The sequence below is a fragment of the Arachis stenosperma genome, chromosome 3, assembly GCF_014773155.1.
Source record: "Arachis stenosperma cultivar V10309 chromosome 3, arast.V10309.gnm1.PFL2, whole genome shotgun sequence".
Lineage (NCBI taxonomy): Eukaryota > Viridiplantae > Streptophyta > Magnoliopsida > Fabales > Fabaceae > Arachis > Arachis stenosperma.
In genome coordinates this window covers 40,117,725-40,187,379 of record NC_080379.1, presented here as the reverse complement: position 1 = coordinate 40,187,379, position 69,655 = coordinate 40,117,725, and the positions used below count along the sequence as shown (strand labels likewise).

Sequence of the window (69,655 nt, the reverse complement as noted above, 5' to 3'; positions counted from 1 at the left end):
TATTTTTACATCAATATCTATTTATAACAACTCTGTAATATAAAATAAATTTTAAGAAAAACCCCTACCTCGATGTCGCAATCGCATAATTCTAACACAACAGCCCAACTTAGCCTAAACTCACAATAGCACTGGCAATTCTAACATATCCGGGACGATTGCAGCATCACCAACTTTGATTACTCTCGCAGCAACATTGAACTTGATGGAATCAAATGCAGAAACAACTCTAAAAATTCAAGACAACACCAAAACTAAAATGAAATTAAAATCATAACAAACAAATAAACAAGACCAAGGCAGTTCAGAGTATAAAAGTGAAACAGAGTTAGGAAAAAGGCTAGACCTAGAACAGTGACACTGAACTTAAATTGGGGCAAGTCAATAGCAACGATTCTTAAAGAGCGTTAACCATCACAACCCACAGCTGCAGCGGCTTAATCCTAAAACATGAACGCCTTAAAGTTCTCAATCAACGGACACCAGGACAGTAGCAGTGTTTAACAGAAACATAGGTTTTCCTTATTCAGAATAGAAAAAGACTAAAACAAAATGGAGGCAGAGTAAGGATTGAGGAGTTACATATTCAATAATAGCAGAATTGGGATTGAAACTGGAAAAGGGGCAGTGTTGATTCGAAGTCAGGAACAGAGGAGGCTATGGTGGATCCTTCTAGTGGCAGCTTGGACGGCGGCTGAGAAACTCGTGAGGACTATATAACCAACAGACACAGGCTTGGAAGCGGTTTTCGGTGCCAGCAGCGGCGGCGAGGAGCCTTGGCAATGCAGCAGCTGCGTGGGCAGAAGGATTTGAAGATGATAACACACGGTGGTTGCACCTGACCTCTGTTCGCGACTCCAACGGCGGCGGATCTGAAGATGATAACACACGGTGGTTGCAGCGGCGTTCAAGCTTTAGCGACGGCGTGGATGGATCCTCGACGTCCATGGTTTCCCCTGCGCGAAACTAACAGTGTGAACGGCGGCGACGCATGGCGCAGTGGCGACGCGAGACAGAGTAGAGTGCGGTGGCGCAATTGGACGAGTTCGGCGGTGACGCGGCTTAACGGCGGGGTCTCCCTCCAAGGCTCGGCAAGGACGCGACGGCGGTGGCGATGCCCAGCAGTACCGGCGCGTCTCCTTCCCGTCTTCTCTTCTCCCCTGTCACGGCCCTCTCTCTCCCTCCTTTCTCCCTTCTGTTCCTTCGTTCCCCCTCTCTTTTCTTTCTTTTCCTTCTTTCTTTTATTTTTGCCAAAGCTAATAAGTGTTGGTGCTGTTAGGAGGGAATGGCGGTGGGGAAAAAGGTAAGTGACGGTGAGGCGGTGAAAATTAGGGTTTGTGGGATTTAATCTAGGAACTAAGATTTAATTTGGGACAAAAATAAAATTAAGAATTTTGGGTAAATTGAAATTTGATAAATTTTAATAAAATTAGAGTATATTGTATAAAATTATTATTATTTTACATTTGCTAACCTTTATAATTTAAATATAAAAAATAGTTCAATAATTAAAAAATTAGATAAAACCTTAAATTACTTTAAACTCAATTAATCAAAATTTACTTTAATTTATCTTTAATAAAATAATTTCTGAGGTTAAGATACTTAATGAATAAATAAATCAAAATTAATTCTTAATAAAAATTTTTCTGAAATTTCTGGGTCTTACATCCTACCCACCTTATAAAAATTTTCGTCCTCGAAAATTAAAGTAATATATAAAGTAATACATAGTCTTTGCACTCTACTTTTTAAACACTTTATAGAAAAGTATGAAATCTTAATATGCATATATAAATGTTCAAAACTTTACAAAAGTTTGGAGGAAAGAAATAGGGTGGAAATTAAGATAGATGTTCACAAAACAAAACAGTAGCTAGTGTGCCAAAAAGGGCTACAAAACAAGCTAGTATAAAACAACGGATATAACGCTTTCTCACAGATCTCTTTCCCATTTCAGAACTTCAACCTTCCAATTTCATCAATCATTTCACAACTCCATAACCCGTCACAATCCTAACATTCGCAAACTTTTATCAAGAACAAATTGCTATAAGCCTTATAACGTTGCACACTTACCAATCCATCTTTCATGTTTACGAACAGCATTTTTAAAGTTTCCTTTGCTACCCTTAAAAGTCATACGTGATTCTAAGGCAATCCTCGAGTTTATTCAAAAGAATACAAGACCTTGGAAAAAAGATAACCAACCAAATCTGCCAAGATTTGAAAGGATTGTTGAAATCACGAGTAATCCGGAATGCATAAGAAATGAAGAGTGTTAGATAGAAAATTAGTTTGGCCATCTCAAGAATGATTTCCGAATCAATAAAACCCGATAGAAATTACAAAAAGAAAAGTAGTGCAGTAGTTTAAAGCAAAATTAAGTCAAGTAAAGGAATATGAGGTTTACAGAAGAAGAATGTCTAAGACCAAAGACAAGACTCATAAGTCTCGAGTAGAATTAAGAATACTTTAGAATGAATTGCTCATAGAAATAAAAAATATTTCAAAAATTATTTCACATTTTCAAAGGAAAAGTGTGCATCAAACACTTTGTAAAAGAAATAACAAAAGTATATTTGTGGCATTAGGTTAATACAATTTCATGTTTAAATAGATTATGTAGAGTTTTAAAAGAAAATGAATACCGATGTGACTAAGAACAAAAATATTCCCTCAAATATTTGAGAAAAATAGTTAGGTGCACCACTTAACCAAAAGTAGGCATAAAACTTGGAAGGAAATCAAATTGCCTCTTGTTAAAATAATTTACAAGTTAAAGACAAAATGGGTGAGGTTTGAAAAAGGAAAGTCAATTGGGTTAAGGCCAAAACAATTTTTTCGAAAATCTTAAAAGACATTTAGGTATTCAATCAAATAAAGGTATACAGTAAAATCGTGGCAAGGTTGTAAGAAAGTCAAACGTTTGTTTAAAAATTCTCAAGGTTTATATTCAATAATAGCTATGGATACAATTTAAGCGAGAAAAATTGATTTAACTTTCTTAAGAAGAGAATCCAAAACTTGTTTTGAAAGTTCATATCAAAACAAAATTGGCATCACATAAAGAATATTCAAGAATATTAAGACGTACTTAAGAAGAAATCAGGTCATACGAAAAAGGATATTAAATCAAGCGAGTTCAAACAAGATCAGCTAGACATAAGACATCGAACAAGCCTTCAATTGAGCTACTAAAAACTTAAACTTTTTCTCCTACCAGTCGTTCTCTAAAGAGCTAACACATTGGTTTTTACCTCAAAGGATCATGTGTGACATTGAAATAAGTATAAGTACATTTAAAGATATACAATTCGCGTGTAGAGAAAAATAAGCGATAAAATTATGTTTCTCATGAATTCGGAAGGAGGTGTAAGATTACAACTAAACAAAAATGTACATGCACGGAAAACGTTTTAAAAGAGTTATTTCGTATCCTAACAAGAAATATTGAATTTAGGAACTTAAAAGGAAATAAGAAAAGGGTAGTGATAAATTATATCAAAAGAAACTAAAACCAAATCAGAGGAGCACAAGGTTCACAAGAATATGAAGGAATGGTTCAAATCACCAACAAATAAGAATGGTTAAAAGTCATAAAGTATGTCGGAAGGGAGAATCAAAATTCAAATAGAAAAGATTTTTTTTTTATTTCAAAGAACTCCAATAGGAACTATAGAGAGGAACATGGTAATTGTTTTACAAAACTCAAGGGAATCATCAAAAGTGTAAATATTGTGTCATGTAAAAACAAATTCAAGTCAAACTAAATTATGCAAAATTTGTGAAAATGAAAATTAGCTAGGTTAAGGATGAAATGTTTTCTCAACAATCTTAAAAGGTACTTTACATAATCACTTAAGAATTTGCATAAAAACAAAGCGAGGTTGTTAGGAAGTCAAGTTTTTTTTTTGCCAAAATAATTTCTAAAGTAAAGACAAAATATGTGAAATTTGAAAGATGGAATCTAATTGGACTAAGAACCACAAGTAATTCTTTAAAAATCTCAAAAGATACTTAAGCATTTAGTCAATTAGGAATATATAGAGAAATTACAGTAAAATTGAAAGGAATTTCAAATTTTGTTTGAAAAAGAAAATTTGAAGTATGGTTTTAAAAATACATATGAATAAAGACATGCCAAATTCAAAATACCTTTATCAAAATTTAAAGAATGATTATAGATACAATCAGGTAAGAAAGGATTGAGTTGAAATTTCTTCTAAGAAAATCGAAAATCTCTTTTAAAAAATTTAAAACTAAAATTTCAAGTATTTTTTTTAAATCAAAATTTCATAAAAATATTGAAGAAGATTGAATGATAAGGAAACCCTCTCATATTTTAAGAAAGAAACTTAATCAAGGAACTCGAACAGAATTTACAAGGCACGACCAATCGAATAAGTTCTCAGCTAATCCGAAGAAATACACAATTCTTTAAGAAAAACAACCCAATCAATAACAATTTATTAAAGATTTCAAAGACCTTTTGATGCATTAAACATTTTCAAGATCACATATAAGAGTACATGAATCAAAGAGTTTGAACAAACAAAAGCAGATCCTCCAAGGAATTTAAGTAAACGTAGAAAGCTAGGATTAAACGAGAATGCATTTCAACAAGAGATAAGGTTGAAAAATAGTCAAACTATTCGAAAAGAAATCTCAAATAAATGTTTTCAAGGCACACTATGAAAGAACAAGTTATAAGTCATCAGTAGAATTTTCAAGACACATAAAAGAATATCCTCGAGAATTAATTCCTAACATCCGCAAGCTGGGCGATAAGCGTTACCTATTACTTATCAATTTCAATTCGCCCATTAATAACCTATTAACTTCCTCGTTCACATAAGCCATCGACATTAAGTTGGCAAAACTTAATATCAACAGATATGCAACGGTAAGCTAACAATGTTAATTAATAGGCAGTCATGTACATAAAATTCTAATTCTTGTTATTTGGACAAGACCTGCAACATGACAGACATTCAGAGAATGTAATGAAGCATGGTCAGTCCATCCCCAAGGCTCTAATTAGGATGAACTGCTCTGATACCATAATGTAACACCCTCACTATCAGAAGTCACGCTTCTGGCTGCGCCACTCTGATAGCAGGAAGTATTACGACTACTTTACATACTAAATACTAAAATAGGAGCCTGTGACTCGCCACTGTATCGCTGATTTCTTTGAAAATCGGAAATCAACACTTTATCTTAAGAAAAATACAAACAGGCATAGATTCATATACAAGACTCCTTACATAATAACTCATAATATAGCATACATATAAAACATACAATTCCTATCCCTCTTACAAACTTGTAATAACAAAGACGAGGGAAGAAAATAATCTAATTAATACAACAACTTATAAACCAAACGCAGTATAACTCTTCTTAATGCTTCTTCATCCGGTTCCTGAAAAGGTAAAGTTGTAGGGGGTAAGAACCTAACCACACGGTCTCACCACGGAGTTTCAAAGTTGTCAAAAGAAGATACTTAATAAGAAAACTGTTTTCAAGCTCAGTGATTATCAATGCCTTATGAATCTTTTAAAAACCAATAGGAAATCGTTCAAAACCTTTTCAAAGAAACAATGTTTAATCTTTCAGAAATCTGAAACCTTTCCTTTCTTATAAGAAAATCTAAATCAAAAACCAACCACGCAATCAAACAACACAATCATTGATTCAGCACCAAAGTTCATTTTCAAATGTAGCACGCCAGGACAAACACAGGCAAAACAGACAAGAAAAGCACAAGTAGGTAGCAGTTACAGCAAATAGTTCAAGTAGCAATTAAGAACAGTTTAGCAATTAAGCAAACCAAAACAAGTTCAAACCCAAGCAAAACATACAGATGCATATGATGCATGCCTGTCCTATGGCTGATGAGGCTCATCTGTCGGTTATCCAGCCAACCCGACAAGTCTGAATTGTCCTTAGACTGTCCCCTGACGTGCATCCCCAAGAGTCTATGCCAAGATTTTTCTCAAATAATCAATATTGCTCAATGGGGGTAACATTCCCAGGAATTTATATAGTGCCCGGTCACACTTATGTCGTAGGGTCAACAGAGTATCGAGTTTTCAACCTGGTACACGTGGTGGCAAGCCACGGCACTTAGTCCACGGAATCTCGTATCTCAGATATTTTAAATTCATAAGACAAATGAATAATTCAGAGATCATATTTCAATATTCTCAATCCATATCTCAACATTCTCATCATTCTCATCATCATCATCATTCATCAATCCAAATCTCATTTCTAAATTCATTCAAAAACCATATTTCAAAAAAAATCCTCATCATCCTTCTTTCCATTCTGTTTATTAACAATTCCAATTCAAAACATAATTCTTTCTTTGATAAATAAGTCAATCTTAAAACGTAAAATATTTAAAAACAAGTCTTTTCAATTAATTATTTCGAATAAAACTTCCAATTTTATAAAAATTTTGGCAACATCTCCTCTAAAACTTGGACTCTACCACCCTTTTCGGGTCCCATCCAGACACTCCTCAAACCCTTTCTCAACGATTTCCACATCTCAATCACTTTCCAAAATTCAACCAGTTCCAATATCAAATTATTTTCAAATTAGACCAATTCCAATAATAAAACTCTTCTTAAAATCAAACCAGCTCAAGTATTAAATCATTTATAAAATCAGACAGACTCGAAATCAAACCTCTTTAACTCCAAACCAAGAAAAACCACTTTTCATAATAACCAAGTAAATAACTTTTCAAACCCATTTCTTATCAACAATCGTACTTCACTCAAACAATCAAACAACCATATCCACAAGACAAACATAATCACAGAAATATATTTTTACATCAATATCTATTTATAACAACTCTGTAATATAAAATAAATTTTAAGAAAAACCCCTACCTCAATGTCACAATCGTATAATTCTAACACAACAGCCCGGCTTAGCCTAAACTCACAATAGCACTGGCAATTCTAACACAACCGGGATGATTGCAGCATCACCAACTCCGATTACTCTCGCAACAACATCGAACTTGATGGAATCAAACGCAGAAACAACTCTAAAAATTTAAGACAACACCGAAACTAAAATGGAATTAAAATCATAACAAACAAACAAACAAGACCAAGGCAGTTCAGAGTATAAAAGTGAAACAGAGTTAGGAAAAAGGCTAGACCTAGAGCAGTGACACTTAACTTGAATTGGGGCAAGTCAACAGCAACGATTCTTAAAGAGCGTAAACCATCACAACCCAAAGCTGCATCGGCTTAATCCTAAAACATCAACGCCTTAAAGTTCTCAATCAACGGATACCAGGATAGTAGCAGTGTTTAACAGAAACATAGGTTTTCCTTATTCAAAATAGAAAAAGACTAAAACAAAATGGAGGCAGAGTAAGGATTGAGGAGTTACATGTTCAAAAATAGCAGAATTGGGATTGAAACTGGAAAAGGGGTAGTGCTGATTCGAAGACAAGAACAGAGGAGGCTGTGGTGGATCCTTCTAGTGGCAGCTTGGACGGCGGCAGAGAAACTCGTGGGGACCATATAACCAATAGACACAGGCTTGGAAGCGGTTTCCGGTGCCAGCAGCGGCGGCGAGGAGCTTCGGTAATGCAGCAGCTGCGTGGGCAGAAGGATAACGAGCCCAGCAATGCGGCGGCGATGGCAGCTCCGCGATGGTTTCCCTTGCGCGAGACCTCTATTTGCGACTCCAACGGTGGCGGATCTGAAGATGATAACACGCGGTGGTTGCAGCGACGTTCAAGCTTCAGCGACGACGTGGATGGATCCTCGACGGCCATGGTTTCCCCTACGCGAAATTGACAGTGTGAACGGCGGCGACGCATGGCGCAGTGGCGACGCGAGACAGGGCATAGCGCGATGGCGCGGTTGGACGAATTCGGCGGTGACGTGGCTTAACGGTAGGGTCTCCCTCCAAGGCTCAAAAAAAAATGACGGCGGCGGCGATGCCTAGCAGTGCCGGCGCGTCTCCTTCCTGCCTTCTCTTCTCCCATGTCGCGACCCTCTCTATCCCTCCTTTCTCCCTTCTGTTCCTTCATTTCCCCTCTCTTTTCTTTTCTTTTCTTTCCTTCTTTCTTTAGTTTTTGCCAAAGCTAATAAGTGTTGGTGCTGTTAGGAGAGAATGGCGGTGGGAAAAAAGGTAAGTGACGGTGAGGCGGTGAAAATTAGGGTCTGTAGGATTTAATTTAGGAACTAAGATTTAATTTGGGACAAAAATAAAATTAGGAATATTGGGTAAATTGAAATTTAACAAATTTTAATAAAATTAGAGTATATTGTATAAAGTTATTATTATTTTACATTTGCTAACCTTTATAATTTAAATATAAAAAATAGTTTGATAATTATAAAATTAGATAAAACCTTAAATTACTTTAAACTCAATTAATCAAAATTTACTTTAATTTATATTTAATAAAATAATTTCTGAGGTTAAGATACTTAATGAATAAATAAATCAAAATTAATTCTTAATAAAAAATTTTCTGAAATTTCTGGGTCTAACATCCTACCTACCTTATAAAAATTTTCGTCCTCAAAAATTAAAGTAATATATAAAGTAAAACATAGTCTTTGCACTCTACTTTTTAAACACTTTATAGAAAAGTATGAAATCTTAATATGCATATATAAATGTTCAAAACTTTACAAAAGTTTGGAGGAACAAAATAGGGTGCAAATTAAGATAGGTGTTCACAAAACAAAACAGTAGCTAGTGTAGCAAAAAGGGCTACAAAACAAGTTAGTATAAAACAACGGATATAATGCTCGCTCACAGATCTCTTTCCCATTTCAGAACTTTAACCCCCCAATTTCATCAATCATTTCACAACTCCATAACCCGTCACAATCCTAACATTCGCAAACTTTTACAAAGAACAAATTGCTATACTCCTTATAATGTTGCACACTAACCAATCCATCTTTCATGTTTACGAACAGCATTTTTAAAGTTTCGTTTGCTACCCTTAAAAGTCATACGTGATTCTAAGGCAATCCTCGAGTTTATTCAAAAGAATACAAGACCTTGGAAAAAAGACAAGCAACAAAATCCGCCAGAGTTTGAGAGAATTGTTGAAATCACGAGTAATCCGGAATGCATAAGAAATGAAGAGTGTTAGATAGAAAATTAGTTTACCCATCTCAAGAATGATTCCCGAATCAACAAAATCCGATAGAAATTACAAAAAGAAAAGTAGTGCAGTAGTTTAAAGCAAAACTAAGTCAAGTCAAGGAATATGAGGTTTACATAAGAAGAATGTCTAAGACCAAAGACAAGGCTCATAAGTTTCGAGTAGAATTAAGAATACTTTCAAATGAATTGCTCATAGAAATGAAAAATATTTCAAAAATTATTTCACATTTTCAAAGGAAAAGTGCGCATCAAACACTTTGTAAAAGAAATAACAAAAGTATATTTGTGGCATTAGGTTAATACAATTCCATGTTGAAATAGATTATGTAGAGTTTTAAAAGAAAATGAATACCGATGTGACTAAGAAAAAAAATATTCCCTCAAATATTTGAGAAAAATAGTTAGGTGCACCACTTAACCAAAAGTAGGCATAAAACTCGGAAGAAAATCAAATTGCCTCTTGTTAAAATAATTTACAAGTTAAAGACAAAATAGGTGAGGTTTGAAAAAGGAAAGTTAATTGGGTTAAGGCCAAAACAATTTTTTTTCGGAAATCTTAAAAGACATTTTGGTATTCAATCAAATAAAGGTATACAATGAAAACATGGCAAGGTTGTAAGAAAATCAAACGTTTGTTTAAAAATTCTCAAGGTTTATATTCAATAATAGCTATGGATACAATTTAAGCGAGAAAAATTGATTTAACTTTCTTAAGAAGAGAATCCAAAACTTGTTTTGAAAGTTCATATCAAAACGAAATTGCCATCACATAAAGAATATTCAAGAATATTAAGACGTACTTAAGAAGAAATCAGGTCATACGAAAAAGGATATTAAATCAAGGGAGTTCAAACAAGATCAACTAGACATAAGGCATCGAACAAACTTTCAATCGAGCTACTAAAAACTTAAACTTTCTCTCCTACCAGTCGTTTCTTAAAGAGCTAACACATTGGTTTTTACCTCTAAGGATCACGTGTGACATTAGGATAAGTATAAGTACATTTAAAGAGATACAATTCGCGGATAGAGAAAAATAAGCGATAAAATTATGTTTCTCATGAATTCGGAAGGAGGTGTAAGATTACAACTAAACAATAATGTACAGGCACGTAAAACGTTTTAAATGAGTTATTTCGTATCCTAACAAGAAACATTGAATTTAGGAACTCAAAAGAAAATAAGAAAATGGTAGTGCTAAATTATATCAAAATAAACTAAAACCAAATCAGAAGAGCACAAAGTTCACAAAAGTATGAATGAATGGTTCAAATCACCAATAAATAAGAATGGTTAAAAGTCATAAAGTATGTCGGAAGGGAGAATCAAAATGCAAATAGAAAAGATTTTGTTTTATTTCAAAGAACTCCAATAGGAACTATAGAGAGGAACAAGGTAATTGTTTTACAAAACTCAAGGGAATCATCAAAAATGTAAATATTGTGTCATGTAACAATAAATTCAAGTCGAACTAAATTATGCGAAATTTGTGAAAATGAAAATTAGCTAGGTTAAGGATGAAATGTTTTCTCAACAATCTTAAAAGGTACTTTACATAATCACTTAAGAATTTGCATAAAAACAAAGCGAGGTTGTTAGGAAGTCAAGTTATTTTTTTTTTTGCCAAAACTATTTCTAAGGTAAAGACAAAATATGTGAAATTTGAAAGATGAAATCTAATTGGACTAAGAACCACAAGTAATTCTTTAGAAATCTCAAAAGACACTCAAGCATTTAGTCAATTAGGAATATATAGAGAAATTACAATAAAATTAAAAGAAATTTCAAATTTTGTATGAAAAAGAAAATTTGAAGTATGATTTTAAAAATACATATGAATAAAGACATGCCAAATTTAAAATACCTTTATCAAAATTTAAAGAATGATTATAGGTACAATCAGGTAAGAAAGGACTGAGTTGAAATTTCTTCTAAGAAAATTGAAAATCTCTTTTAAAAAGTTTAAAACTAAAATTCCAAGTGTTTTTTTTTTAAAATCAAAATTTCATAAAAATATTCAAGAAGATTGAATGATAAGGAAACCCTCTCATATTTTGAGAAAGAAACTTAATCAAGGAACTCGAACAGAATTTACAAGGCACGTCCAATCGAATAAGTTCTCAGCTAATTCGAAGAAATACAAAATTCTTTAAGAAAAACAACCCAATCAATAACAATTTTTTAAAGATTTCAAAGACCTTTTGATGCGTTAAACAATTTCAGTATCGCATAAAACAGTACATGAATCAAAGAGTTTGAACAAACAAAAGCAAATCGTCCAAGGAATTTAAGTAAACGTAGGAAGCTAGGATTAAACGAGAATGCATTTCAACAAGAGATAAGGTTGAAAAATAGTCAAACTATTAGAAAAAAAATCTCAAATAAATGTTTTCAAGGCACACTATGAAAGAACAAGTTATAAGTCATCAGTAGAATTTTCAAGACACATAAAAGAATATCCTCGAGAATTAATTCCTAACGTCCGCAAGCTAGGCGATAAGCGTTACCTATTACTTATCAATTTAAATTCGCCCATTAATAACCTATTAACTTCCTCGTTCACATAAGCCATCGACATTAAGTTGGCCAAACTTAACATCAATAGATATGCAACGGTAAGCTAACAATGTTAATTAATAGGCAGTCATGTACATAAAATTCTAATTTTTATTATTTGGACAAGACCTACAACATGACAGACACTCAAAAAATGCAATGAAGCATGGTCAGTCCATCCCCAAGACTCTAATTAGGATGAACTGCTCTGATACCATAATGTAACACCCTCACTATCAGAAGTCACGCTTCCGGCTGCGCCACTCTGATAGCATAATGAACTCAAATTATTTTTTAGTTGGGTCTATATACAATTAAGCCAATTACTACCAAAATGGACCTAATTGAAATAAAAATTTGGTGTAGGGACCCAATTAAAAAGAAAAAAATATAGGGACCTAATTGAAAATTTTGCAAAACTATAGGGACCAAGAGAGTAATTAAACCAACTAATCTAGTCAAATGCTAGTATAGCTAAACTATTTAAATAATATTTAAGTTATTTTAAATATTAGACACATATAGTCATATAGATTAGAGTCATCGCAACTAACTGAAATAATGTTATCAACTTGAACATTTAGAATCTTTGCAGATTTAGAACATATTATCCATTATCCATATAATGTGGCAAGGTATAGAATAGTCACACTGATAAACTAAATTAACATTTATTACTATCAATGGCATTGCATTGATCCATTCGAAGACAGGTAGTTTCTAAAAAAAAATACAATATGTTATAAAATTATTTTTTATTATGAAAATTTTAAAAGAAGAAAATTTAATATAGTATCAATATTTAAAATTGCATCTCTAAACCTAACATAATTCTTTGAAAAGAATCTAAATTGAACAAACTCAATCTCATTATATGCTCCACTTCGAAGATTTTTTGGTAGAAAAAATATAGAGGAGACGGAATTTGATCTTGGCATGTAGAGTTTTTTTAAAGCAATTACTCAATCAAAAATTGAGTTCCTCCTAAAAAGACTAACTTTACCCACATTCTATTAGGTTGGTCATAATATATTAATAGATCCGACCATTCTTCAGTAAAATAGAGTTCGTTGCCTATTCATTGAACTCTTATATCAATATAATTAGAACTTGAATCAGTGAATACAACTTAAGATAGTATTTCACTACAAGAAAAACGTTGAATTTCATCGGATTTACTATCGAAAAAATGAATAAAATCTGACGGTAATTTAAATAAGGTCGGATTTACTGTAAAAAACTAATCATACGGTATAAATCTCGCCGGTAAATATTTACTATCGGATTTTTTCATCCGCCGGTAATTACCGTCAGAAGTTGCGAAGGATCATCAGCTCGAAAAACCAATTGGTTATCGGCGGATTCTTCCGACGGTATTGTTGGCACCAAAAATGTTGTTTTGCGTACTGTTATCATCGGATTATTTCTATGGTAATTCCGACGGTAATTTCAATTTTAATTTTAAGTTTTTTAATTTGAAATATATGGTCAATTTTAATTTTAAATTTAAAATTTTTTCACATAATTAGTAATCCATTCATAAATAATAAAAAACTGTTATTTAATAAAAATAAATGATACACTGTTCAAATATATTAAAAATTAACTACATCAAATAAGTACAGTGAAACAACCAAACAAAAAATCAATAACTACAGATCTAGGTAGTCGTCGTCGTCGCCGGTCCCGTGACCCTGAGTCGGCGCCGCAGAAGGCAATGATGTCTGTATGCCATTAGCAGGTCCACTACCACCTACTACAGGACTGCTGCCACTAGCAGGACCGCTGCCACCAGCAAGGTCGATGCGAGCGGCACGCATCTGGGTCTGGTAGACGTCCATCTGAGCCTCCATATGCTGCATCCGCTCCACCGACTTCTGGAACTCCAGCCTGAGCCCATTAGTAGACGTCACACGGATGAAGATCTCCTGATACCTCTCCTGATAATCGTTAAGCTCCTGAGCCTGCTACTGAAGGCTGCGCTGAAGCTCCTGCACCTACAACCTTAAATCAACGTCTTCTTCGGGCTTGATGGCTCGACTAGTGGCAGAGCCTCAATGTGGATGTGTGGAGACTATTGGCGAAGAACGATCTGATTCCGTATATGCAGTTCTTGTACGGCACTGAGGTGGTTTCCCGCCAAACCGCATCAGTATCGACGACTGCAGTTGCAAATCCATCAGCGGCGTCCTTCCCACCTTGCTGAGACGGTTGACTCACGACCTCTAGTCTCTGTGTGTAGGACTCCTGTGTAATTAACACAAATTATTGTGATTAATACGTCGACAGATATAAAGTTAATCTCTAATAATTTTATAGCAGAAAATAATCAAATGTATGTTTTCTTACATAATTATCTTGAGACCGCTGATCAGCAAATGTCTCCTTGTTCTCTTTTAGCGTGTGGGTGTACCTGAACGTCTCCTCCAATATCGCTTCGTAATCCAATGATTTTGACTACACATGTTCCCTTGAAACAATATGATTAGGATTCCTAGTATTGATATGCAGAAGAATATAACTAAGTTGTTAATAAAATTAAAGTCAGTTTATATACTAGCCTTGCCTTTGTCTTCATAAAAGTTGCTGAACTGCCAGTATACTTTCAGACACTTTCATCAACAATTCAGAACCTATAAATCTAAACTAAACTATCATAACCACCTAAATCCACTAAAACAAAAAATTAAACTAACTCGACTAATTAAACCAATCTAATGATCTAAAATAACTACCAGGATTTAAAAAAAGGTTCAAACAAAGAACATTGAATGCAGGGTGCAGAAAGCAACGAAGAAGGAGGGAATAAGGCGACGACATCGGATTATTGCCGGTGCTAGAGGCAGCGGTCGTGAGCCGTCAGAGCAGGGAGCTGGAGGCTATGGGCTGAGAAGGACGAAAAGGAGAAGGAGGAAAGGACCGCGACGGTGCTGAGAGGGAGGGGAAGAAGGAGAAGGAGGCGCCAGTAATAGGGGTTGATGGCGACAGAGAGGGGGTGGCAATGGCAGTGGTCTCGGCGGCAGGTGGCTAGTACGCGAGAGAGAGAGAGGAATGGTGGTGAGGGTTCAAATGATGGGGAAAGGGTTTGTGATTTGAATTTACGCCATCTTTACCATCGGAAAATTCCGACAGTACACCATTGCAGGTCACCAAAATACATCGTTTCACTAAATTGAGTTAATCCGACGGTAAATCCGATGGTAAAGAACGTGCCAATTTAATTTATTTTTTCTCCAAAAATTACCGGCAGATTTATTATCGGAAAACAAAATTCTTCGATAATTAAAAAACCTTACGAATTCGACGTAGTTACTGACGGTAAATCTGCCGCTATTCTGCAATGTTAAATTTGACGATAAATTCGATGGTACTCAACTTTTTTCTTGTAATATTTGATAGATGTGGTTTACTGTAAACAATTGTGATAAAGGATCACATCGTAACATTAGACAAAAAAATAAATTTAAGCAAGAAAAACAAATTATCAAAAGAATAATAGAATAACTATATCAAAAAAATTATACTACTACATCAAAAAAATATCATAAAAATTATAATTTGTACCTTAGAAAAATTAATTTCGATAAAAAATAAAAAATATATTTTTATTTTTATTAAGTAGTTAAAAAATAATAAATTAAAAATTTAAACAAAATACTTTAGTTCCTAAATCTAAATTTATGAAACACAAAAAAAATTATATACAATTTTTAATAATACAAAAATAATTATAAAAATTAATTATTAATATTAATATTAATTTGATATTAATTAAATACATACATAATAAATTAACAAAATTATATATTAATATTATATTTATAATTAATTGTGTTCGATTAAAAATTATATTATAATAATTAATCATAAGTACTGAAAATTATTTTTTTATGATATTTTTTAATTCAATAAGTCAAAAATTAATCTGTTACAATATTGAATTTTATTTAAAAATTTGTTGTACCACAAAATTTAAATATTCAATACTTACTTAAACATTCTTAGTAAACTAATTATTACACCAACTTAATTTGGTTATGGAAAACCAGCTTTGAAAGGAAACAGCGTAACCCAGTTGATGGAAAAATATATTTTTTATGCTCAATCCTCCTGTTAAAGCATGTGGTTGCCCAACCTCCTATAAAATAAGACAAGACTCGATCTATCTATAATCTAACTGTGTTAATTATTATTTGGATAAGAATGACCACTCAAGCGAGAAGAATCTTATTAAATCGTAAGAGAAAAAATGGCACATGAATTGCGCGCGCGCTCTCTCTAATATGCACACAGTAAATTCTAGTTGCACTATATTATGATGATTACGATAACTTAAAATTACATTTTTTATATTTTAATAACAAATTTTTTAAAAATGTTATTTAAAAAATATTATTTAATAATAAAAAATATTATCTTAAATTTTATTAATAATTTTTAAAATACTATAATTACCTAACATAATCGTACTAGAATATCATGCTCTGTTTTCTTAGAATTACCTACTTCGATCCATTTTCTTCTCCTCTGTGCCTTGCAGATGATGTATTATTATGGACCATTGCTGCTTTGAAGTATACATACAAATGAACAGATTTGGAAGGATTATGAAAAGTGCATGTGTTGAAATTAAAAGAGAATCTTCCTTGTTGATTATAATTAGGAAGAGAGAGTACATTTACATAAGAGTAACGCAGAGTATCAGAGGTTGAAGTGATGGAATAACATACAGAAAGGATTGATGATAAACACAAAAACAGAAACAGAGATGAATGTTAAGTAAGTAGTATTACAGCGGTTACACAGAAACGCCATCCTTATCAGCAGCCATGGACTTGGACCGTGGAGTGCTGAAGGAATATCCTGTTCCTGTTGCTGATGACCGGTGAAAACGGCACCGGAACGACCCTTCATGTGTCGTTGGAGAGCACAGGCACTGTCCTCTTCCCATCGCCGGCACCCCGCCGCTCCCGCTCTCGTTCGCTGCTGATGTGGACACCGTAAACTTGGCCTGAACCTTTGACTGGGACTGCGACTGGATGGTAGCCATGGATGAAGAAGCTTTAAGAGGTCAATGACTAGAACCTTCCCTTTTATAGAAGAAAGTAGAAATTAGAAACCACACCCCCAAAAAGCAAACTTCTACTTAATTAGATAATTAAACCATTGCTATTTATACACCACTAAATTGGTATTTGACAATAAATAAAAAATATTAAATTAGTTATAACATATTTTGTGATTTATAACTATTAATTAACTATTGTTAGTATTTTTAATGGTGTGAAATTATATCTAATAGTATTAGATTACTTATTTTTTTTATTGATTAAGTGCTGGAGTTGAGGGTTCAAATTCCGCCTTATATATGCAATAATTTATTGGCTAGTGACAGACCTTTAAACTTTTATAATATTGACCCTAAATTTTTTCTAAAATGAATATTAAAATTAATATATATGATAATTATCTTTTTATGTTTATATAATATTTTTTAAAATAATTAAATAATTAATTATTAAAACATATAAAACATCAAGTTAAATATACAAGTACTATTTCAGCATTTCCCTCTTTTATATTTGTCAGCGTTATTATAGGGGAAGTTGTATATGTTATCATGGGAGGTGGTGGTGGTACCCATTCAGATGGTCTATGTTGATTTTTTCTTTATAACAGAAAATTATGGAAATTTTTGGATGCACAAAAAATACTTTGACCCCACGCTTGACTCATTTATCAAAATAACAAAATAATATATGGGATGTCATATTATTATGATAATTTAATTTGACAATCATTTTTTGTTGCCTTCTAGTTCATTTTAGCTATTATTATTATTATCCTGTTCAAAACAGTCCATGGTTGCTGTTGCTCTATCCGTTGAGTTTCTCCTGGTCTAACTGCATACATATCGGATAGGAATAGGATAAACATCCAGATCAATTTAAGAAAAAATAACTTCGGATTGTGATCAAAACAATTCTTTCTCGCCTTATGTGGAAGCTTATAGTATGATCTAAGATAGTGGATTGCGCACGTGGCATATGTTTTCCAAACAAAGATTAAGATACCTAGAAACTACAAGAGTTTCGTTTAGAAAGACAGCGTGGATAAGATACCCCTACAAAGTTACATGAAGATAATCATATGCCTAAGTCAGAATTATACAAATTTCAATGAAACCGCCACTAAACGGAAACGAATACGGCAGCGCGTGTTCTTCTGCCGCACTGACCGTCGCAACATTTTCATTTTGCAGCGATTTCGGTCAAATTGCCGCGAAATACTAAAATAATTACAGTGCCTACTAAAATCACCGCAATAACCATCGCTAGTTTTTTCTTACAGCAGTTTCGATTGACCACCGCAGAAAAATCATATCGAATTTTTTGTAGTGACAATAACCAAATTATAGTATTAATATTGTATTACTTATTGTACTTAACACTGCCTTGAAAATAAATATTGATCAATAAATATAATATTAAAATATCTAAATAATAATATGTATGACTTACGAAAAAAAGTTGTTTAAAGTAGTATGATATTATGAACAATATAGTAGTTTCCATTCCTCTTCCCACGTTTAAAATTTTGTGAGACTTGTTCTTGTTACAAGAAAAAAATGTTACATAATTAAAATTTTTAAAAAATCTTTAATGATAAAAACTTGTAAAAGATGTGTATTTTTTTAAATATTGAATAGATAATTTTAGGAACAGCAATTAAGATATTTTAATAAAGCTGGGTAATCAACGTCAAACCTTATAGTAGGCCCTTGTGCCATGGCAAAGTGGGTACGCGATGATGAGTGTGACAATGAGGCCCCCATCCAAAAAATGAGACTGTCCGAAGTCCAATAAGTTTGATTTAAAGTCCGTAATCCTAGTTCCGGGGTCCAGTTAAGAACAATAAATATCTAGGATTCTTATAGTGATGTTAAATCAGTTTCTTTATACGTATCAGATGCAGGTCTCTATTTTTCCCAAAGAAATCATTAGTAAATTGGAGTCTATGATGAGAAATTTTCTTTGGAAAGGACAAGTTGATGGAAGAGGATTGAATCTTGTTAGTTGGAAGGTACTAGTTACTCCAAAAAAATATGGAGGTTTGGGGATTAGAGATCCTTATTGTGTAAATATTGCTCTTCTTGGGAAGCTAGTTTGGACTTTTTTCCAGCAGCCAAACAAGCTATGGGTCCAATTGTTGGATGCCAAGTACCGATCATCTCTATATGACTGTTTTAGTTATCCTAAGAACAAGGACTCTCCCATTTGGAGGTGTCTTTGCAAGGCTTGGGAAGTGTTGAAGGATAGGTTTGCTTGGTGTATTGGAGATTTGAACCAGAATTTTTGGTTTTCTAGCTGGAGGAGAGAAGGACGGTTATCTAATGAGATGGATTATGTTCACATTTCTGATTCGAATCTCCGGATACAAGATATTTGGTCGGTTGGTAGGTGACATTTGGATACTCTTTATTCTCCTTTATCTCAAAATCTGAAAGGTAATATTCTCTCTTACAATCCAGATGAACAAGCAGGTCCGGAAGTGGGTTGGTATTGGAGTGGGTCTGCTACCAAAGTCTATAACTCACGCAATGGTTACTTGTGGTTGTGTAAGCAACTATTTGGTTGGGAGGAGCGGGAGAATTGGCTTTGGCTTTGGCGTCAGCTTGTTCCGGAAAAGCATAAGTTTTTGGCTTGGTTGTGTCTTAAGGAGGCTCTTCCTACTGCAAGTTTTCGCTTTAGAAGAGGGATGTCGTCATCGGATAGGTGTCCAAGATGTCTTTCTAGCCAGGAATCGGTTTTACATTGTATTCGGGATTGTCCAAAAGCACAGCTTGTCTGGCATAGGTTGGATATTTCTTGTCATCCTTTGAATTTGAAGAACTGGTTCTTGTATCATAGCAGAGAGCATCCGTTCAAGTTCTTTTCGGGACTTTGGTGGATATGGCGAGCAAGGAATAATGACAAATTTAATCTCCATGAAACTTGGCCTCCGGAAAAAGTGATTTGTCTGGCATTAACTTCAGAAAAGGAGTTTATGAATATTTTTGAATTACAACGTATGTCCCTTCCCTCTACTCTAAATGGTTTTTGGAATCCCCCATCCATTGGTACTTTTAAGATTAATTGTGATGCTAGTTATTTTGGTTCGGGTGATAGTGTTGGTTTTGCTTGTGTTATTAGAGATTGTAATGGGAGTTGGCAAAGGGGGTGTTTGGGAATGATTGAGAGTAATAGTATTCTTCAAGGAGAATTGTTTGCTATTTGGAGAGGATATCTCTTAGCTTGGGATGTGGGTCAACGAGATGTTATTTGTGAGACGGATTGTGTGGAAGCATTTAATCTTGTTACTCAAGATGGTTTTGGGTTTATTGATCCATTGGTGCTCAAAATAAGAGATATCATACATTGGAATTGGCGTGTTGACTTTCGTTTGATTATGAGAGATGCAAACACGGTGGCAGATACTATGGCAAAGATGGCGATGAAGTTACAACTTTCGCATGTGGAGCTTCTTTCACCTTGGGAAGAGTTTAAGAGTAGTCTTAGACGGGACTGCCCTTCTATTTAAGCAGTTCCTTGTTTTATTTGTTTTGTTTTTCTTTGTTTAATTTATTTCAGTCACAAAAAAAAAATCAGTTTCTTTATAATGAATTTAAATAAATAAGACGCAAAAAATCTTTAGAAAATGTAGGTTAGATGTTGTTTCTAGGATTGGTACATAAGTAATTTTTTTTAATTTTTAACTTATAAAAAATTATAATATTAATATTTGATGTAATTTTTAAAATTAATTTATAATTTTTTAAAAAATTATTTATATACCTACAAAAAAAAAATTAAAAAAGTGACTTCTCTTATAATAAAATATTTTTATTATTCTTTTAAAATAAGTACTTTTAGGATTAAAAAACAAAATACAAGATAATTTATTTATAAACTATTTTTAATATAAGTTCTTATGTTTTAAGTCCTTTTTTAAAAGAGCTTGATTAAGTTATTTATCCAAACTGATAATGATCTAAATTAGCATGACAAAAATTAATGAAAAAGGTCTCTAGTGACTAAAGATGGCAAAGGTTTGACTTACCTATAAACACATGACATATGACGAGCTAATTGTGGATTCTTAGTGTACTTGATGTGCGGTAAATGTTGTTGGTTATCGCAGGATAAATTCGTAAATATACTCACAAAAAGAATGTCTATATCATGTGGGTCGTGTATGAAAAAGAAAAAAGCTCGAATTATTTTTTTGGGTGGATCACACCAAAAAGACGATGGTTGGGCACCCACAGTGTGAAATCCCATTACAAGGTTGGGTCAATAAAAATATGAAATGCTAATCAATTTGGGTTGGTCGAGTAATCAACTCATTCGTCCACTTAAATAAGTTGGGGTTCGAATCTAGCCTTGTGCATGCAGTAATCTATTAGTCAGTGATAAATTCTTAAATAGAATTTAAATACACAACGGATTAGTCCTTAATTTATTGAGTTAAAGAATACTGTGGGAAAAAAAATATGAACTGCTAATAATTGCTAGCAATCTGAGGGGAAAAGACAAGAACAAAATCATGTTACATTTTTGTGAATTGTTTTTTTTTTCTAAAGTCAGATAATTCCATTTATGAAATGAAAGAAATATATAGGTGTCTATATATGGGACAAGCAAAAGAAACGGAAGACTCTCAATACTCTACTATAGAAATAACATCATATAATAATCTAATAAGAGAAATAAAAGAAAGCAAAGTGCTCATCAATTAGGAATTGAGGATTTGTTGAAATTCCTTCTGCAGCTTCAAAGTTGACGTCATTATCTCTTCCACACTAGTTGATACATTATCAAAGATGAACCTGTTCCTAGCCTTCTATAAGGACCAGCTCAAAACCACCATCATCATCCTTTGAGACGAGTTATTGGGTTGGGTACGTAAGACCCATTTTCAAGTTCCACTCAATATAGAAATCAGAGTCTTTAGTGCCCCTTCTAACAGTCGGTAAACCCATTTTGACCAAATCTCCATTGATTTCTCACAATGGAAGATACAATGATTGATTGTTTTTGGGAATTGTAAGCATATTCGGTAGGTGGGTTGAATCGATGGATGCGATGACGAAACTTTTGCAGCAGTGGAAGCTTTTCATAGAAGCCCTTCCAGAGAAAAATCTTAATCTTCGCTGAGATTTTCAGCTTCCACAGTTCTCGCCACAAGTTTTGTTGTCTCATAATCTCTGGGCAAAATTCAATAGGAGGATGCGATAACCCATAAGTCACATGGTACCCAGTACTCACTTCATACAAACCACTTTTATTAATGGCTCAATAAATTTTATCTTTTTTAACCCCTAATTGTTGTTGCTAACACACGCTGACTAGTACCCTCAGAAAAAATAGTTCTAATTAGAGTTTGATTAAACAGACCATTAGAAAGTATTAAGTTCTTGACCATTAATAGTAGTTGATTTTGTAGATTGGAAGCTTCAGATAGAGGGACAACACAAGGATATGGAGGAGCAAGCTAAGGATCATTGAAGATTCGAATACTGGACACATCACCAACTCGCCAAATCAATCCCTTTTCAATAACCTTACTCCCTTCCAATATGCTACGCCACTCCTACGAAAGTACTGCTCCGATCTCTGCATTCATTATAAAATTGTATCGAAAATATTTATCTTTGAGGAGTCTAGATAGGAACGATTGTGGTCGAGAGACAACTTTTCAATATTATTTTGCTAATAGCGCCAAATTCTGAGCTCCTAGATCCTTAAAATTTAGTCCATCTTCTAATTTCAGTCTTGTTATAGTATTCCAACTAACACTATAAAAAACACGTTAATTTGCGGGGGTTTTTTTTTCTTATTTGCGGCGATTTTTAAACCCCACAAATTGTGTAACAACAGTTTAATAAAATGACGCAATTAGGTGTCTTGCAATAAATTACAAGAGTTTTTTTGGTACTAACGCTATTTTGAACTTCGAATAGCGGTGATTTTTTTCCCTTCGCTATTCGTGGCAGTTTCAACTAAATTGCATTGGTTTCCAAAGACATCCAACGGTCCTGTGTTGCGGCGATTTTGATTCAGGTTGTGGGGGATTTTAAACTAATGCGAATATCATATACTTAAAACAATTTTTTCTTTTGTGAGAGTTGTGAACACCCGCAATTTGAAATGTGCTGTCAAAATATTTATACTATGCATATATATAGTTTTTTCTTATTTTATAAAATATTAATTAGAATGCAAAATTTAATAAAAATAAAATTCATTAAAGTTTAAATCTACAACACCAAATTATCATTATAATGTCATGATGTATTCGGCCAACAAATTGTGTAACTATGCCAACTCTGTAAAAAAAAATTGCCTCTACAATACCGCTAACGACAGTCATCTATGCTGAGTAACAGTATACGGATCGAGCTTTGATTTTCGCAAATTAAAGAGAAGTCACTACCGACGCTTCCTCTGTTTGCATCGCAAGCAAACTTTATGTGTTAGCTCCGGTGACGGTGCACACATTGGGTACCGTTAAGTGAAGAGATGGATGGAGAGAGATCTGATAAGGGAGGAGAATGGTTTTATTTACTTTAATGCCTTTATCCTTTCATTGCGCCATATAATATGACACTTCTTTTATTTGCTCAAAATCCATACATAACGTTTTTTTTATATTGGACAACTTCAGATCCCATTACCAGTTCCCAAGTGACGGAACTCACAACCCGACCGGCTGAATCTGAAAAAAAGAAAAACGACGCCTCTCATTCATTCTCCATGACTGCCACTGATGTTATTCATTATGCTTAAAGAAGAGTTAAAATTATTTGGCAAATAAACTATTAAAGAATTAATTTCTACCCAAAGGTGGGCCTAAAAAAACCAAAAAGATATATATGTAAAGGAACAAATATATATGGGCTATCTATATCCATATGCTCGAATAATGGCTATTCAATTTTCTTTTTAATTGTCATTTAGGGTCCGGGAGAAAGAAAGATTGTAACTCTCCCACACATATAATAATCATTTAGGCATCTCTTTATTTACTGATTAACTAATTAAAAGGAAAGTAAGCAAAGCAAAGAGAAGATAGAAAGGAGTTTCAGTAGAGGTACAGAATAAGAGTTTGCGCCAGCAACATCTTTCCTAAGATCCATCTGAAGAGCAAACCAAGGTTTGAACCATCTATGTGAAATGTCATCTCTATCTGAATTCTAATAGTCTCTCTTAACACAAAGAGAAACTAAAAAATGTTTTAATTATTCTAATATAATTTCTTTGCAGTAAGAGGAAAAATCGTTGATCTCTTCTCCGGTGCTGAAAAGACGATTAGCAACATGACAAAATTGAATGGCGATGCATGCAGATAGGAATGATGCCAACAGGTAAAAAACTGAACCCTCGTTAATCCTTACTCCGCATATCTATAAAAAAATGAACATACAGTAACACTCAATTAGTACATGACATAGGAACATACTATTATAGATTGGTAAAATTGTTAGTCGCCTTATTCCATATTTAGTAAAAAAGTCTTCAAATCATACAAACTTAATTAGCTTTTATAGGTCACAGTTTTAACCCCTTCTAAGCAATAATAAAACCTTGAAAACTTAATAGGTTATGCATCCTTAGAGACCTCTTTTTATCAGTCAAAAAATTTTAAAAAATTTGTTTTAACGCATTCAACTCATTATTAAATGGCCAAACTCTGTTTTGAGTTCAGTATAAAAAGCCAACTTCATAAAGAAATTGACAAACAATTTATTTGAAGTACTTAAAAATAAAGATTCATCAAAAGGATAGATGATATTTAACCCAATTGAACAAAAAAGATTTTTTTAATAATTTCATTTTTTGAGTAGTTTTTATATAACTTTTTAGGTAGTTGTGTTAAAAATAATTTTTTTCGAATCAAATAACAGATATATTAGCATAAGATTCATGAAATAACTGTACTTATTAATAATTTATCATGTACCAAAAGTGTTAATTTTTTTTATCTGATTAATTATAATTATTGTGTAGTTAACCATTTTTTATATGTCATATTTTATTCAGCCTGGCTTGGGATTAAAGTAACTTATGTTATTGATTGACTCTAAATGTTTCAATTCAAATTTCTTTACCACTTTATTCATTTACCAAAGGCACTAAAACTAATTATGGTATCTACAATTTGTATTTAACTTAAAAATAATAATCCGACGATCACATTCCGTAAATTATGTTTGTAGTCTATATGTTACTATCATAGCCAGTCTTTTTTTTTTTTTTTGCTCTTATAAAGCTTATATATATCAGTGAAAAATGACTATTTACTTTAGGCAATACATGTCTATTTCTTAAAATACAAATAATCGAAGTCTTGCTAACTTATGATGGTACTGTTATATGCTCTCAGGAGATTTATGACAACCCAAGAACACTGGATCAAAGAAAAAGAAGGGACACTGAGGTTTCGACGATACAACGGGCAGGTAAATAAATACATGTAATATTATGTCTTGTATCTTAAATAGCTTGTGAGGGACAACATTTAATTTTAAATGTAACATGTAATATAGGGAGACAGAGCACTGCCACCACGTTTTGTAGCAATTTATGGCCACCAATTAGGGTCTTCATGCTACATAATTGATGAGTGAGATTATTGCTTGGTGTTGGATCTAGAAAGTAAAACTAAACAGAAGGTCATAACTAAGGGTTCAATTGAGCTGATTAGAGATTTTTATTTTGTTAGGAGAGGGACTACTATACAGTTTACCTATGCGGGTTTTGGGATAATTTTCATTTTATTGTGCAATAAAATGAACCAACCTATTAAAATTGTTCCGGATAAATTTTATGTGGGGGACTGATTGGACCAAAATACACTGCACAATATAAAAAGAGCATTTCATCTAAAGTACAGCAGCAACAGTGACACCTTATCACCTGATGTTGTGGTACTATCCGAGTCTGAACCATGTGAACTTAAGGCTCGTCATATGAGGATAAAGATTCAACAATGGAAGGTAATAGCCTTAATAATCCAAAAATTATGTTTGATCAAAGCTATTCATTAGTTGAGTTGAACAAACAAAGTTTTGAAAGAGAAGAAATACTTGACAATGGGTAATGTGACACTTAATTTTTGTATTTACCCATAAATTTTATTTCTGGATAAGATTGAACTACATTTTAGAATAGAGACTAACAATTTAAAATATTCAGAAGCAGATACACTACATATGCTTACTATAAGAAGACCCAGACACGTGCTGACCTGACTGGAAGTAGATTGGTAAATTGATTCTAAATAATTCATCTCAATTTTATGCAAACATGTCAAATTCAGGTTATACATTTATGATAGATAACCTTAACAAATTCTTCCTACACCAACAATGGTTCATTTGTTGCAGTACCTGGGTGTTAATTTTGCTGCACATCTTATTCCATCTGGACATTGTTCAATTTGACAAATCGTTGGTCCACCTTTTAGCAGAGGCCACAACATATTTTTTATCTACTCAGGAGTGAAGGAAGAAATATAGAGTGAAAGTTCGGAGTTGAATGGACCAAATGTTGTCCAATGTATAAGTTAAAGTCAAAGGACAATATTATCCTAAAGTTGGATTTCCTGCGGACCCGTCAGATAGATCTGATAATTGAAAGATTTTAAAGTGTGCAGGTGATTGGGATCTTAAAATTTACTTTGATCATATTTTAAACTATGTCATGAAATATATTGTTCATATTTTTTCTCGTTATCCATAACTATATGAGAATCCTTATTTTAAATATGACCAATAATGACAACTAACAACTGGTCTTTACATGAACTCTATAATATAATGAGTAAGATATACACAATGTATATGCTAAGATATACATTTAGTTTACTCATTATAATATAGAGTTCATGTAGAGACCAGTGGTTAGTTGCCATTGTTGGTCATATTCAAAATAGGAGTTCTCACATAGTTATAGATAACATGATAAAATATGAATAATTGGATACGACACGCGATACGGACACGACATGACACAGATACGCCGACACGTTCTTTTTATAAAAAATTGGATACGACACGTTTAAGATACGTTGTGAATTAAAATTTAAATAATATATTAAATTAATAAAATATCATATTGTAAATATAAGAGTAAATATAATTGCATAAAAAAGTCTTAAAATTATGCAATTATTAAAAAAATAAAAAATTTTAGTTTACTCTTGCCATCTCGCTAACAGAAAAGGTATCAATTTCTTCTCCTCCAAATCCATCATCTGTAAACACCACAGCTTCTATGTTTGGTTCATCTAAAGATAAATACAAAACCTCACTCGGACTCGTTCAAATTCGTGACCGCTCCACCAAAATTCGAGTCGGACTCGTTTGGATTCGTGACCACTCTACCAAAATTCTGCACCGCAAAAAGACACGTCGCCGATACCCTCGTTTGAAGTATCCACCGAGTGTCGGCGTCGGATTCGCGTCTAACATGGATACGCCAGCACCATAAGAGAATCCGTGCTTCATAGGTCAAGGTACAGCTTAAGATCCCAATCACCCACACGCTTTAAAATCTTTCAATTATCAGATCTATCTAGCGGTTACACAGGAAATCCAATTTCAGGATAATACTTCAACTTATACATTTTACAACATTCAGTTCATTCAACCCCGAACTTCTACTCTGTATTTCTCCCTTCACTCTTGAGTAGATGAAAAAAGGACGTTGCCTCTGCTAGAAGGTAGACCAACGATCTGCCAAATCGGACAATGTCCAGATAGAATAAGATGTGCAGCAAAATTAACACCCAGGTACTACAACAAATGAACCATTGTTAGTGTTTATGGAGAATTTTTTAAGGTTATCTATCATAAATGAATAACCAAAATTTGACGTGTTTGCATAAAATTGAGATGAATTATTTAGAATCAACTTGTCAATATACTTCCAGTCAAGTCAGCACATATCAAGGTCTTCCTATAGTAAGCATATGGAATGTATCTACTTGTGGATACTTTAAATTGTTAGTCTCCATTCTAAAATGTAGTTCAATGTTATCCAAAAATAAAATTTATGGGTAAAAACAAAAATTAAGTGTCACATTATCTGCTGTCAGGTATTTCTTCTCTTTCAGAACTTTGTTTGCGAAACTCAATTTATGAATAGCTTTGATCCCACATAATTTTTAGATTATTAGGACTTTTACCACCCATTTTTAAATCTTCATTTTCATCTGACGAGTCCTAAAGCTCAGATGGTTCGGACTTGGATAGTACCATAACATCAGGTGATGAGGCATCATTGTTGCTGTCGTACTTTAGATGAAATGCTCTTTCTACATTATGCAATGTATTTTGGTCCAATCGGTCCCTCACTTAAAAGTTTTTATCCAGATCAATTTTAAAAGGTTGATTCATTTAATTGCACAATGAACATCAAAATATCCCGAAACTCGCATAGGTAAATTGTATAGTAGTCGCTCTTCCAACAAAATAGAAATCTCTAATCAGCTCAATTGAACCCTTAGTTATGATCTTCTGTTTAGTTTTACTTTCTAGATTCAACACCAGACAATTATCTCACTCATCAATTACGTACCATGAAGACCCTAATTGGTGGCTATAAATTGCTACAAAACGTGGTGGCAGAGCTCTGTCTCCCTATATTTCATATTACATCTAAAATTAAATATTTTCCCTCATAAGCTATTTAACATACAAGACATAATATTACATGTATTTTATTACCTGCTCGTCATATAGTCGAAACCTCAGAATTTCTTCTTTTCCTTTGATCTAATGTTCTTGGGTTGCCATAAACCTTTTGAAAGCATATAATAGCACTATCATAGGTTAGCGAGAATTTGATTATTTGTATTCTAAGAAATGGATCCGTACTGTCTAAAGTAAATAGTCATTTTTCACTGATATATTTAAGCTTTATAAGAGCAAAAAAAACAAAAAATGGCTATGGCAGTAACATATAGACTATAAACATCATTTATGGAATGTGATCGTCGGATGATTATTTTGAAGCCAAATACAAATTGTAGATACCATAATTAATTCCAGTGTCTTTGGTAACTGAATTGAGTGGTAAAAAAATTTGAATGGAAAGATTTAGAGTCAACCAACGATATAAGTTACTTCAACCCAAGCCAAGCTTAATAAAATATGACATATAAAAAATGGTTAACTAAACAATAATTATAATTAATTAGATAAAAAAACTAATAACACTTTTGGTACATGATAAATTATTAATGAGTACAGTTATTTCATGAATCTTATACTAATATATCTGTTATTTGATTTGAAAAAAATTATTTTTAACACAACTACATAAAAAGTTATATAAAAATTATTCAAAAAATGAAATTATTAAGAAATCTTTTTTGTTCAATTGGGTTAAATATCATCTATCCTTTTGACGAATCTTTATTTTTAAGTACTTAAAATAAACTGTTTGTCAATTTCTTTATGAAGTTACCTTTTTATATTGAGCTCAAAACAGAGTTTGGCCATTTAATAATGAGTTTAATGTGTTAAAACAAAATTTTTGAAGTTTTCTAACTGATAAAAAGAGATCTCTAAGAATGTATAACCTATTAAGTTTTCACGGCTTTATTATTGGTTAAAAGGGGTTAAAACTGTGACCTATGAAACCTAATTAAGGTTGTATGATTTGAAAACTTTTTTACTAAATATGGGATAATGGAACTAGATATTTTACCAATTTAGGGTAGTATGTTCCTATGTCATGTACTAATTGAGTGTTACTGTATGTTCATTTTCTTATAGACATACAGAGTAAGGATCAACGGGGGTTCAGTGTTTTACCTATTGGTATCATTCCTATCTGCATGCACCACCATCCAGTTTTGTGATGTTGCTAATCGTCTTCTCAGCACTAGAGAAGAGATTAACGGTTTTTCCTCTTACTGCAAAAGAAATTGTATTAGATTAATTACAAAAAAAATGAATTTTTTTTGTTTCTCTTAGTGTTAAGAGAGACTGTTAGAATTCAGATAGAGATGACATTTCACATGGATGGTTCGAACATTGGTTTGCTCTTCAGATGGATCTCAAGATGTAAAACCTGGTTAATTAACGGCTAATTAACCCATAAATGAGAATTTATTCTAGAAAGCCTAAAATGTGATTTTTATGGCTAAATGTGATAGAGGAGACTGAGACGAGAATTTTGGTACCAATTTTATAGAATTCGGACCAAGATTGGACCGAACGGGCCAAACCGGGCCAAACGGACCCAAAGTGGGCCCTTGGCCTAACACAACTAAACCAAAACCCTAGTTTTCAGCACTCTCTCTCCTCACAACACACTCAAACACGCTGAAATTAGAGAGAAAGGAAGGAAGAACACTCTCTCAAGTTCTCTCCCTTGGTTGATCTTCAAATCACCATAACTTTTGATCTAGAGCTCCGATTGTTGCTCCGTTTGCGGCCACGCGTTCACCGCGGAGAGCTCTACAAAACCCATACAATTAATCTTGAGGTAAGCTACGTGTTTCTGTTCGAAATTCCAGCCCTTATTTTCGAGTTTCATGGGTAAAATGTTGAGATTTTGGGTTCTTTGATGTTATAGGACCCAACTCTCTTGAAGGAGAAGGTTAATCTTGTCTCCTTGGACCTTGGGTGTGGTAAGATTCTCAATCCTAGTGTAATTTTGTTGTTATATGATGTTTGGGTTTTGAGATGTTGTGTATGGGTATGATGGTTGTGGCTTAGGTTGTGTATGTGTGGATATTGGAGCTTGATTGGTGATATTGAAAAGCTTGGAAAGGGTTTGGTGGTGAAAAATCTGTTCTTGGAGGTGTTGAGGCCTTGAGAGCTTGTGAATAAGTGATTTGGAAGTGCTCCGGGGGAGCTTGGGAAAATTGGCTAAGGTATGGTTTCGGTTTCCTGTATCTAATATGTAATGTGGTAGGAAATACTTAGGCTAGAGGCCCTAAGATAGGCATTGAATTGTTGATGTTGTTGAATGATTGAGATATATGATGTGGTCATATATGTGATGATGATTATTGATGCCTTGGTGGTATGATGTATGAGAAATATGCATGTTGTGATATATGCTTGATGATTGGTTATGGTTGAATTGTGGGTTGAACCATGTTGATGGTGAGTATGATGTTGATTGTGTACAATAATGATTTATTGGAATTGGTGTTGTTGAGAATTGGCATGAGGAATAGTATATGATATGTCAATGTGTTTGAGTTTGAGCCACTTGGGTGAAGTGGGGTAAAATGATGAGATAGTGATTTTGGTAAATTGTGGTAATGTGTCAATGTGTGAGTTGAGGAGGCTTGATGTTGAATTTGATATATTTTGATTGATTTCAAAGAAAAGGGATGAACTTGGCATGTTTTGATTGGTTTTGAAAAGAGTTGGAAATGGCTTGTTTTGAAAATGGCACTTTGTGGTTTCGTATGAAAATATGGTTTTTGGGCACACTTTGGCGGGACATAACTTGGACTACGGATCTCCGTTTTGTACCAAATCTGTTTAGAAATGAAATTGGATCTGGGATGTCCATGCCGTTCAAAGAACGGGTGAGAAACGATTTAAAATGAGGAAGTTATGTCCATTGGAAGATTGGGGTTTAAATCTGTGAATTCTGCAGCTTTTAACTTAGAAAATTTTTAGCAGAATGACTGATGAGCGGATGATTTGTATGCTTTTTGGCATTGTTTTTAGTATGTTTTTGATATGATCTAGTTAGTTTTTAGTATATTTTTATTAGTTTTTAGTTAAAATTCACTTTTCTGGACTTTACTATGAGTTTGTGTGTTTTTCTGTGATTTCAGGTATTTTCTGGCTGAAATTGAGGGACCTGAGCAAAAATCTGATCCAGAGACCAAAAAGGACTGCAGATGCTGTTGGATTCTAACCTCTCTGCAATCGAAGCGGATTTTCTGGAGCTACAGAAGCCCAATTGGCGCGCTCTCAACGGCGTTGGAAAGTAGACATCCTGGGCTTTCCAGCAATATATGATAGTCCATACTTTGCCCAAGATTTGATGGCCCAAACCGGCGTTCAAAGTCACCTCAAGAAATCCCAGCGTTAAACGCTGGAACTGGCACCCAAATGGGAGTTAAACGCCCAAACTGGCACCAAAGCTGGCGTTTAACTCCAAGAAGAGTCTCTACACGAAATTTGCTTCATTGCTCAGCCCAAGCACACACCAAGTGGGCCCGGAAGAGGATTTTTATGTCATTTACTCATTTCTGTACACCTTAGGCTACTAGTTTTCTATAAGTAGGACCTTTTACTATTGTATTTATCATCGGGGGATTATTTTAGATCCTTTGATCACTTTGGGGAGGCTGGCCTCACGGCCATGCCTAGACCTTGTTCTTATGTATTTTCAACGGTGGAGTTTCTACACACCATAGATTAAGGTGTGGAGCTCTGCTGTACCTCGAGTATTAATGCAATTACTATAGTTCTTCTATTCAATTCCGCTTGTTCTTTTACCAAGATATCACTTGTTCTTCAACTTGATGAAGGTGATGATTGACACTCATCATCATTCTCACCTATGAACAAGGTGACTGACAACCACTCTTGTTCTACAAGCATTTGAGGCTTAGTGAATATCTCTTGGATTTCTGATTGCACGATGCATGGTTGATCGCCTGACAACCGAGTGCTCGCCTGACAAACGAGCCAGCCATTCCGTGAGATCAGAGTCTTCGTGGTATAGGCAAGAACTGATGGCAGCATTCAAGAGAATCCGGAAGGTCTAACCTTGTCTGTGGTATTCTGAGTAGGATTCAATGATTGAATGACTGTGACGTGCTTCAAACCTGTAACCTACTGGGCGTTAGTGACAGACGCAAAAGAGTGATTCTATTCCGGTAGGGGAGGGAACCAAACCGGTGATTGGCAGCACTGTGACAGAGTGCGTGCATTAGCTTTCACTGCGCGGATGGGAGGTAGCTGCTGACAACAGTGAAACCCTATACGAGCTTGCCATGGAAAGGAGTAAGAAAGGATTGGATGAAGGCAGTAGGAAAGCAGAGAGACGGAAGGGAAGGCATCTTCATACGCTTGTCTGAAGCTCTTACACCAATGATATACATAAGTATCACTATCTTTATCTTCTATGTTATTTTCGTTCATCATCATATACATTTGAGTTTGCCTGACTAAGATTTACAAGATGACCATAGCTTGCTTCAATGCTAACAATCTCCGTGGGATCGACCCTTACTCACGTAAGGTTTATTACTTGGACGACCCAGTGCACTTGCTGGTTAGTTGTGCGAAGTTGTGTAATGCCACGGTATTGAGCCACCAAGTTCTTGGAGCCATTACCGGGGATTATTTGAGTTGTGAAAAAGTATTGTTCACAATTTCGCGCACCAAGTTTTTGGCGCCGTTGCCGGGGATTGTTCAAGTTTTGAGCAAGCTTTTGGTAACATCAGTGCCAAGATCCGGCAACAACATCAAGTTTTTGGTGTTATTGCCCGGGATTGTTTAGGCTGGACAACTGACGGTTCATCTTGTTGCTTAGATTAGGTATTATTTTTTTTTCGAAATTCTTGAAGATGAATTCTAGAGTTTCATGATGATTTGTTGAAATCTGGCTGGCTGAGAAGCCATGTCTAATCTCATTGGACCGAGGTTTCAACTTATCACCACAAGAACTTGTTGATTTCTTATCAATCTTGCTTTTGGAGCAGTGATTTGCTAAGGCTTGGCTGGCCTCTGGCCATGTCTAGTGTTTTGGACCGAAGCTTTCTTTGAAAGCTTGGCTGGCTGTGAAGCCATGTCTAATTCCTGAACCGGAGTCTTAGACTAGCACTGCACTGATTCCTGGAATTCTCATTAAGAATTTTGATACCTTTTCCCATTTAATTTTCGAAAAACACAAAAAAAAAAATTACAAAATCATAAAAAGACCAAAAATATTTGATGTTTCTTGCTTAAGTTTAGTGTCTCATCCTAAGTTTGGTGTCAAATGCATGTTTTTGTTATAATTTTCGAATCCATGCATATATTTCTTTGTTTTGATATTTGAATTCTATTGACTTGAAGTATTTTGTGTGTCTCATATAGTGTCAGTGGCACACAAACTGCTAAGTTTGGTGTCTTGCATGCATTGTTAATTGATTCTTGTTGCATTTTGATTATAAAAAAAAAAATCTAAAAATATTTTTAATTTGTGTCTTTTCAAGTCAATGATACAAAGAATTGAAGATTCAGAACATACTGCAGAGGAATTACACAGAAAAAGCTGAGCATTCAAAAATGCCCAGTGAAGAAGGCAGACTGGCGTTTAAACGCCAGCCAGGGCACCTGGTTGGGCGTTTAACGCCCAAAGAGGTAGCATTTTGGGCGTTAAACGCCAGAATGTATACCATTCTGGGCGTTTAACGCCAGGATGGTGCTAGGGGGAAGATTTTGTTTTCAAATCAATTTTTTTAGTTTTTCAAAATCAAATCTTTTTCAAATCAAATCTTTTCAATCAAATGTTTTCAAAATCAATTTCTTTCCTTTTTAAAAGATACTTACTAACAATTAATGATTTGATTGAACATCTCAAAATTGTTGCCTTTTCTGTTGAGGAAGGTTTTATGTTTGAATCATATCTTTTCTTGTTAGGCAAGTCATTAATTTTTAAAATCATATCTTTTCAAATTGTTTTCAAATCATATCTTTTAAAATTGTTTTCAAATCATATCTTCTCAATCACATCTTTTTAAAACCATAACTTTTCAATTAAATCTTTTTAACCACATCTTTTTCAAAATAGTTTTCAATCAAATCTTTTTAATTTCTAATTTTAAAATCTTTTTCAAAAATCACTTGATTTCTTTTTCACTTTTAATTTTCGAAAATTATCAATCAAATTTTCAAAATGTTTTCAAAATCTTTTAAATGAATTTTCGAAAATTCTCTTCCCTCCTTCCCACATCCTTCTATTTATGGAGTACCACTCCTTCTGAATGCACAATTCGAACCTTATCTAACTAAAGTTCGAATTCTTCTTCTCCTTCTTCTTTCTATTTCTCTTTTCCTCTGACATTTCAAGGAATCTCTATACTGTGACATAGAGGATTTCACATTTTCTTTTTCTCTTCTCTTTCATATGAGCAGGAGCAGAGACAAAGGCATTCTTGTTGAAGCTGACCCTGAACCTGAGAGAACCTTGAAGCGAAAGCTAAGAGAAGCCAAGGCACAACTCTCTTTAGAGGACCTGACCGAATTCTTCAAGGAAGAAGAACACATGGCAGTCGAAAACAACAATAATGCCAACAATGCAAGGAAGGTGCTGGGTGACTTCACTGCACCTACTCCTGATTTCTATGGGAGAAGCATCTCTATCCCTGCCATTGGAGCAAACAACTTTGAGCTTAAGCCTCAATTAGTTTCTCTAATGCAACAGAATTGCAAGTTCCATGGACTTCCAATGGAAGATCCTCATCAGTTTTTAGCTGAATTCTTGCAAATCTGTGACACAGTCAAGACTAATGGGGTTAACCCTGAGGTCTATAGACTGATGCTATTCCCTTTCGCTGTAAGAGACAGAGCTAGAATATGGTTGGATTCTCAACCTAAAGAAAGCCTGGACTCTTGGGAAAAGCTAGTCAATGCCTTCTTGGCAAAGTTCTTTCCACCACAAAGATGGAGTAAGCTTAGAGTGGAAGTCCAAACCTTCAGACAGAAGGATGGAGAATCCCTCTATGAAGCTTGGGAAAGATACAAACAATTAATCAGAAGATGTCCTTCAGACATGCTTTCTGAATGGAGCATCATAGGTATTTTCTATGATGGTCTCTCTGAACTATCCAAGATGTCTTTGGATAGCTCTGCTGGAGGATCTCTTCATCTGAAGAAGACGCCTACTGAGGCTCAAGAACTGATTGAAATGGTTGCAAATAACCAATTCATGTACACTTCTGAAAGGAATCCTGTGAACAATGGGACTAGTCAGAAGAAAGGAGTTCTTGAAATTGACACTCTGAATGCCATTTTGGCTCAGAATAAAATATTGACTCAACAAGTCAATCTGATTTCTCAAAGTCTGTCTGGAATGCAAAATGCACCAAACAGTACTAAGGATGCTTCATCTGAGGAAGAAGCTTATGATCCTGAGAACCCTTCAGTGGAAGAGGTAAATTACCTGGGAGAACCCTATGGTAACACCTATAATTCTTCATGGAGAAATCACCCAAATCTCTCATGGAAGAATCAAGAGAGACCTCAACAAGGTTTCAATAATAATGGTGGAAGAAACAGGTTTAACAATGGTAAACCTTTTCCATCATCTTCTCAGCAACAGACAGAGAGCTCTAAGCAGAATACCTCTGACTTAGCAACCATGGTCTCTGATCTAATCAAAACCACTCAAAGTTTCATGACTGAAACTAGATCCTCCATTAGGAATTTGGAAGGACAAGTGGGTCAGCTGAGCAAGAAAATTACTGAACTTCCCCCAAGCACTCTCCCAAGTAACACTGAAGAAAATCCAAAAGGAGAGTGCAAAGCCATAAATATGGCCGAATTCTGGGAGGAAGAAGAGGCAGTGAACGCCACTGAGGAAGGCCTCACTGGACGTCCACTGGCCTCCAATGAGTTCCCCAATGAGGAACCTTGGGAATCTAAGGCTCAAACTGAGACCATAGAGATTCCCTTGGACTTACTACTGCCTTTCATGAGCTCTGATGAGTATTCTTCCTCTGAAGAGGAGGAGTATGTCACTGAGGAGCAAGTTGCTAAATACCTTGGAGCAATCATGAAGCTGAATGACAAGTTATTTGGAAATGAGACTTGGGAGGATGAACCCCCTTTGCTCACCAAAGAACTGGATAACTTGTCTAGGCAGCAATTGCCTCAAAAGAGGCAGGATCCTGGGAAGTTTTCTATACCTTGTACCATAGGCACCATGACCTTCAAGAAGGCCTTGTGTGACTTGGGGTCAAGTATAAACCTCATGCCCCTCTCTGTAATGGAGAAATTAGGGATCTTTGAGGTGCAAGCTGCAAAAATCTCACTAGAGATGGCAGACAACTCAAGAAAACAAGCCTATGGACTTGTAGAGGATGTTCTGGTTAAGGTTGAAGACCATTACATTCCTACTGATTTCATAGTCCTAGAGACTGGGAAGTGCATGGATGAATCAATCATCCTTGGCAGACCCTTCCTAGCCACAGCAAAGGCTGTGATTGATGTTGATAAAGGAGAGTTGATCATTCAAGTGAATGAAGAATCCTTGGTGTTTAAGGCCCAAGGATATCCCTCTGTCATCATGGAAAAGAAGCATGAAGAGCTTCTCTCAAAACAGAGCCAAACAGAGCCCCCACAGTCAGACTCTAAGTTTGGTGTTGGGAGGCCACAATCAAACTCTAAGTTTGGTGTTGGGAAGTTCCAACACGGTTCTGAGCATCTCTGAGGCTCCATGAGAGTCCTCTGTCAAGCTAATGACAGTAAAGAAGCGTTTGTTGGGAGGCAACCCAATGTTTTATAATTAATTATTTTCTTTTGTTATTTTATCTTTTTTGTAGGTTGATGATCATAAGAAGTCACAAAAACAATGAAAAAAGCAAAAACAAAATGAAAAACAGGAAGAAAAACAGCACACCCTGGAGGAAGATGCTGCTGGCGTTCAAACGCCAGTCAGCCTAGCAGTTGGGCGTTTAACGCCCAGTCTGGCACCCTTCTGGGCGTTTAACGCCAGAAAGGGGCACCAGACTGGTGTTAAACGCCAGTAAAGGGCAAAAACCTGGCGTTAAACGCCAGGAATGGGCACCAGCCCGGCGTTTAACGCCAGAAAAGGCTCAAAATGTGGATTTTGATGCCATTTGGTGCAAGGATGCCTTTTCCTTGACACTACAGGATCTGTGGACCCCACAGGACCCTACCATCACTCTCTCTCTTCTTCCCCCATTCACCAATCACCTCAACACCTCTTCCCCAAAAATCCCTCACCTATCAAATCCCATCTTTCTCTTCACCACTCACATCCATCCTTCATAAAACCCCACCAACCTCACCCTTCAAATTCAAACCACTTTCCCTCCCAAACCCACCCTCAAATGGCCGAACCCTCATCCCCCTCTTTCCTATATAAACCCCTCTTTACCCCTTCATTTTCCCACTACCTAAACACCACTTCTCCCCCTCCTTGGCCGAATACACCACCATCTCCCTCCTCCTCATTTCTTCTTCTTCTACTCTCTTCTTTCTTCTTTTGCTCGAGGACGAGCAAACATTTTAAGTTTGGTGTGGTGAAAGCGTTGCTTTTTCGTTTTTCCATAACCATTTATGGCATCCAAGGCCGGAGAAACCTCTAGAAAGAGGAAAGGGAAGGCAAAGGCTTCCACCTCCGAGTCATGGGAGATGGATAGATTCCTCTCAAGGGTGCATCAAGACCACTTCTATGAAGTTGTGGCCTTGAAGAAGGTGATCCCCGAAGTCCCCTTTTCACTCAAAAAGGGTGAATATCCGGAGATCCGCCATGAGATCCGAAGAAGAGGTTGGGAAGTACTTACCAACCCCATTCAACAAGTCGGAATCTTGATGGTTCAAGAGTTCTATGCCAATGCATGGATCACCAAGAACCATGACCAAAGTGTGAACCCGGATCCAAAGAATTATCTTACTATGGTTCGGGGGAAATACTTGGATTTTAGTCCGGAAAGTGTGAGGGTGGCGTTCAACTTGCCTATGATGCAAGGAGATGAGCATCCTTACACTAGAAGGGTCAACTTTGATCAAAGGTTGGACCAAGTCCTCACAGTCATATGTGAAGAGGGCGCACAATGGAAGCAAGATTCAAGAGGAAAGCCGGTCCAATTGAGAAGGCATGACCTCAAACCCGTGGCTAGAGGATGGTTAGAGTTCATACAACGCTCAATCATTCCCACTAGCAACCGGTCCGAAGTTACCATAGACCGGGCTATCATGATCCATAGCATCATGATTGGAGAAGAAATAGAGGTTCATGAGGTTATAGCCCAAGAACTCTATAGGGTGGCGGACAAGACCTCTACCTTGGCAAGGTTAGCCTTTCCTCACCTCATTTGTCACCTCTGTTATTCAGTGGGAGTTGACATAGAGGGAGACATCACCATTGATGAGGACAAGCCCATCACTAAGAAAAGGATGGAGTACACAAGAGATCCCACTCATCATGAGATCCCTGAGATTCCTCAAGGGATGAATTTTCCTCCACAAGACTATTGGGGGCAACTAAACACCTCCCTAGGAGAGTTGAGTTCCAATATGGGACAACTAAGGGTGGAGCACCAAGAACACTCCATTCTCCTCCATGAAATTAGAGAAGAACAAAGAATCATGAGAGAGGAGCAACAAAGGCAAGGAAGAGACATTGAGGAGCTCAAGCACTCCATAGGACCTTCAAAAGCAAGGAAGAGCCGCCATCACTGAGGTGGACCCATTCCTTGATTTCCTTGTTCTTTATTCCTTTGTTTTTCGAATTTTAGTGCTTTATGTTATCCATGCTTGTGTCTTATGATCATTAGTGTCTTAGTGTCTATGCCTTAAAGTTATGAATGTCCTATGAATCCATCACCTTTCTTGAATAAAAATGTGCTTAATTGAAAAAGGAAGAATTGCATGAATTTTGAATTTTATAATAGTTTAATTATTTTGATGTGGTGGCAATATTTTTGTTCTCTGAATGTATGCTTAAACAGTGCATATGTATCTTGAATTTGTGGTTCATGAATGTTGGCTCTTGAAAGAATGATGAAAAAGGAGACATGTTATTGAGGATCTAAAAAATCAATAAAATGATTCTTGAAGCAAGAAAAAGCATTGCTATTCAAAAAAAAAAAAAACCGAAAAAAAAAAGAAAAAGAGAAAAAAAAAAGAAAACGAAAAAAAAATAAGAGTTGTGATCCAAGGCAAATAAGAGTGTGCTTAAGAACCCTGGACACCTCTAATTGGGGACTTTAGCAAAGCTAAGTCACAATCTGAAAATGTTCACCCAATTATGTGTCTGTGGCATGTATGTATCCGGTGGTAATACTGGAAAGACAGAGTGCTTTGGGCCACAGCCAAGACTCAATAAATAGCTATGTTCAAGAATCATCATACTTTACTAGGAGAATCATTAACACTATCTGGATTCTAAGTTCCTAAAGAAGCCAACCATTCTGAATTTCAAAGGATAGATTGAGATGCCAAAACTGTTCAGAGGCAAAAAGTTAAAAGCCCCGCTCATCTAATTAATACTGATCTTCACAGATGTTTTTGGAATTCATTGCATATTCTCTTCCTTTTATCTTATTTGATTTTCAGTTGCTTGGGGACAAGCAACAATTTAAGTTTGGTGTTGTGATGAGCGGATGATTTGTATGCTTTTTGGCATTGTTTTTAGTATGTTTTTGATATGATCTAGTTAGTTTTTAGTATATTTTTATTAGTTTTTAGTTAAAATTCACTTTTCTGGACTTTACTATGAGTTTGTGTGTTTTTCTGTGATTTCAGGTATTTTCTGGCTGAAATTGAGGGACCTGAGCAAAAATCTGATCCAGAGACCAAAAAGGACTGCAGATGCTGTTGGATTCTGACCTCCCTGCACTCGAAGCGAATTTTCTGGAGCTACAGAAGCCCAATTGGCGCGCTCTCAACGGCGTTGGAAAGTAGACATCCTGGGCTTTCCAGCAATATATGATAGTCCATACTTTGCCCAAGATTTGATGGCCCAAACCGGCGTTCAAAGTCACCTCAAGAAATCCCAGCGTTAAACGCTGGAACTGGCACCCAAATGGGAGTTAAACGCCCAAACTGGCACCAAAGCTGGCGTTTAACTCCAAGAAGAGTCTCTACACGAAATTTGCTTCATTGCTCAACCCAAGCACACACCAAGTGGGCCCGGAAGAGGATTTTTATGTCATTTACTCATTTCTGTACACCTTAGGCTACTAGTTTTCTATAAGTAGGACCTTTTACTATTGTATTTATCATCGGGGGATTATTTTAGATCCTTTGATCACTTTGGGGAGGCTGGCCTCACGGCCATGCCTAGACCTTGTTCTTATGTATTTTCAACGGTGGAGTTTCTACACACCATAGATTAAGGTGTGGAGCTCTGCTGTACCTCGAGTATTAATGCAATTACTATAGTTCTTCTATTCAATTCTGCTTGTTCTTTTACCAAGATATCACTTGTTCTTCAACTTGATGAAGGTGATGATTGACACTCATCATCATTCTCACCTATGAACAAGGTGACTGACAACCACTCTTGTTCTACAAGCATTTGAGGCTTAGTGAATATCTCTTGGATTTCTGATTGCACGATGCATGGTTGATCGCCTGACAACCGAGTGCTCGCCTGACAAACGAGCCAGCCATTCCGTGAGATCAGAGTCTTCGTGGTATAGGCAAGAACTGATGGCAGCATTCAAGAGAATCCGGAAGGTCTAACCTTGTCTGTGGTATTCTGAGTAGGATTCAATGATTGAATGACTGTGACGTGCTTCAAACCTGTAACCTACTGGGCGTTAGTGACAGACGCAAAAGAGTGATTCTATTCCGGTAGGGGAGGGAACCAAACCGGTGATTGGCAGCACTGTGACAGAGTGCGTGCATTAGCTTTCACTGCGCGAATGGGAGGTAGCTGCTGACAACAGTGAAACCCTATACGAGCTTGCCATGGAAAGGAGTAAGAAAGGATTGGATGAAGGCAGTAGGAAAGCAGAGAGACGGAAGGGAAGGCATCTTCATACGCTTGTCTGAAGCTCTTACACCAATGATATACATAAGTATCACTATCTTTATCTTCTATGTTATTTTCGTTCATCATCATATACATTTGAGTTTGCCTGACTAAGATTTACAAGATGACCATAGCTTGCTTCAATGCTAACAATCTCCGTGGGATCGACCCTTACTCACGTAAGGTTTATTACTTGGACGACCCAGTGCACTTACTGGTTAGTTGTGCGAAGTTGTGTAATGCCACGGTATTGAGCCACCAAGTTCTTGGAGCCATTACCGGGGATTATTTGAGTTGTGAAAAAGTATTGTTCACAATTTCGCGCACCAATGACCCCTTGCGCGTGGGCGCACTTGGCGCGTACGCGCCGATCTTCCAGAAAACGCCATCCACGCGTGCGCGTGGTGTGCGCGGGCGCGCCGATGGTGCTGCACCCAATGCCCAGCCATTTTCCAGAGAGTTGTGCCAGAACCGTGCCAGCTTTGTGCCTGGGGCACGAGAGCGCCCACGCGTACGCGTGGTTGACGCGTGCGCGTCGATTGGCAAATCTTTAATCCACGCGTTAGCGTGCATGACGCTTGCGCGTCGATGAGTTTTTGAGGCCATCCACGCGTACGCGTGGAGTGCGCGTACGCGTGGCCCTGTTTTCATCCCAAAGTTGATTTTTGAGTTTTAAAAGCCAAATCTCATACTTCTAAGCCTCCGATCTCACCATTTATGTCTTAAATCATTATGATATAGCTAGCATGAGAAAAAGGGCTAGTGAATGTGGTAACTTGCGAGTGAAGCAAGGGGAAATATGTATGATCATTGAGGATCAAATATGATTATGTGAGATGCGGAGAATGGCGGTGGAGGTGCTTGTTATGCCATGGGCCGAAGGGCCGTAAATGTTAATGAATTGGCTGGTTATGGATTTAACCGTGAGCCGGATAGCTAGATTATTGCCGTGTGACGGCGGAGCCATGTTTATGGCTAAGTATAAATGCATATATGCTGTTGAATGAATTGTGAATGTTTGCACTTCCACCATCGGAGATGAGGGTTTCCCTGGGTAGTAGCAGTGGCTAGCCACCACGTGCTCCAGGTTGAGACTCGAAGCTCTGTTAACCCTATGTCGTAAGTGTGGCCGGGCACTGTGAAAGGCCCGGATGAGCTCGCCCCCGAAATATTCACCAGTGAGGGTGATGGATATGGATCATGTTTATGATCAAGTTTATAACGAGTATAACTCGAGTTGGGGATGCGCGACAGAGGGACAGTCCAATGGTTAGCGACCAGGACTTGTCGGGTTGGCTCTATAACCGACAAGATGATATCATCGGCCACTAGGGACAGGCATTCATCATATGCATACTATGTGAATTGTTTGAGATTGCCTATTTGACTGCATATTACATGCTAATTGTCTAAATGTCTTAACTGCTCCTATTTGTATATTCTTTGTCTGATATAACTGTGTTTGCTATAATATACTCCTGCTGGTGGTTGGGAGGTTTGAAGGAATTGGAAAGGGAAGTATTAGTTAGACTGAAGAATCTTTAGTCAGATGCCCTTATATGGTTTAGCTTGTTTATAAGCTTTGATATTATCTGGGGAAAGTTCTAGGAATGCCTTTGGCTTTCCTCTATTATTATGTATTATATATGTGGAAGCTGTTACCATGCTGGGGACCTCTGGTTCTCACCCATGCGGATTTTGTGGTTTTCAGATGCAGGACGTGAGGTTTCCCGCTGAGGCATGCTGGAGACTTCTAGATTTGCGAAGATCCTTTGTTCTCGGGACTATGTTTCGGTTTATATGTTTTGCTTAGATACTTTTATCTCCATTAAATAATACAAACTGTGATGACTCCTCTTATGGGAGATTTTGGAGAATAGGTTTTATGTATTTGTGTCCCTTTGGGTTTTCTTTGGGGTTTTCCTTATTTTATCATATGTATATATTGCTATGCTCGGACAGGTTATCTTTGCAGCCGGATTTTGAGTCTTGATATTCCTGTTTTTGACACTCAGTTATATATATATAATCTCGCGTTGGTTTATCCTTGTTCGTTACGTTAACGATCGGAGTGTTGCGCTTTTGAGTTGCGATTTTTCTTGTTTACCCCTTTTTTTTTCTACAAAGGCTCCTAGTTATAATCAATCATTCATACTACTATACGTACTAAATTTTATTTTAGAGGTCGTAATACCTTGTCATCTCTGAATTATGACTTAAGCATAAAACTCTGTATGGTAGGGTGTTACATTATGGTATTAGAGCAGTGCGTTCCTGTAGAGCCTGAGGGATGGACTGATTATGCTTCTGTGCATTCTCTGTGTGTGTGTTATGTGCTATTAGTATATCTGCTTGATATAATTGGCATAAACGTTCATGAGCATGCATTTGGGACTTCGAAGCACTAGACTTCCGATATTGAGACTGATCAACTTAATATCGATTGTTTGGTGTGTATTGGAACCAGATGGCGCCTCGTGGACGCGATAGAGATAGTGCGAGAGGTCGTACGAATGCTCGTGCGCCGAAGAATAATCCTAATGACCCGGTGAACTTTACGACTGCGTTGGGGAACATGGCTGCCGCTATGCAAGCCACTGTTGAGGCCGTTGGCCAACAGATGAACAACCATGGCAACGACAGAAATGGAGCTCAGGGACCAATGGAGATTAGAACTTTCGTGGTGTTGGTGAACAAGTGTGGGGTTGCTGAAGAGTGTGTGAAGAGGGCAGCCGCTAAGAAGGGAAGTCACAAAGGATCATTCCCACAGAACCGAGGGAAGAGCTTTGCACCTAGAGGTCCGCCTTTCAAGAGGAGAGGTTCCTTTAGGAAGACCAGCAACAACAACTCCCAATGAAAAAGGTTTGGGAAGCAACCTCAGAATGATCAAGTTTGTACTAGGTGTGGAAGTCACCATCCGGGAGCACCATGCAAGGCCGGATGGGGTTTGTGCTACAATTGTGGAAAGGCGGGGCATAAAGCCGCAAGTTGTCCTGAGAGGCAAAAACAAGTTGCTGGGAAAGCACAACAGACTGGTCGGGTGTTCACCACTTCAGCTGTAGGAGCTGAGGGATTCGAGACACTTATTCGAGGTAACTGTGAAATGGCTAGTCAAACTTTAAATGCTTTAATTGATTCGGGAGCATCGCATTCATTTATTGCATTTGAGAAAGTCCATGAGTTAGGATTGAAGATCGTAACCTTAAGATATGACCTAAAAGTGTACAATGCTACCCATGAGGCCATGGTAACTAGGCCAGGATGCCCGAAAGTTTCGTTTAGGTTCAAGCAGCGTGATTTTGTCCATAATTTAATCTGCTTACCGACGATCGGTCTTGACCTTATCTTAGGATTGGACTGGTTATCGGAGAACCATGTCCTGCTTGATTGTTCTACAAAGTCGGTGTACTTTATGCCGGAAGATACAGAAGGACCGGTCGTGGTGAATAATCATTACTTGAATTCGATGATGGTGAACTGTTCTGGAATCGAATGTCAGGGTATCCTGTTGTTAACTGCGGGTGTTTCGGGTGATGATCAAAGGTTGGAATAGATTTCGGTTGTGTGTGAGTTTCCAGAAGTGTTTCCCGATGATATTGATGAGTTTCCACCTAACCGAGAGGTTGAGTTTGCTATTGAATTGGTGCCTGGGACGGGCCCAATCTCAAGTGCTCCTTATAGGATGTCACCGTTAGAAATGAACGAGCTAAAGTCTCAGTTAGAGGATTTGTTGGGGAAGAATTTTATACGACCAAGTGTCTCTCTGTGGGGTGCTCCAGTGTTACTGGTGAAGAAGAATGATGGGAGTATGCGGCTCTGTGTGGATTACAGGCAGTTGAACAAGGTTACAATAAAGAATAAGTACCCACTGCCAAGAATAGATGATCTCATGGATCAGTTACAAGGAGCTGGAGTTTTCTCCAAGATTGATTTGCGATCCGGTTATCACCAGATAAGGGTGAGGGGTGAGGATATCCCTAAGACCGCTTTCAGGACTCGTTATGGTCATTACGAGTACACTGTGATGTCCTTTGGGTTGACGAACGCTCCTGCGGTATTCATGGATTACATGAATAGAGTTTTCTGTCCGTTTCTGGATAAATTCGTTGTTGTCTTCATTGATGACATACTAATTTATTCCAAGACTGAAGAAGAGCATGCAAAACACTTGAGGACCGTGTTGCAGATTCTAAAGGAGAAGAAACTCTATGCAAAACTGTCTAAGTGTGAGTTTTGGAAGAGTGAGGTGAAGTTTTTGGGTCACGTGGTGAGTAAGAAGGGAATAGCCGTAGACCCAACTAAGGTGGAGGCTGTGATGGATTGGAAACAACCAACCACCGTAACAGAGATAAGGAGTTTTCTGGGTTTAGCTGGCTATTACCGAAGGTTTATCAGGGGCTTTTCACAGATAGCTTTGCCAATGACAAAGTTAACCCGCAAAGACACTCCGTTTGTTTGGACTCCTGAATGCGAGGAGAGCTTTCAGACATTGAAGAAAAAGTTGACTACTGCACCTGTGTTAGTGTTACCCGAGCCGAATGAGCCATTTGAGGTGTATTGTGACGCCTCATTGAAGGGTCTAGGGTGCGTGCTGATGCAGCACCATAATGTGGTGGCGTATGCCTCACGACAGTTGAGACCTCATGAAGTTAGTTACCCTACGCACGATTTGGAACTCGCTGCGGTTGTGTTTGCCTTGAAGGTGTGGAGGCATTATCTCTATGGGGTTAAGTTCCAAGTTTTCTCTGATCGTAAGAGCTTGAAGTATCTCTTTGATCAGAAAGAGCTTAATATGAGGCAGAGAAGGTGGATGGAATTGTTGAAGGACTACGACTTTGAGTTGCATTACCATCCGGGAAAGGCAAATGTAGTGGCGGATGCGTTAAGTCGGAAGTCATTATATGCGGCTTGGATGATGCTTCAAGAGGAGAAGTTGCTCAAAGGATTCGAGAGTCTGAAAATTGGTGCTCGAGAAGTATCCGGAACTTTGTGTTTGAGCCGATTAGAAATCTCAAGTGACTTTAAGTCCGAACTCCTAAAGGCTCATCAAAATGATGAAGCGTTATGGAAAGTGTTACCGGCCATTGAGTAAGGAAAACAGTGGAGAGTGTCGGAAGAAAAAGATGGGTTATGGAGATTCAAGGGTAGGATCATTGTGCCGGATGTTGGCACTTTGAGGCAAGATATCTTAAAGGAGGCACACAAAAGCGGATTCTCCATTCACCCGGGAAGTACTAAGATGTACCATGATTTGAAGGCGATGTTTTGGTGGCCGGGTATGAAGAATGATGTGGCGGAATATGTTTCAAAGTGCTTAACTTGTCAAAAGGTAAAGATTGAACATCAAAAGCCTGCCGGTATGTTGCAACCTTTAGAGATTCCACAATGGAAGTGAGAAAGTATTGCAATGGACTTTGTGTCAGGATTGCCAAGGACTAGGGCTGGTTTTGATGCTATTTGGGTGATGGTGGACCGACTGACAAAGTCAGCTCACTTTTTGCCCATTCGTATGACTTACACCCTTGAGGAGCTAGCACGGTTATACATAAAAAAGATTGTGAGACTTCATGGTGTACCCGCTACTATAATCTCTGATAGAGATTCTCGTTTCACTTCAAGGTTTTGGGGTGCATTTCAGAAGGCTTTTGGAACCCGATTAAGCTTGAGCACGGCTTACCATCCTCAAACAGATGGTCAATCTGAGAGGACGATCCAAACACTAGAGGATATGTTGAGAGCTTGTGTTTTGGACCAACCGGCGAGTTGGGATCGGTATATGCCATTGGTGGAGTTTGCATACAATAATAGTTATCATGCGAGCATCGGAATGGCTCCGTATGAGGCCTTGTATGGGAGGAAATGTCAATCTCCGCTATGTTGGTATGAAGCTGGAGAGAAAAGCTTGTTGGGGCCAGAAATGATAGCTGAGACTACTGAACAAGTCAAGAAAATCCGAGATAGGATGTTTACGGCGCAGAGTCGTCAAAAGAGTTACGCCGATCAAAGGCGAAAGCCCTTAGAATTTGAGGAAGGGGACCATGTCTTCCTTAAGGTTACTCCGACTACAGGAGTAGGTAGGGCGATTAAGACAAAGAAGTTGAATCCTCGATACATTGGTCCATTTCAGATCCTAGAGAGGATTGGACCGGTGGCGTATCGGATGGCTCTACCACCTTATCTTTCGAACTTGCACGACGTGTTTCACGTGTCGCAGCTTCGGAAGTACACTCCTGATGCTAGCCATGTGTTGGGACCTGAATCGGTTCAGTTAAGGGAAGATTTGACGCTTCCAGTGGCTCCAGTCAGAATTGATGATACTAGTATTAAACGGTTGCGTGGAAAAGAGGTTTCTTTAGTGAAAGTGGCTTGGAGTCGAGGCGGTGTTGAGGAACACACTTGGGAACTTGAGTCGGAGATGCGAACGGACTATTCGCATTTATTCTCAGGTAATTGCATTTGAATTTTGTGGGCAAAATTCCCAATTAGGTGGGTAGAATGTAAAACCCGGTTAATTAACGGCTAATTAACCCATAAATGAGAATTTATTCTAGAAATCCTAAAATGTGATTTTTATGGCTAAATGTGATAGAGGAGACTGAGACGAGAATTTTGGTACCAATTTTATAGAATTCAGACCAAGATTGGACCGAACGGGCCAAACCGGGCCAAACGGACCCAGAGTGGGCCCTTGGCCCAACACAACTAAACTAAAACCCTAGTTTTCAGCACTCTCTCTCCTCACAACACACTCAAACACGCTGAAATTAGAGAGAAAGGGAGGAAGAACACTCTCTCAAGTTCTCTCCCTTGGTTGATCTTCAAACCACCATAACTTTTGATCTAGAGCTCCGATTGTCGCTCCGTTTGCGGCCACGCGTTCACCGCGGAGAGCTCTACAAAACCCATACAATTAATCTTGAGGTAAGCCATGTGTTTCTGTTCGAAATTCCAGCCCTTATTTTCCAGTTTCATGGGTAAAATGTTGAGATTTTGGATTCTTTGATGTTATAGGACCCAACTCTCTTGAAGGAGAAGGTTAATCTTGTCTCCTTAGACCTTGGGTGTGGTAAGATTCTCAACCCTAGTGTAATTTTGTTGTTCTATGATGTTTGGGTTTTGAGATGTTGTGTATGGGTATGATGGTTGTGGCTTAGGTTGTGTATGTGTGGATATTGGAGCTTGATTGGTGATATTGAAAAGCTTGGAAAGGGTTTGGTGGTGAAAAATCTGTTTTTGGAGGTGTTGAGGCCTTGAGAGCTTGTGAATAAGTGATTTGGAAGTGCTCCGGGGGAGCTTGGGAAAATCGGCTAAGGTATGGTTTCGGTTTCCCGTATCTAATATGTAATGTGGTAGGAAATACTTAGGCTAGAGGCCCTAAGATAGGCATTGAATTGTTGATGTTGTTGAATGATTGAGATATATGATGTGGTCATATATGTGATGATGATTATTGATGTCTTGGTGGTATGATGTATGAGAAATATGCATGTTGTGATATATGCTTGATGATTGGTTATGGTTGAATTGTGGGTTGAACCATGTTGATGGTGAGTATGATGTTGATTGTGTACAATAATGATTTATTGGAATTGGTGTTGTTGAGAATTGGCATGAGGAATAGTATATGATATGTCAATGTGTTTGAGTTTGAGCCACTTGGGTGAAGTGGGGTAAAATGATGAGATAGTGATTTTGGTAAATTATGGTAATGTGTCAATGTGTGAGTTGAGGAGGCTTGATGTTGAATTTGATATATTTTGATTGATTTCAAAGAAAAGGGATGAACTTGGCATGTTTTGATTGGTTTTGAAAAGAGTTGGAAACGGCTTGTTTTGAAAATGGCACTTTGTGGTTTCGTATGAAAATATGGTTTTTGGGCACACTTTGGCGGGACATAACTTGGACTACGGATCTCCGTTTTGTACCAAATCTGTTTAGAAATGAAATTGGATCCGGGATGTCCATGCCGTTCAAAGAACGGGTGAGAAACGATTTAAAATGAGGAAGTTATGTCCGTTGGAAGATTGGGGTTTAAATCTGTGAATTCTGCAGCTTTTAACTTAGAAAATTTTTAGCAGAATGACCCCTTGCGCGTGGGCGCACTTGGCGCGTACGCGCCGATCTTTCAGAAAATGCCATCCACGCGTGCGCGTGGTGTGCGCGGGCGCGCCGATGGTGCTGCACCCAATGCCCAGCCATTTTCCAGAGAGTTGTGCCAGAACCGTGCCAGCTTTGTGCCTGGGGCACGAGAGCGCCCACGCGTACGCGTGGTTGACGCGTGCGCGTCGATTGGCAAATCTTTAATCCACGCGTTAGCGTGCATGACGCTTGCGCGTCGATGAGTTTTTGAGGCCATCCACGCGTACGCGTGGAGTGCGCGTACGCGTGGCCCTGTTTTCATCCCAAAGTTGATTTTTGAGTTTTAAAAGCCAAATCTCATACTTCTAAGCCTCCGATCTCACCATTTATGTCTTAAATCATTATGATATACCTAGCATGAGAAAAAGGGCTAGTGAATGTGGTAACTTGCGAGTGAAGCAAGGGGAAATATGTATGATCATTGAGGATCAAATATGATTATGTGAGATGCGGAGAATGGCGGTGGAGGTGCTTGTTATGCCATGAGCCGAAGGGCCGTAAATGTTAATGAATTGGCTAGTTATGGATTTAACCGTGAGCCGGATAGCTAGATTATTGCCGTGTGACGGCGGAGCCATGTTTATGGCTAAGTATAAATGCATATATGCTGTTGAATGAATTGTGAATGTTTGCACTTCCACCATCGGAGATGAGGGTTTCCCTGGGTAGTAGCAGTGGCTAGCCACCACGTGCTCCAGGTTGAGACTCGAAGCTCTGTTAACCCTATGTCGTAAGTGTGGCCGGGCACTGTAAAAGGCCCGGATGAGCTCGCCCCCGAAATATTCACCAGTGAGGGTGATGGATATGGATCATGTTTATGATCAAGTTTATAACGAGTATAACTCGAGTTGGGGATGCGCGACAGAGGGACAGTCCAATGGTTAGCGACCAGGACTTGTCGGGTTGGCTCTATAACCGACAAGATGATATCATCGGCCACTAGGGACAGGCATTCATCATATGCATACTATGTGAATTGTTTGAGATTGCCTATTTGACTGCATATTACATGCTAATTGTCTAAATGTCTTAACTGCTCCTATTTGTATATTCTTTGTCTGATATAACTGTGTTTGCTATAATATACTCCTGCTGGTGGTTGGGAGGTTTGAAGGAATTGGAAAGGGAAGTATTAGTTAGACTGAAGAATCTTTAGTCAGATGCCCTTATATGGTTTAGCTTGTTTATAAGCTTTGATATTATCTGGGGAAAGTTCTAGGAATGCCTTTGGCTTTCCTCTATTATTATGTATTATATATGTGGAAGCTGTTACCATGCTGGGGACCTCTAGTTCTCACCCATGCGGATTTTGTGGTTTTCAGATGCAGGACGTGAGGTTTCCCGCTGAGGCATGCTGGAGACTTCTAGATTTGCGAAGATCCTTTGTTCTCGGGACTATGTTTCGGTTTATATGTTTTGCTTAGATACTTTTATCTCCATTAAATAATACAAACTGTGATGACTCCTCTTATGGGAGATTTTGGAGAATAGGTTTTATGTATTTGTGTCCCTTTGGGTTTTCTTTGGGGTTTTCCTTATTTTATCATATGTATATATTGCTATGCTCGGACCGGTTATCTTCGCAGCCGGATTTTGAGTCTTGATATTCCTGTTTTTGACACTCAGTTATATATATATATAATCTCGCGTTGGTTTATCCTTGTTCGTTACGTTAACGATCGGAGTGTTGCGCTTTTGAGTTGCGATTTTTCTTGTTTACCCCTTTTTTTTTCTACAAAGGCTCCTAGTTATAATCAATCATTCATACTACTATACGTACTAAATTTTATTTTAGAGGTCGTAATACCTTGTCATCTCTGAATTATGACTTAAGCATAAAACTCTGTATGGTAGGGTGTTACACAAGAAAGATGCTACTGACGCAAAATCTTATTCTATACCTCTACTGAAACTCTTTTCTCTCTTCTCTTTGCTTTGCTTACTTTTCTTTTAATTAGTTAGTCACTAAACAAAGAGATATCTAAATGATTATTATATGTGTGGAGGGAGTTACAGTCTTTCTTTCTCCCTGACCCTAAATGACAATTAAAAAAAAAATTGAATAACCATTATTCGAACATATGCATATAGATAGCTCATATGTTTTTGTTCCTTTACATATATGTCTTTTTGGTTTTCTTGTGCTCACCTTTGGGTGGAAATTAATTCTTTAATTATTTATTTGCCAAATAATTTTAAGTCTTCTTTAAGCATAATGAATAACAGCAACGGCAGTCATGGAGAATGAATGAGAGGCATCGTTTTTCTTTTTTTCATATTCAGTCGGTCGGGTTGCAGGTTCGGTCAGTTGGGGACTCGTAATGGGGCCTGAAGCTGTCCAAAATAAAAAAAAACATTATGTATGAGTTCTGAGAAAAAGAAAGTGTCATATTATATGGCGCAGTGAAAGAATAAGGGCATGAAAGTAAATAAAACTATTCTCCTCCCTTATCTGATCTCTCTCCGTCCATCTTTCCATTTACCGGTACCCAATGTCTGCACCGTCACCGGAGCTAACACATAAAGTTTGCTCGCGATGCAAACAGAGGAAGCATCGGTAGAGACTTCTCTTCAATTCGCGAAAACCAAAGCTCAATCCATACGCTGTTACTCAGCATGGATGGTTGTCGTTGGCAGTGTTGTAGAGGTAATTGGTTTTTTTTTTCAGAGTTAGTATAGTTACACAATTTCTTGGCCGAATATATCATGATAAATTATTCCCATAATTTTAAAAGATTCATATTCCCGTTATACCTGCATCCTCGTAGTGGCCAAATACATCATTTATTAATGTATCTAGCGGATTCTCTTGGTATGGTGTCGCTTGCACTTCTAGACTACTTGGCTCAGCAAGTTATATCTCACAATGATGATTCCAAACAACATAGTTTTGGGAAACGGCTTTAAGAGCAAGTGATCCAGATTTATGTTTCTTTTATGCCATTTTCAAATGCACATCATGAACATGGACAACATATTCTATTTCAAATGGCCGCTCTCGCAAAAGCAAAATTAAGGAATCCAATTATGTCATTTTTGTATTTCTTTGTTGTTCGAGGTTTTTCAATCCAAATTCTATCCATTTATAACTAATTTATTCAACCAAAAAATAAACAAAGTTGTAACATAAAAAAAAAAATAAGTAATTTATTTTTGTAAAAGAATTACTACATTAAAACTCATAATCATAATCATTATAATAAGTAATTTGTTTCTTTGATGCTATTTTATGTCTTATTAATTTTTTTTAAATTTTTTTACACAAAAATATTAAAATATTCTCTAAATATTGGTGTCATTTTATTGTAGACTAATAGAAAAATTTAACAAGTTGCAACTTTGAAGTTTTAATCTTCTAAACTTCATTCGAAGTAAATATATTTTTTCGTATCACCTTTAAGAATTTGAATAATTATTTTATATATAATTAATTTGGTATTATTTTATACTGGGTTAGTTTTTTCGTCAAAAATATATTCAATATTCATTAAATATTCTAATTTTTTATGTCAAGCATTCTAAGTATAAAAAATTAAGTTCTAATTTAATTATTGAATGTTTTAAACCATTCAAAAATCGAAAAATACCATTCTAAACTATATTAAAATATTTATCTATACAATTAATCATTTATTTTTATGTTGGTAAGAAACTTTAAAAAGAGTTATATTTTATAAATTTTGTTTTCATGTAAATATTATTATGTGTTTTTTATGTTCAAGTTTCGGCCCTAAAAAATATTTTTGAAGTTCCGTCATTGCCAATCAATTAAATAAATCTAAAACTAGAAAAAGAAAAAAAAACCACTAGAACCTAGAAGGGAGGATGCGTATAAACTAATAAAATCCCAAAAATGAGATACATAGAATTTAACAACTATAACTATTTTATTCAAAATAAAAAACATGTAACTACTCTATTAAGCTAGAGAATTACCTTGTAAAAAGATTCAACAGAATAGTTTGGATTAGAACCGAATGAATCAATAAAATAGAAGCAACAAATATGCCAAATCAACTGTTCAGATACTGCAAGAACAATTTTCAAAAATAAAAAAATATTTAGTTTAGTATGTGCATCAATAAATAAAAAGAAAAAAGGTACTCTCTCTCTCTCTCTCTCTATATATATATATATATATATATATATATATATATATATATATATATATATATATATATTGCTGGCTTTGGTATGTGATAGTACGAAAACGTTAGACAACTAAAAAATTAAACAAATTTAGTTTTTTTTTTTAATCTTGTTAACATTACTTGTGATTTTATCAGAAGAGGTTCTACTTGATTTTGCTAGATTCACTCTTTCTTTATTGATGTCAATAATTTAATAATAGTATGATACTTTTTTAATAAGAATACTAGTAGTTTGTTAATAAAATTCAGTTAGATTCTTCTTCTGAATTTGTGATCAGTAATAATGTACATAAATATTCACATAGTAATAATATAAGGGATTTCATAAGTAACTACCATAAGAAACATGGAAATTGATTATGAATTTATAATCCTATGATCTTTCTTAAGGTGATTAAGTACAAATAGAAAAAAATAAACACATACAAGTAGAATTGTAACAATGCACAATCAATTACCTTCAGAGTTGGAAGAGTAAGAAAATTCAAACCTTAAAATATATATACACACTGAATCTAATTATTTCAAAATAAAACTTCATTCAAATCATGCATGTGGTATTACAGAATGAAGAAGCAAAGCAAGACTTGCATGTACTGAAAATAAGATGCTCCCTCGTGTACTAAAATTCAACATTTTAGTTCAAAAAATAGTAGTAAAAACAAACTGGAGACTACATGATTATAGGAGCTCTAATACAATGTCAGATTGTCAGGAGCCAATTTCACTAAAAATTAAAAAGATTAAATTTTTAGATGAAGATTAATGAATAATTTTTATGTCTAGCAAAATAAATTCCAACGCAAACTCTTTTTTTAATTAAAAAAGCATAAATATAACTTGTATGCACGGTGAATGTAAAAAATATCAATACATATGTACAAACATCCTATTATGTATTGCTATATTTGTAAAAATCTTTGACTTAACCACTCACTATCAAGAAAGTCACATAAACACAAGCATCTAATTGAATGATAGTATAAGTTTTACATCGTTCAGTTCAGTGCAACAACTAAATAGTCTTTGAATGTATCAAGCTTCTTAAAAATAACTTGTATCATCACAGAGAAAAAAGAGATAGAAAACATTAACTTGGTACCATAGATATAATTTTCTTCATTTATTTAATTTACGGCATGCATCATCAGAATTGAAGGACCCTAAAGATGAACAAAAAAGTATGAACTTCCATGAGGAGTACCAAATGGCTTTTAAGGACAAAATCCTATGTTGATTTCCTTAATAAAGCTCATGAATTACTCATTAATAATTATTTCAACCAGATTAAACTTTTATCAGAGAGACTCCTTGAACCATGCCAAGAATCTATACCTTCCATTCTTGACAACACAACAAAAATCTTTTCCAAAGAGATCACATCAAGAACTAAGGAGTATGATGCTAAGTTACTTTGACATCACTTACGAGTCTTTAAACATTTGCATCCATATTCTCAAAAGCACTAAACAAGTCCAATCCAATTACCAATTCATACAAAGGGCACTAGACATTATTATTCTTGTTGATGATGATGATGAATCCTTAGAAAATTTTAATATTATGATTTCCGAGCTCAATTCATTCATATTCTTAAGTAATTCATTTTCAAGACTTATTAACAACAACAATAGTAATTAAGAGTACTTCAAGCATATTAGTGATAAGCACTCATTATTATTGCAACATTTGAAGTCTATGATTACAAAAATTGGAAGGAAAATTAAGCTTATAAATTCCTTATTAAAGTCCTTAACAATCTTAGTCATAGGGAAGAAGCTAATAAGAAGATCAAAGTTCTCATCGAGTTTTTGTAGTAGAATTTTTTATCAACTAGACATTGCATCAAAAGGGACATACATATTGAATACATAAAGGTAACGGTGAAATTTTGTTTGGAGAGAAATGAGGACAAGTTCTTCTCTTTGCAAATGGTGATGGAGTCAGCATTGAAGAGAGACTCAAGCAGCAATTATTTTAAATAGAGGACACATTAACCTAAAGAAATAAAGCTCTGTATAATCATCTCAAAAAATTCCTCTTTTGTTTTCTACCAAACATGCAATTTAAAAATCAGGTTATAAATCCTAATAGTTCCCATCTGTGTGTACTATCAAATTGTTACCTTTGCATAGAAGTACAGCTGCAACTATGATCGCGAATAACAGAAGTAATGGAACGCAAATAGCAGAGACATAACCACGAACATCAGCAATGAAGAAATGCAAAGAACAAAGCAGTTAGAATCTTAGAAAAGTAAGAGCAGAAAAGGGTGAGAGGAGGAGAATTAGATTTCGCAAGAAGAAGATGATTTTTCATTTGCCAAATTGTGTGGGGGTCTAGGGGGATCTTTTTAATTTAAGGGCTTGTTAAAAATCTTACTATTTAAAATTAAAATTTTTGTTAATAAATTTTTTAATAAAATAAAATAAAATATTTTATTTTTAAATTTAAATTTACAGGATTTTTCAGAAAATTTTGTTAACAAATTTGTACAATTTAATTTTTTTAAAGTGTAACTAGTGTGTAACACTGTAACTCATGTTATTTTTTATTCTGTACTTTTTTGACTCACCAAAATTAAGAGAATATGTTATAAATTTTTTTATTAAAGTGTGAGAATATATTATGAATCTCTCTATACCCTAATTAAAGTGTCAGAGAAACGGAAATACTTTTGTAAATTGTTACTATTAATGTAATTGTAATATGATGTTAGGATTTTGACGTTGGGATTTTTGTCAGTAAAGAATTTCATAAAAACAGTCGCGTTGTAGATATAGTCTCTAAACCAACAGAAATCTCTTCGTACAAACGTTTTGGTTGTCACAAGTAACAAACCCCTTTTTAAAATTGATAACCGAGTATTTAAACATCGGGTCGTCTTCTCAAGGAATTGCAGGGAGGTATGTTCTTATTATTGGTTATGAGTTTTGTAAATTGGGGTTTTTTTGAGTTTGGCAATGGACACAGGTATATTTATAAATTAAAGCAATAAAAATAAATAAATAACTATAAAATAAACTTTTGGCAAGGTATAAGAACTGGAAGTCCTATCCTTATCAATTGTGATGAGAATTGGATTTTAATCCCACTTTGTTAACCCTTACTAAACAAAGGAAAGTTAAGTGGACTGATTAGCTTGATTCTCAAGTCCTAGTCAACTCTTGTGGAGAGACTAGCTTTAGAGTAATCCTAGTGCAATCAGAATCTGCCCATTTCAACCACTGTTTTATTTGACAGCTCAAGCGTTACCAATCACTTGACCCAAGCCAAAAAGGGAAAAAAATCTAAATTAAATTAAAAGCATTCGTATAAATAAAGCAAGGCAAAAGTAAATCTGAAGTACCTCAAATAATATTAATTAAGAAAATCATAACATGAATGTAGCATAAGTCAAATTGAAAAGATAAATAATAACTCAAGTAATAAAATAAAAGCATTAGAGTATCCCAAATGGAAGAGAAATATAAAGTAAAAGGAATATTAAACCTGGGATCGAGAGTCACTCTTAAAACTAAGAGAAGTCCTAAATCCTAATCCTAAGAGAGAGAGAGAGAGAGGAGAGAACTTCTCTCTCTAAAACTACATCTAAAACATGAAAAGTGAATTATGAGTGCTTGATGAGTCTTTGCAAGTTCCCTGACGTTAATCTGTGTTTCTGGGCCGAAAACTGGGTTGAAATGCGGCCCAGAATCTCTGCCAGTGACTTTTGTAATTCTGCAAATCGCGCATGTCACGCGTCCGCGTCGTCCATGCGACCGCGTTACTCAGCGTTTTTCGTATCACGTGTCCGCGTCGTCCACGCATTCGCGTCGTATATGCAGCTTCCAATCCGCGCGGTCGCGTCAGGCACGCGATCGCGTCACTCCGATTTCTTCTATTTCACGCGGTCGTGTGAGCGATGCGACCGCGTGACTTCTCGCTGGTCACCTCCTCGATTCCTTGTGTTCCTTTCATTTTTGCACGCTTCCTCTTCATCCTCTAATCCATTCCTGCCTATGAAGCCTGAAACACTTAACACACAGATCAAGGCATCGAATAGTAATAAGAGAGAATTAAGATTAGCTAAATTAAGACCAGAGAGCATGTTTTCAATCATGTAATAATTTTAGGAAGGAAATATAAATACATGCTAAATACATAAATAAGTGGGTAAAGATCATGATAAAACCACACAATTAAACACATTGTAAACCATAAAATAGTGGTTTATCAACCTCCCCACACTTAAACATTAGCATGTCCTCATGCTAAACTCAATGAGACCAAATAAATGAGTAGGGAAAGGCAAGATTCATGCAATGCAACCTATGAATGTGAATGCAATTACATGCAAAGATGATTCTACCTTCTTGGTGAAAAAGCAAATAATTCTTTCAAGAACAAGTATGAACTGGATTTCACTAATTCAAATCACAAAATACAATACAAATAACTTGTAAGAAAAAGATAGCTCATGAAAGCAGGAAACATAGAATTGAGCACTGAACCCTTACTGGTAGTGTATATCATTATAACTCTCAAGTGTCTAGGGTCAATTCTCTCAATTCTCTACTAATCTTGCTTTCTATAGCTTGCTCTTCATCTAACAATCAACAAAATTTTAATGCACCAATATACAAATCAAGAGGTCTTTCAAGGGTTGTAATGGGGTTAGGGTCAAGGTAGGATTGTATTTGGCCAAGTGGACTAAAATTTGAATCCTTAATTAACATAAACTTTCCACCTAACTTAAGACAATCCATTTAATTAAAATACAAAATCTAACTTCCCATTAACTGTATTTACTACATATTTATGCATTCTAAGTTTTGAGTACAGCTCATATGCATTGATCTCACTATTTATTTTGGGGCATTTTGTCCCATTTTCTTAATTGCTTTTTTTTTTCTTTTCTTTTTCACCCTTTTTTTTTCAATGCATATGATTAAAGTATTGAATGCAATAACATGTGCTCAACCATTATTTTGCACATTTTCACTAAAATATACAGCACCCAATTATTCAAACCAAATATTTCCAAACCCAACTTCCCCACACTTAAATCATGAGCACTTTTACTAGTCTAAGCTAACTAAGGATTCAAATTAAGGACATTATTATTTTTCGCTCAGAGTTAGTAATGTGCTAAAGTAAAGAACAAATGGGTGTATTAGGCTCAAATTGGTTTGCAAAGGATAATGGAAGGGAAGGCCATATGGGTATGTAAGCTCAGTGAAACAAGACCTCAATCATATAAGTGCATGTATACATCAAATAATGGAAATATAGAATCAAGCAAGACAAAGATCACAATTTTAGAGAGAATAACACACAAAAAAATAAAATATTGGTTGATAAAATGCAACCAATCAAATAGGCTCAAAATCTCACTGGTTTTGTGTGTTCAAGCTTTAAACCATGTTCCAAAATAATATTTCTTTCTTACAAGTTTTTCAAAAAGTTTTATTCAAACTAGTGAAATACTATAAGAATTTCTTGAAAAAGAGAATATTACTTCAACCAATTGGTAAAATATGCACAAAATCAAGAAAATATGCAATCAGATATGCAAATGCAACAATGAACAAACAAATAAAATAAAAAATTTGGTGTTGAGTCAAGAAATAACTAACCCATGGAGATCAGTATCGACCTCCCCACACTTAAAGATTGCACCGTCCTCGGTGCATGCTGAGATGTGCAGGTGGACGGGTTGCTCCAACTGACGCTTGTAGATGGAGGTGTCTTGGTTGGAGATCTCTTGGTTCCTTTCCTTGCTGGTGTCTTGTCAGTGGCCTTCTCTTTTCCTTTCTTGGTACCCATGCTTAAGGAAGAAGAAAAAGTAAGAGTGTGAAATATAGAAAACTAAGACCGGAAGGAAGGAAATTCAAGTGATAAGGAATGCCAAAGGAAAGATGATAGTCCATCTACATGGTAGCTACAACATGTAGGGAAGACAACAATAAAGATTAAAAATGGCAATTCAAAATAATTAGATGCAAGAGGGTAAAAACATGCAAATAATAGGCATGAGAAGCATAGCTCAAGCATCAAGTAATAAATGTGCCAAATTAAAGAGCATGTGTAATGATGACAATTGTGAATGATAATCCCAAATACATTGGGTGTGCAAGTTAAAATAGGGATGAAAATAATGTAATCCAAATGTATATGAGAGCCATAAGTAAATGTCAATTGTCAAATCTCTTCTCCGAGTAGCCACGTGCTCAAATAAAATAAGGCACTTATCCAAATAAAACTCCAACACCAACATGAAAATGCATGAAAAAGAAAAAGAAAAGAACAAATAAATGCATTAAATTAAAGAGATAGAAGAGTAGAGGGGAAGAAGAAGAGAAAGAAAGAAGAAAGAAGAAAAGATAGAAGAAGTAAGGATTAGAAAAGAAAGGATAAGATAATTTGCACTAATCTGGATAGGTTGTGCGACGCTGGCGACGCGATCGCGTAGGTGACGCGGTCGCGTGGTGCGCAATAAGGTTAGGTGATGCGGACGCGTGGCCTGTTTTGTGCGACTGGCTCGAGTGCAGCCTCGCAGTCGCGCAACTCTCTGTTCGAAACTCTTTCTGCCAAAAATCTGGGTGACGCGATCGCGTGGGACATGCGATCGCGTGAGTGGCCATCATGGGGATATGACGCGGACGCATGGGGCACGCGTTCGCGTGGTGAGGCTTGGGCTTCCAGCACGAGTCCAGCCCAGCTCCAGCTCAACTTTCGGCCATGCACCTGGTTGACGTCGATTTTCAGGTCACGCGGTCGCGTGGAAGGCATGTTTCTCATGTGACGCGGACGCATCAGCGACGCGGTCGCGTGGATCAATTTGTGCCATTAGCGTGCCTCCAGCCACGCTTTCGCGTGACTCTCTGTTCAACCTTATTTTCTTCCAAACGCACATACGACGCGGACGCGTCAGCGACGCTGCCGCGTTGCGTGCATGTTTTCTTTTTTTCTTTTTTTTCAATGCAATATGCAGATGCAAATGCAGTGCTGATATGGATGTTATGAATAATTCCAGGTTCAATAAAAATAGAATAAAATAAAATGAAAAACAAACAAAACGAAATAAAATTAAAATTGAGAAAGGAACGATTATACCATGGTGGGTTGTCTCCCACCTAGCACTTTTAGTTAAAGTCCTTAAGTTGGACATTTGGTGAGCTCCCTGTTATGGTGGCTTATGCTTGTATTCATCCAGGAATCTCCACCAATGTTTGTATCTCCAGTAACCTTCGGGGTCCCAAACTAGGCGCAGAAAGCCTTCAAGTAAGTTGAAGCAAGTGACAAGGCCCCAAGAGTGGTGATTGGTAGAATGGATTCCGGGGTCCCAGACCTTGCCTTTGCACCCGTCTTTTGGTTGAGCAATATTGTTCCATCCGGGTGGCAAGCAGTCTGAATTCTCACGTAAGGGGCCAAACAACTTCCTAGACCCATTCAGTTGAGCTTTACACCAACCTTTGGGTTTAAACTTTGAGCTTCCAACCATGATGAACCTTGTAGGACAATTCTTACCACTGGCCGTCTTCCTCTTACTCTTAATGTCACAAAGAGCTCTAAGTTGACCATCCGTCTCCAGTAGCCCATATTCAAGTGGGATTAGAAAGCTAAGGGATATGAATTTTACCCACTTGAATGTTGTGAAGGATGATGGCAACTTAGGGGGAGGTATTTTTAATGAAATTGCAAGCTCCACTCCCTTGTGCTCTTTTCGGATAACTACCACCTCTTTGCAAGCTTCTTCAATTTCAACCTCTTCCTCTTGGTAGCTCTCTTCCAATTCAATCTCCTCTTCATTGCTTTCCAAGGGCATGGGAGGTTGTGCTTCTTCTTCTTGAATCTCCATCACTTGATCAACCTCTTCCAAGTCTTTAACTGTGATATGCCTTGGGGGTTGTACACCCTCCTCAACATCAATTGCAACCGTCTTGGAAGGAGACTCTATGTTTTGACTTTCCCATGGAGGTTCAGCATTTCCTAAGTCTTCAACCAATTCTTCTTCTTCAATAATTTCGGCTTCCTCTACTTGTTCCAGTACAAAGTCATGCTCCGTACTGTTCACTGGAGTTTCTAGTATCTCCTTCATACTACGTTCTTCATTAGATTGTCCACATGAAGCCATGGGGGTTCCTTGAGTGCCCGAACGTCAAGAAGCTAATTGTCTCATTATTGCTTGCCCCAATTGATGAATGGTTGCCTGACATCGATCCACTGTTTCCTTGAGACGATCCTTTGTCTCTTGATGCACTCGGCTTTCATAAATAGGATCATAGTGCTCTTGGATTGGTGGATATGGAGATGGTGAATATTGAAGTGGTGGTTCTTGTGAGTAATTGGGTTGGAATTGGGGTGGTTCTATATATGGTTCATATGGCTCATAAGGTGGTTGGTATGGTGGTTGAGGGTTGGGGTTATATGGAGGTGAATGGCGGAAAGGGGCTTGTGAGTGTGGTGGTCCAAAGTTATGTTGAGGAAAGGGTTCATAGGCATATGGTGGTGGTTGTTGATAGTCCATTGGAGGTGGTTGTTGCCATGAGGGTTGATCAAATCCTTGTGGCTCCTCCCATCTTTAATTGTTCCAACCTTGATGCCTATTTTCATTATAGTTTCCATTCCTTACAACAACATTAGAACCAAACTTAAAACCAGAGGGGTGAGAATTCATAGTAATTAATAAAAATTAAAAACAAAAATAAATAAACAAGCAAAAGAAATTTTTTTTTATTAATTACTATGAATTCTCATTTTATAAATTATTTAAAATTTATGAAGTCTAAAGAGTAACGTTGCTTTAAGAGAAAATTAGTGTATAGAGCCGTTAGAAAAATTTAACAATTAAAAGAGACCTACATTGATCAGAATTATTAGGAACAATAAAATTTTGTGATTAAGAATGATTATTAAGAATATTTAAGAATGATAAAATATTAAGAATTATCAAGAATGATTATTAAGAATTATAAAATATTTCGTGATTTGTTTTATCGTGACGACATATTTTTACTTTAGATTATCTTTTTGGTCCGTCTTTTTTTTTGTTTTTTTTTTCCTGTTCGAACTATGCTTTACGCCTGAACTTTTCTGCAAGTGTTATTATACCTCTTATTTAAATTATGTTCTAAATAAGTTTGTTGTTTTACTTTATAATTTTACTAAGTGCTATGAAACCAAATATAACAACGGTAGAATAAGAAGTAACAGAGGAAGAAAGAGAATGCATGATTTTATTTTCATTTTTATTTTTGTTTTATGTTTTTAAATATCTTGTGAAGATTATGGAAATAATGCATTTGAATCATGATATACGAATTGTGTAGAGTTTTTACGTGGATCGTCATTATTAAATCCTATAATGGTTATTCAATTTAATAAAGTTATCATGTAATGAAATTCAATTTTATAACGTTACGAACGAAGTTAAAGTTCACATTATCGAACAAAAATTTGAAAAGAGAAATGTTTGAGAATTATTAGAATTTATTATTTTTTATTATTATTTAGTTATTAATTTAATTTTTTTAATTTAATAATCAAATAATATATTTTATCCTATATTTTTAAAAATTGATAATTAATTAATAAATAAAAATAATAAATTTTGATGACCTCTAGAATTTCTCATATAAAAATTTATCCATGACAAAAAAACAGAGACAAACTGAGTTTGAAGTGTAACCTATAATAAAAACAAGAAATATATATATATATATATATATATATATATATATATATATATAAAAGACAAAAGTGGTCTAATAATAATATGGAGAAATTAGAAGAGAATCAAGAAAAAAAATTAAGTATATTGAAATGTTATCCATCTTTTAATTTTTAACATTTGTTCAGTCTTTTATTTTAATAATATTATTTGATTATTCTTTGATTGAATTACTTTCATATTTTTTAGGTAACATATTACCCTTAATTTAACTCTCATTAACTAAAATTTTTTTAACTTCCTCTCTGGAAATAAAACAGTTACTTTTGTTTCTTTTATCTTTCATTATTTCTTTCTTAATATACTGGTCAACATCATCAATAATTTGCTGTCATTGTGTCTATAATTTTCTGCTTCATTTATTTTTTCTTACATTAAATTTTTTTATTTCTTTTTGCATTATTATTTCATTAAAATAAAATAAAATAAAATGACGGTTTAACGTACACATGAATTCTCCATGCACGAGAAGAGGTTACTTTATTGTTGAACAAAACGAAAATATGAGTATAATAATTAATAGTCAAATTAATTATTTATGATTTTGTATATCTTCATAACACATCTAAAATAATAATATAATACAAAATATTTTTAATAAATATCTAAAATTTATTTAAATTTGTATTTATATTTTTATTAACATAAATTATTTTAAAACACATCTATCTAACATAATAAGAACACACAAAAAATTCTTTTGATACATATCCAAAATTCGTCCTCGTATTTTATTAAGCAGTAATTATTTTTTAACACATAAAATTATAAGATTGTTCACTAAATAACTTTGTTAACATATCCAAAACTAATCGAAGTATAATTGTGTTCGTTACTCTTGGTAAATAATTATATACCACAGTTGGAACAAAAAAATTGATTTTGATAATATTATTTTAATTCTAATTTTAGTTTGTTATTTTTTTTATTCAGTTTAATCTTAAATTTAAATATTCTAAATTTAACGAGATATAATTTTAAATTTTAAATATATGAGAGAGAAATTTGAGAGAAAATATCTAAAAGTAATTATTACATCAATTTGTTTAAATTTTTATAGATGATAATTGATTAAAAGATGAATTTTGATAAATACCTAGTTGCACCGTAATTAAATATACACATTTTATAAATATGTTATACTTAAGATTCTCTTGCAACAGATACGTAGATACAAACAAATAAATTAACTTAAAAAACAAAAATATTAAAATAGAGTTACAGCTAATAGAATTAAAATAAGAGTTTTTTTAATAAAATAAAAAAAATTAATTAAAAAAAATTCATCCATCTTTATTTCTCAGGAACCAACTTTTTTTTTTGAAAAAATTTGTCTAATTTCTCGATAAATTTTATCATATTCAGCCACCTAAAAATAATTAAACACACATTATAAATAATAAAATAATATCTTATATATAAAAAATATCATCTACTTTTATAGGATATCTATAATAATTTTTTTTTGCTATTGGCATATATTATAAAATTTTTTGCATCGTATTATCAACAATTTATTATTCATCTTTTTTTATTATATTTATCCTTATTCTTTTATTTTACAACGTATTTACATATTATTATACTATAAAAAATATTAATGAGTACTCACTAGTATTAATTAAATTTAAAATAAATAATATTTTTTAGACAATAAAAAATATTAATAAATACCCATTAATATTAATTAGATATTTTATTGTACTAATTGAAATAAGGGTAAACATAGTTAAAAAAGAGGGAACTAATTGAAACAAATATTAAGAAAATAAATTGAAAGTCACAATTCCGTTTCTCACTATGTAAAGTTGGGGTTTTCTGATTCCCTTTATCATCATGCCCCTCATGTAAAGTTGCAAAATTTAAATAAAAAATAGCAATGATTGGGTGATACATTAGCATAACCTTTGTTATTTTTTTCTGCTTTAAACGTGTTAGAATATAATTAGGATCAATTAGGATCAATTAGTATTATTTAGTATATCAGAATATTTATTATAGGAGATTACGTCCTTATTATTACGATTCTCTTAGTACCTATAAATACCCTTTATATTGTATCATTCTAGACAACTTGAATACACATAAACGGTTTTTCTATTATTCTCTCTTATCATTTCTAACAAAACGGATCTAGAGTGGGAACGGTTATCACCCTTCTTATCTTGACAAGACTTTGTTAAAAAATTAAATAAAAAATATTTAAGAAAATAATATAATTACAATATATTAGAATATTAAAAAAGTTTAAATTCAAATTGAATTAGAATTAAATGGAAATTACATTCATTACCTCGGTATTAGAAAAATCATGAAGTATATTGGAAGTTTTAAGGTTGATGACTAAGCTTAATAAAAAATTTTCAAGATGTACTAGAAATTACAAGAAGTTACTTATTTAAATAGTCAAAGTAAGAAAGCAAAGTTGGATAAGTATGTGTATTAAGAAGCTAGTAGAATCATAAACTTTTAGTATAAAACTTTGCCTATATAAAGGTACATATGCCTTATGTATTTTGTATGTTCCATGTAATGAAAAAAGATATAATTATGTGAAGTCCTTTGTTCTATTAGATAGCGTTTGGTAGAGAGACATAGACTGAGAGACAGATACTAAGAGACAGAAACAGAGAGACAAAAATTAAAATAAGTCTCAATATTGTATTTGGTATAAAATATCGTTCAAAATATAATACAGAGACTAAACTAAATGAAATGACCAAATTATCCCTACTAATTAAAAGAAAAAAACAAAAATAAAACCCAAATCCAATCCTTCAAACAACCATTTCCCCTTCCTCCTTTCTCAATCCCTAATCTCCTGTCAGTTCACCCAATTTTGCCGCGTCAATCTCTTGCTTGGCGTCGAGTTCGCCATCGACGAGGAAGCCTTGCCACCGTTTCATCAATTCCTTCGCTTACGGTTCTCTCCATCTCTCTCTCTCTCTCTCTCTCTCTCTCTCTCTCTCACTTTCATGCTGGAAACAGGGGCTATCCTCCGAATAAGGTATGTAAGCTGATGATTATGATAATTTTGATACCAAATTTTTTATGATTCAATGATGACACTGATATGAGATAGTTAGCATCGTTGTTAACTTTGAATAAAGTCACGATTTGAAAAGTTGTTTTTCACAGTGAGTGATTTTGAGTTTGTGGTGTCTGAAATTTAAAAGGAGAAAATGGTTACATGGTGATTGAGTTTTAGAGCACATAACCTAGTCTGTCTTTGCTGTTTTTCGTTGTTTTTCAAGAACCAAAATTGCTTGCAGTTGATATGTTTATTGGTGGAGGATGTGCGTTTCCAAATTAATTCCAACTCTGTTAGTGCAAACCATTGCAAAATTTATAGGATGAGGGTTACCAATGAAAATATGGAGGACACTATGTCTGTATTCTTGAAAGATACGAGGTTGTTGTCATTTCTTTTTTGGATTTATTTTACATGCATTCTACTGAGGTGTAATTTACATGTAGCTTGTCCCACCTAGTGGTATAGATTTATTATTTTTGTTGTATCATCCATTGCCAAGTCATTTTAAGTTTTTTTTCTTTCTGTTGAAGATGTGTCATTTTGTATTTAAGTGCTACAAGTTGTATAATTTGGAATTTGTCTTGCTCCCTTCATATTTTGTTTTTTGTTTAGCATAAATGGGACTTATCTGAACTGGGAGAAATTGAAAAAGAATAATGCTGCTGTAAAAGTTCATCATGGAGATATTATATCATTTTCAGCTCCCCCTCAACATGGTAATATGAGTTCCTTTTGGAATTCAGTGATTCTATTACGATTTTATCTTTTATACCAATTCCACTATTGTACAACTCACTCTCATCACCCCCCCAACACACTTGTATCGATATTTGTTAGAATTTGCAATGTATCTTTGTTCTCTTTCCAAAAGAAAACTTTTTCTATTCTCTTTTCCTATTGAAAAATGTTTGTCTTATCTTAACAGAGCTTGCATATGCTTTTGTATATCGAGAGGTAGTTGTGTCCACTTCCACAACAGATAATGCAGTTCTCAAACGGAAAGCAGGTAGCATTATGATTAGCAGCTCACATACATACTATTCTTAGTCATTCTTGCATTATACTCTGGTTTATGCTCATAAGCAGAACTCAGACCTCTATTTTGTCAAAGTTTAAAGCTTCATATGTGATAAATGTCATAATTTTGCTATGCTTTGTTGCAGGATGTTGCTTTGAGCAAGTTTATTCGATTGTATAGGTTATATTGTATCGAGATTGATACTGATTTTCTTTTTGCTTTAACTTTTCCCCCTAGTATATATAGGAGTTTGTCTCTGAAAACAAGAGATTGAAGGGTTTAGGCATTGGTGCTCCTGAGGGTCCTACATCTCTTGATGATTTCAGAAGCCTTCAAAGATCAAACACGGTGTGTTAATTTTGGTTTCTTTGTTGTGATAGGGCTGAAACTATAAAAAAGTCCATTGTGAGATCTCTATTTACTAAAATATCTAAGCTCTTTATGCACACTATATTTCTTTTACTTGTGTTCTATTTAACTATTATGCTTTTGTATTCTCTTTTGCTAAAATCCTACAATCAAACTTCAAGTTGTTTTGGCTTAAAGTTGAAGTTAATTTATTTCATCTACAGATCTGCTACATACGCTATCATCTATTTCGAGACATTTAAACTTCATTGAGCACACCAGTGAGAAATCCAAGCAAGCTAATGATATACAAGTGAGAAACCTAGTGGATACATAACTTATGCATCACAGAATCTCTTGAAGGCAAAAGGAACTACATATTAAGTTATAGTGTTGAGTTTTAAATTGCAGCAGGAGTATTTGTGTGTAATTTGTTTGTATTTGTAAACATGTTGTAAAAGCATGTATAGTAATGAATTAGATTGACTGATTTGTTGACATTAAATTGTTGAAATTAGATTAGCTGTTTTGGAAAATTCTTGTATTCTTTACCTAATTCCAAACAAAACAACTGCAAAATCAGATCCAACTAAAAAGGTATATTATCATAATATCATACAAAGCATTTAATATATATGGAAATAACAACTTGCTAATAACATAGATGGAAGGAGATTGAATTTAGCATATTGAACTCATTAATATAAATTCATGAAGCATTAGTTTGAATATTCAGTATCTAATATTACCTTGAAAATTTATGAAGCAATAATTTGAAAAGTCAGAATCTAGTAATAACTTGTGAATTAGGACATTTCACCTAATAATTTATTGAATTCATAAAAATAACTAAATCATCCTAATAAGTTAATGAATTCATAAAAATAATTACATAAAAATAACTAAATCATCCTAACTAGTTATTGAATTTATAAAAATAACTAAATCATCCTAACTATGTTCAACAAGAATCGTTAACTAGAACCACTTATTCTAATTGCGAATGGATCGCACATAACCACTCTTTTGAGAATCCTTCAAACCCCAGAAAACCTTCTCCATCTGTGCATTATTAGCAAACTTCACTGCAACCTGCACCACCTCATCGTTATCGAATCCAAGCTGTTCAAGCTTCTCACAGACCATGAACTTCTCATTCACCCCAGATATAGCATCAGCAAGAACTTGGGCATTCCTTCCTTGTTTAGCAGTCAAAAATTGCACCTGTTCAACCATCCTTTCTAGAATATCATTTTGCTTCTGCTTTTTTCCCGAATGTCTTCTGCTAGCTGCACAAGCATCAAAGTGTGAACCTGCTCCTTGTTCTTCAGGAAAACTTACATTTGCTGACATTCCAAAATCGTCCAAACTTGGACAATGATCTTCCTCCTCCTCTTGAACTTGCTCTTGTGCGTCAAAACCACTTACTGCACCTGCACCCGTGGTTCGATCCTTTCCGAATATACCTTCTAATCGGTGGAACAAAGGGAATGGCTTACCAGGAGTATAAAATTTGGTTGGGTGTGCCTGTGATGAAACTTACGGAAGTTAGTATACATATTCTAAAGTCACTAATAAAATAATTTCCAGTAAGTTTGTTAACAACCTTCATCCACGCATCAAGAATGTCTCTACTGTCAATATCTACGCACTGTTTTTCAAAATTCCACCCATATCCACTGCATGCTAGCATCTCAGAGGCATATTGATACTTCTCTTTCAGTCGCTTATGCTTATTCTTGCAATGCTTGGCAATTACCGTACAAGTTAGGAATGCTT

General features: G+C 35.5%; 1 non-coding gene across 1 annotated transcript; it reads right to left on the bottom strand.

Annotated features, from left to right (window-relative positions):
- Positions 1-35,414: 35,414 nt before the first annotated feature.
- LOC130971813 (small nucleolar RNA R71) lies at positions 35,415-35,522 on the bottom strand. The gene has a single exon (XR_009083021.1). It is a non-coding gene; the product is annotated as a small nucleolar RNA R71 (small nucleolar RNA).
- Between the last annotated feature and the right edge of the window lie 34,133 nt (positions 35,523-69,655).